The sequence below is a fragment of the Bombus vancouverensis genome, chromosome 1 (genome assembly GCF_051014615.1).
Source record: "Bombus vancouverensis nearcticus chromosome 1, iyBomVanc1_principal, whole genome shotgun sequence".
Lineage (NCBI taxonomy): Eukaryota > Metazoa > Arthropoda > Insecta > Hymenoptera > Apidae > Bombus > Bombus vancouverensis.
The window spans coordinates 9,407,616-9,463,424 of NC_134911.1; the positions used below are offsets into that span (position 1 = coordinate 9,407,616).

Here is a 55,809-nt window from a genome sequence, read left to right on the forward strand (position 1 = left end):
TTTTCAATATCCACGTGAAATGTTCTGTTCAAGAAGCCGGAGAACTCTCCTCTCCTCTTCTCTTCTCTCTCTCTCTCTCTCTCTTTTTCTCCCTGCGGATTTACTAATTCGTAAAATATTTATAAAAACGAGCTTTCGCGACGATAAACGCGCGAAAAGTAGTAGTAGTAGTAGATATATCTTGCGGAGGAATGCAAAACTTCGAAGAAGATATTTCAACGCGCGTATTACCACGTATTTTTACTTCCTCTTTTCCACTCGCTTCCTTGTGCTTCTTCCTTTCCTCTCTCTCTCTCTCTCTCTCTCTCCCCTTCCTCTTTTTTCTCGAGTTTCGACGTATCACTCGTTTCGTACCACTGGCAAGTTAAAAGGAGGAGACTGTAGCTCGACGAAGCTTTACTACACGAACTTTACACGGAAAGCATCTACAAGTCTCAGCTAAGCAAAAATCCTTTTCCTACAACGTCTTTTGGAAATGTAAAAATTACTCAATCGAGCCAATTGCCAGTCCATGATTCGCCGGTACACGAACAAGTCGCCGTCTTGTCGAGCCACTTCTCCGATGCACGCGCTGTTACAGCCGCGGCTTCGACAATCCATTTCGAGTAACCGGCAAACATCCAAAACGAATTTGCCGATTCTTATTCTTCGCACGGTTGCTTGTACGTCGGCTATCAACGTCGCTGGATTTTCACGTTCTACGACTGTGTAGCATGTCGGTGGAACGCTTGATCGGAAAAGCTTCGGAAAAGCGAAACGAAACGAACTCGAGAATATCTCGGAGAATAAGAAATTGTCGCTGAACGAAGTGCACGAGTAATGCGAAGAACAAAGCGTCGGTTAAATCGCGACAGGATTTTCGAGTATGCGCGTCGTCGATTTCTGTCCGATCCGATCGAACAGGTTAACAATCTGCGATAAGAAAGATGGTTAACGTTCGGTCGACGCGAGCAACGGGGATGTCCGGATCAATCATACGGATGAAAGAAAGCAAACGTTTCGCAATCATCGAATTGATATAGTTGAGCCGACGACACAGCACGAGTTAACTTGCCAACGATCGATCGGCGTATACGTACGATATGATAGCACAGAGCCGGTGGTTCTCCTGTTCGATCCACCTCGGTGTACCTCGATTCAATAAATCTGCTTGCGAAGATTTATCGCTCCTTATAAGCTTCTGCTTGGTTTAAAGTCGATGGAATAACGCGAGGATCGCCGAAGTAGCGTTGAAACTCGAAAACATCGGCGTTGACTCGCGGCCGATCTGCTGGTACAGCGAGTGCTGCTGCGAATTCGCTGGCTTTTTACATTTATTCGTCGGTTAAAAAATGTCTTGTCGACAGCGCTAACATAGTTCTTCGATTATTGCTACTGTTTGACAAGGTTCGACGAGTTCGTTCAACAACCTCCGTTCGTTTTCTCGCGTCCGTCCACGTGTTTCCTCCGATCGTTCGTCCAACGATCGAACCTTTGGAACCTTCGATCGGAGAAACTCGGCGATCAGCTGAGATTCGCGCTGTCATCGATCGTACAGTTTCGATTAAAAAGAAAAGGTGGTGGACGAGTTGCCGAACGTAGCACGCATACAGGTACATCGCCTTGTAGTCGCATGCGCGAATCCACATTCTACAATCTACCGGTTTTCGTTATAAATGTAAACCGTTGTTCTTGTGCATTGCACGTGGAACCGGTACGATGCATTGCGTGTAATTTCCAAGGAACAAGAGTAAACGCTAATTCTATCTAAAATCGTTTAAACTTTCTTTCTCGCTACGGATCGTAAAGTAGATGAGAAGGTTACCTTCTAACAAGAACAACTTTGGTAATACGAACGACAAACGGGACGGTTCTTCCCACTTTGATTTAGCTGTTTTAACGTTCTCGTAGCCTGGAACTTGCTCCATGACAACTAGAAAAAAACCTGTCAAATGTCACGGCTATTGAACTTTTGGCAAATACCAGCTACGTACGTTGTATACGTTGCATCACGAGACAGACGTTCGCAAAGTGTCTCCCATCTCGCCCTCTTCCCATCGAAAGACGCAGCTGGTAGGTTTGCAAGGGAAGGGGGCGATCTACGGAAGAATTTCGAATTTTTGGCGCAAGCGAGAAGAAGCAGGAAGAGGATCCTATGCAAATCCGCGTTTCCCCGCTGTCGCCGCTATCTTTCTGCTATTCGTTCGCCTTCAGGTTTTATATCGCTCGTCTCCAACTGTGCAAATTGGAAAGGTTTTTAAGCCAAGTAGCGTACGTAGCAACGGGAGAAAAGAGCATCGAATCGGTGAATGTGTCGACGCACAATTTGGCAGAGACTTCTCATTGACCCTGGAACGAAGGCGGCGTCGAAAATTGGGCGCAGATCGCGCGTGTTTATCCACGCGAGAGTTTCCTCGCGAAATATTTGTTACACTCGAACGACCGGTGCTTCCCATAGAAATACGGGGTGGTTGGTATCTGGTGGTACAAGCGGAAAGGGGATGATTCTACGTGAAAAAAGAAGTCGAAAATATAGAATAAAAATTTGTCGTTTGAGGCTTCGTTTTCGAGAAAATCGACTTTGAATTTGCGCCCGGTACGCGTGCACTTTATTACGTCTCGTTATAACGGATCTCACTGTAGATCGTTGTCTCGATGGAAAAATTAAAAAAAAAAAATTAAAAAAAAAGAAATTTTTATTCTATATTTCCGACTTCTTTTTTCGCGTAGAATCACCCCCTTTCCGCTTGTACCACCAGTTACTAACCACCCTGTATAACACGATCGACGTAGGTAGAAAAGAACGAACCGTGCGTCATGGATATCGCGCGCCAACGTCTTTTAAAACGTATGCGACGCGCGTCGCACGCACGTTCGGTTAACACTTTTCCGACCGCTAGCGATTCAACAGCATACGCACGTCCGACCGGCAGCTCAGGGGCAAATTCTCCCTGGCGCCGGCTCTGTTTCGGTTTAGACTTTTCAATATCATTCTTTTCGTTCATCGCGAACGGTAAGTTTTTCAAATTGGTATAAAACTGTGGGAGCTTACAAAGCAACGCAACTGACGCAACTGAGCAAGCTACTTTAGTACTAAATAACAAATTACTGCTCAAATAATGAGAAAGATTGTCGGCAACGAAAAGTCGATTAATAGGCTATTGATCGGTAAGCGTCGGAGACAAAAAGCCGATTAATAGGCTGTCGATCGGTAAGCGTCGACGATGAGAAGCCGATTAATCGGCTATCGGTCGGTAAAGTGTTAATCTGTTAACGTCGAAATCTATCGCACGACCAAACTACGGTCTACAGCGAAGTACCAAATTACCAAACATAATACAACGATGTAATTACAATAATAATGTAACAATAATGTAACATAACAGCCAATAGGAAAAAGAAGGAAATAGGGCAAGTTAATCCGACCAAAGTAGATCAATGGAATCGTGGAACGAGAAAAACACGCGTAACTTAAGTAGACGAGCGAATTAGGCGTGAGAGGAACTGGCTTGGATTTATTTTCGGAGTTGTTTGTCTCTGAACTTCCTCGACGACCTTAATCCTGGGGGCGCGTACAAAGGCGTGGTCGTTTAGTCGGTCGTATAATTTTTGCTGCTGCTATATGTGTACGTATATGTAGATATGTGTGTGGGTATAAGCGCCGGGATGGCGACGATAGCGTCGATATAATTTATGTAACAGCACGAAACGAAGGATGTATGACCGTGGCGTCGCGACGCCACTCGTCGGATGTTAGGCATAGTGGAACGAGTATTTTCATTCTCGGGAAAGTTTTGCGTGTTTTGCGTTCACGTTTATCACCGACGCACCGATCTGTAACCCGTGAACGATCGATCGCACAACGTTTAGGAAAACGTAGACAGATCTGGCGATTTGTACGCGCGTTTATGCCGAAACGATAGTCGTAAGACGTCTGGAAGAAAGTGAAACGAAATACGTAACTTCGGGCGAAGCTTATTAAAATTCGTCGCTGCAGAGTTTCAAGAAACGAGAAAGGTCAGGGCTACCGGTTTATGTAAATTTGAGTTAAAAATAAATATGATTTATCGACTGAATTCGCATACAGCGTTGTTGCGTAAGGTCGCTTGTTAACCCTTTGCACTCCGAATTTTATTTCAATTTCGTTGCCAGCAGCTCCCACGCTTTTAATTATTTCATTTGAAATTTACTTTAACCAAAAAATAAGACAATTTAAATAAATAAAGGAAGGAAGAAATTCACTTAAATACCAGTTTATTCGCACTATTGTTGTATTTTGTAATTTTTAAGTGTACGATATATCTTGAAACAATTTCCAGGATCCAATCCTGCTTTTTTTTCGCACGTTTCACAAAAAGAGGTGGGACTCGACAAAGGAGCTCCTGAGATGAAAACTCATGTCGAGGCACACTCGACATAAGAGTGCAAAGGGTTAATGGAAAAATAAAGTAGGCAGCGGGTCGCGAACCAGCTATCCGCGATCAACGTCGTCAATTTCAGTGAAACACAGCGGAGAAAATTGATTCCAATGATCATCGCTCATCGTCGGTCGCGTCCAGTTCGCTCGTCCAAGTCGAAACACGAAGGCGAACGTTTAACGTGGAAACGACGTTGAAACGGGTCAGGTGTTTAGGGAGGCTCCAGGGTAAAGAGTAACGAACCTCGACGACGAGGGTCGACGCGTGCTAACGAGCCGCGTGCTTCAGACTTCGTTTCACGCTTCGTCGTGTCGCGTGTGTTGCATGCCATTGCTTCGACTTTTTCAGAAACATATCGACCCGACATCCACGAATTCTTCGTTTCAATTAGATCGCAGCTGGTTTCTCGAAACGACGCGAGAACTTATCTCGGCCTACATTCTGCTCTCCTTCTTAATTAATGCTTTTTATTTATCTTACTTTTTCGTTTGTCCGTCTAGGTGGAATTCCTGCAAGCGAAATTTTCTGCCAAGCAATTTCAACGATCCGAAATTGTCGGACGAGCGAAAGGGATCGAAGGTTCGTTAGAATCGGAGAACCCGGGCGAACTGTTCCGCGGCGTCGTTCTACCGACCGCGTTTGAAAATTGAAACGAGAAATCGCTTTGACGAGGAAATGCGGCCAGTCGATAAAACGCTCGTCCTTTCCGCTTTCCTCTTATTTTAATCATTTCCTGCCCGCTCTCTTTCACCTTTCCTTCCTTTTTCTCCGGTTGCTTTCCACTCGACGCTCGCTTGCCGCGATATCGAATCGACGATTCCGAAGTATCGCAAAATTCTCCACGCCCCCGCGTTTGCGAATCCATCGAATTCTCGTTTCGTTCGTGCCACGTAAACTGCGTGTTCGCGAATATCGAAACCTTCCACGAATATCGTCGCCTTCGTTCTACGCGTATTCTTTGCTCCATTGATCATTCGCTCGTTCTTCATACGCTTGGCAGCCTGTGGCCATAATGTTTCTACTGCCGTGGTAGGTTCCACGCAGAGAACACGGCCAGCGTCTACGGGAAAATTAGTTTCCTTTTTGCGTTCCGTCGAGCGTACACCGATCGGAGGATCTCGGCAATGTCGGATCTCCGCCTTTTAACACGTTGACTGCAGCGTCACCCATATTCGGGTGACAGCAAAGTTTCCAATAGAATCGCGTCACCCGTATTCGGGCGACACCAAGGCCTCCAACGGAGCCATGTCACCCATATTTGGGTGACACCAAAAATTTCTCGTAGGGCCGTGTTACCCGTGTTCGGATAACGCCAAAATTTCTAATAGAGCCGCGTCACCCATATTTGGGTGACGCTTATTTGACTACTTGCGAAGGATCGTCGTAGGTATTTGAAAAGATATTCCACAGAAAGTAATAAAACTATTGAATTGTTATAAAAATAATACGGAAATGGTTTATTAAGAAAATTATTTAGAACGTAAAACTTTAAAGTATTCTATACAAAGCTGAGGTTTGTCGGGACATTTTGGACAGTAAGTTATTGCTTTCTTTAAATTCTCTCGTGTCTTTTATGTGCGTAACATAGCTTGCATGCGCGTCTAATGATTCCGTCGAAGACAAGGGTTTTTTGTATTCTCAGACAACCGTAATAATTTTGCAGCTAATAATTCTCTAAATCTTCTAATATTTACATGCTTCCTCGTTGCAATTTTGTAAACCGTCAAAGCGTTTACAACAGAAATTCCCAGAAGGAGTTGAATGCCAAGTTTTCGGTACCATTTGATTCCTTTTCTAATTGCGGTGGCATAAAAAAACCATTTGGTCAAAATAATACATACTCGTGGCCTGAAGGAGATTTCACTGTAAACAAGCGCGGCAGTCAACGTGTTAAAGTCAATTTCGCGAGGACTCGATTTTTCCTGATTTTGTCGTCCGTCCCTGTTGTCGTTCGCACAAACAAAGTGCAGAGAGGAAGGGAGAGAGAGGATCGCGTCATGTCGATTCGCATTATGTGCTACCTACGTATGCGTGTACGCCGGACTGCGTGCTTATGGTTATCGAGCCGCCCGTTTTCCTTATCTGTTCGAGCGATCGATTTCTCTCTCTATCCGTTTCGACGACCGGACCGAAGTGACGAGACGATCGTCCGGCTTGAAACGATCGACGACGCACGGTGCGGTCTCGACGGGGCTCGAGGTTACTCGCCGCCTAACGACAACGCTTGCACGATTCTAGGATCGGCTTTGCTACCCTCCCGGAACTCTTCCAGGGTTAATTTGTCGTCGTGGTTTTTGTCCATCTGATCGAAGATCTTGTCCACCCTCTTTTGTGGTGTGTTCTCGTCCTCCGCCTGCGGCTGTTGCCCCTGAAACACCAGGCGACCGATCTATTAGAAACAAGCTCGACATTTCTAGCGCGCTTCGCCTCCTCCGAATCTGCCAGCGAAATTTTCCGCAGAATCGTTGGAATGTTCAGGTCGCGCGAGCTCTGAAAGCAACGCGCTTCCTATCGCGCGTATACGCAGCGTAGGATTACGAAGAAAGGAACCGGCGTATGATTAACGCGCGTCGTATGACGTTACCAAGTCGTAAGAGTATTGTTCCAAGTTCACGTTATGCACGCGCGTTTATCTCGGAAATGGAGAAAAGATAAAGTCACGGAAGGCCGCTTAATTCGAGTTTCTCGTGTCGGCAAGTTTTCAGATAAAGCGTTTGGAAAGAGCGGTGGATTTAACGCAAATCGAGTCGGTCGATTTTTTCCCTCTTCCGCTGCTTCCACCGAGTTTCTATAGCGTCGCGTCCTTTTTCCATTTTAATATTTTCTACGAAATGTACGAACTCGGTGTACTTTCTCTTACGTTTTTCCACAGTCGCTCGCAATTTCATCTTTTTCATACCGCACGTGCGTAATCTGCAACCGTTTGAGTCGCAGGGATATTCGAAAAATCCCCAACAGCGCGAAGAGAAACAAGCGGCGCAGCAGCGCTCGTCGTATTTCTTACTTTTATGAAATACATCTATAATATTATATTTGCGTACTATCAATTAATAAATATTTCGAGTTCTGTTCGATAAAAATTATTGAGAAGATAATAATGAAATTTACCATCTAATGACATTACCATTACCATCTAATGACAAAATCCGCAATCACTTAGTTGCCAACCCAATGCAAAATACCGTGAGTCGTCCGTAGCGTTCAAATGGCACTTTTCCACATGAAACCTAAACAGCTCGTTCGCGCTGCTTGCGACTCAAACGGATAACGAAGAAAGAAAGGGACAAAGCGATGCGTACGATTAACGCGCGTCGTACGACGTTAGCGAGCCGTCGTCACGAACGACGAGAAGCTTGTAAAGCGATATTTGTCGATGACGAAATTTTTTGAACCGCGTCGGCTGTAGCATCGACGATCGTGGAAATTTTTCCGCTAAATTTTTCATGCGCCGATCGCGATAGCGGTAAACGCTTGCACAACAATGCACGCATTACGTATTCTGCGAGCAAACCTATCTTGGATCTCGCGTTACGTTGCCCCGACGAAGAAAAATACGTGCATTGCAACGATCCGTGTACCATTTACATTAACCGTAGCAGTTTAACGTAGCAGCCATTTAACGTGCTTTACGAGAAAACGCAACGTATCGCGCTGAACGTTTATTTCTGGTGTATAGTACACGGTGTTGCGCGTCGGCTAAGAGAAATCATCGGATTAAAATGTTTCTTTGTTGTCGGTGTCCCAGTTTCTTCGCGGAGCTCGAGCTCGCGCGCGTCCGATTTGCGGAGGATTCGAGGCTCGCCGTTTCGTTTAACGCGAATGAAAATTACGTCGGTCGCAGTGCATAGTCTTTCGTCGACGTGCGTAACTCGTTTATCGAACGCTCAACTTCGTTTGTTTCCGTCGTTTCCTAGATATAATCGCGTTTTAATAAATCGCTCCACGCATTCCGCGTCACGTAAACCGGAGACTTTCGTTCGTCCGCCTGCCTGCCGTCTTTCGTAAAATCAACTCGCAACGAATCGAGTTGGTTGGACGGAAAAGTTGGCGAAATGGTTGGCGCGCTAAACACAAGCGCAAGCTAAGATACGATGCGATAAAAATTCCACGAGTTTCGTTGATCACCGATAAGGGATGCGTTTACGCGCGGCACAGCTGTCGTTCCGGTTGCATACGCTCCAGGCGACTAGTTATTAATCTTTGTTAATACTAGTTATTAATAGTAATTAATGCGTGAAATATTTCTGCTGGTGAACTTTCGGTGGTTTAACGATAAAATTAGGCCGTGAAACATAGGGTCATTAACGTAGACTCGCGACAAAAATGCTCGAGATAGGGCCGAAAGCACGGAGTTGGGCGCCTGGTAAATGCCAGACGCGATTTCGTTCAAAATGAGCAGGTTGCCGTACGCAGGAGTTTTTACTCGCTATGTGCTCTTAGCATACGGATACCACGCGCATAATTTAAAGCTGGGGTTGAAATAAAAGGTGAATAATGGCCGGCCGTATGCTCGATATCTCTGATAAGAAAAATAGCAGTGGTCAGTGGGCATAGTACGCTTTTCTTTCCCTTTTATTTTATTGTCGGCTAACGATTGCCTGTATCGACCTCGCCTTTTGTATATCGTCCGTGCGAAAAAAAATTTAGCTCAAATGGTCGTTGAAAATTCTCGATCGGTTCTCGAACGAGAATCGAGCTGATCGGTGACCGATTCGAAATATTAATCGATTCGTAAGCGACGAGTATTCATCGACGATTCTCTCGCAGGCTAATTGCAGTATTCTTGTAGACAACACTTGAAATGGAAAAACCTACGTGGCAATGGTATTGAATTATAATTAAATAATATATAGTATAATATGATAGAATAAAAGTTACAATGGAATAGAACGGTATAAAATTTGAGATTTTTCATTCGTAAAAAATTACTACTGGCGTTAAATGATGATAATACTGATACGTCCAAAGTTTGTATGTATAATTATATAATATCCAAGCGAATGTATGGATATTAAATATCATCAATTATAAAACAATTCTTACTCTGAGCATTGTAAAATACACTTTTGTAATAAAAGTGAAAAGAACATCTTGGAAAAATATATTTTCTGTTTTTATACGATTTACTTAGTGAGAAACAGAGTTGATACTTTCAGTGCTTTCAAGTTTAACCGAATGGCGCATTTAGCTTTCTCTACAATTAAGAGTTGGTACATACAAGATTTTCTAAAAATATAATTCATTTTTCCATGAATATTGACTGTATTAGTGCAGAAGATAGAAAATGTTATTACGCATTTGAATTATCGTACACTTAGCATCTTATCTTCAATTATTTACTTAGTTATTGGTCATAGACCTGTAGCGGTACTTGATAGTAATCTTTCCAACGGTTTCTGTCCGGTGGCTCGCTACGCAAAGACCTTATTCTTCGGACAAGATAATTACCAGATGTCGATACATCCACACAGAATATTTTCAGGTAGTCTAAGGACCCGCTATACATCTTATGATTTAATTAGCTAAGGTTTTCCAAAGGAACAAATAGTCTTTGTCTTAACAATCCCTAAATCTATTACCTGCTACGGGAAGATAGGGGAAATTTGCCTTTTTTACGTACAATGCTTCCGACTTCACAATGCGTCCGTACAATGCGACTTTCTTTCAAGCACAGTTAGCATCCTTCTCCAACCGCCAAACAGAAATTAACCAATTAACATCAACGTCCACTCCCCTCACTTTCCGAAACAAGGCTTTCCTCAATGATTCCGATAATCTCGTATCCTTAGACATCTTTGTTTGACAGTTATACGTAACGGCGACACCTCTGTAGCATCATCGTAACGGAAAATCAGTCGTTAAACGCGAGTCGATAGTTGGTAGTTAGCAGTAATAATTGATCCGAGTTTCTTGACATCTTAAGCAATCATCATCCGCACTTGTATCATGCGTCATAACGCATCGACCAGAAGTCGAACTTGTAATTGCGAATCCTACGCATAGTGTACACATAGAGTATATGTTAATAAATATACAGGGTGGTTGGTAACTGGTGGTACAAGCGAAAAGGGGGTGATTCTACGCGAAAAAAGAAGTCAAAAATATAGAATAAAAATTTCTTTTTTTAATTTTTTTTTTTTAAATTTGTAGGAAGTGTAGTGGAGTAGTTGCTGCCAGGTGAAAAGAGAGTCGTGCGTTTCGTCCCGGGACTACCGGTGGACTCGTCAGTAAGGCTATGCCCGGTAGTCCTTGCCTCAGACGTAGAGGGAGTCTCGCTAGGTGCGGTATTTGTATCAATCGCTCGTATATTCGACCGCTAGCGAGTTAGACAGACTCGTTGTCGTCGTAGCCCTCTAGTGTTGGTGGTTGGTACCAGCGGATCGCCCGGGAGGTGTTGCGCCGCGTTGATGCCTCGACCTGTCTGCGTCCTATTGATACCGATCCGCCACGTTATAACGAGACGTGATAAAGTGCACGCGTACCGAGCGAAAATTCAAAGTCGATTTTCTCGAAAACAAAACCTCAAACGAAAAATTTTTATTCTATATTTTCGACTTTTTTTTCGCGTAGAATCACCCCCTTTCCGCTTGTACCACCAGTTACCAACCACCCTGTATATTGTTAAATATATTCATGTGTTTCTTCGCACCTATCACGACCTATCCACCTCAGGCTTTTCACTGTCGGATGAACGAGTACCTAATGAAGCATGGAACGAAGTATAAAAGAGCGAGCGCTAACTTTAAGACACGATTCGTGCAATTTCTCACATCTCACTGAAAGTAGATGTTTCAAAGGAGGAGCATTTTTGACTTTGTTTGAACGAAAAACTCTAACCGTTCGTCTATGCAAATACAAAAATACAAAAGGAGTCTAATAAATTAAATTTTTAAAGTGTTATTTCGATCTATCAGAGATGCAACCAAATTATTGTCAGAAGAAATATCTGGGACCCGTGAAAGAAATCGATGATTTTTCGCTAACGTCGCTCGGAATTGAGCAGTCTATCGATACGATCGAAATTTTATAATTTCAAAAGTTCAACAATTTTTAGACAATCAACGAACTGATCGAGGATCTTAAAACAAACGTCAGGTCCGCTATGGTTCCACGCTATTCAGGAATTTTTTTTTTTTTATTTATTTATTTAAATTTTACAATTTGTCCAGTACGACATGTGGTAAAATATTATAGCTTAGTGGTATAATAATATAACATGTGGGTGGCTACCCCCAGCGAGGTACCATCTTCGTGTTTGTTAGGTTATATCCTTTATGAGATCTGCTGGGTGTTTCCTTTCTAGTCTTCTTTCTATGCTTGATGTGTTGATCGTTTCCGCTGCTAGCCGGTTTGGGTGCGTTGCTATTCTTTCTCTGTCCTTCTTGCGCATCTGCTAATCTCCTCCTTGACCGTTGGTATTCTCAGGTCTTTCCGAATGTCTTTGTTTCTAACGTACCATGGGGCGTTTACTATTATTTTAAGAATTTTAGCTTACATTGTCTTTATTTTGCTTATATGGCTCATTGCTGCTGTTCCCCATAGTGGCATTCCGTACGTCCAGATTGGTTTTATGATCGTTTTGTGTATTTTTAATTTATTTTCTATGCTTAATTTGGATTTTCGACTTGTTGGCCAATGCATTTGTCTCTGTTTGGTGATATCTGTTTTCGCAGTGTGAATGCAATATGGAGGAGTGAGCATATTCACATTATTGTCATAATTATAGCAAGTTTTGAGTATCGGTTTATCAATTTTGAGAACGATGTGTGTGAAAAATTCCTATTGCACGCTTTCAAGCAATTTCATGATATGCGACTGCGCTGAATTCTATTTTTCAAATGCGCATTCCAGGTGTGACACGATTAGAAACGAGTATATTTTACAAATTTCGTTGTAAACATATCATTCTAAACGTTTCATTGTGTGGTTTTTTAACGAGATCCAGAGATTTTGAGGTGTCGTTTTCTAGAAATTTGTAGAAGATAACGAGGAGGAAAAAATACCGTCAAAATAAGTTTTTGTTTTTTGTTTATCCGGCGGTGTACCATTTATGGAGTTATCATTGATCGAGTATTGTTTCATTTTCCACGAGAAATATATAGCATGACATTTCGAGATAGGAACAAATCACTTCAATTGTCCAAGTCATCGATTAAGGATTTCTATTGAGATATGTGTAATTTTGTGTGCTACACTAGATTAGCCACATTTAGTAACACACATATATGAGTATGAGTGTGTGAGAGTATGTGCGTGCACAGCGTCTCGTAAAACAGACGAATGCAACTGTTTCGTTGGTAATGCGATATAGAAGATGGCGAGAGAAAGAGAGTGCTGTGACGCGTGCAAATATGCATCGATAAATATCTTGAAAATCACATACTAAATAAATCTGAAACTATTTTGATATCAATTCTAAGTATAATCTAAGTGTTCCTATACATTTATTTCGGCGATTAAGATCCACAATTCTCAACAATTTCATCCTGTTACGAGTTTTTTAATCATAAGAACAAACGATAAAGAGGTTACCGTGACGCAAAAACTTTCGATATTTTATCTTTGTTACTAGTTTCACGGGGAAGAAAAATCCCTTTAGCGAAAATGAAAAGATACAGTGTATGGAGTGAAGGAAAGATAGTAAAACGCAAAATAATTGTTAGAAAATAGATGTGTGTACATCTGTATTGTATGAGCGAGGAATGAAAAAGGGGAAGACAAAAGGAAAACGCCATGAGACGAGTGCATCGCGTATGTGTCGAATGAATGAATGTGCAATAAAACAAATTCATTTCTGTTTGAGATGTATAAGAGAATAGGGCGGTGTTCGTTAATACTTCAATTTGTTATGTTACATATAAAATAGTTATTCTGTTATTTAATAAAACCTTATATATCATTACTTTAGCAATAATAAAAATAAAAAAAAGATAACAAGTAACAATTAAGAAGAAGCTAAAATTAAGGATTAAGATAAGAAAGTTATAAAATCCGTCCTGAAGAGAATCTTGGAGATTCCATAGATCGACTAAAATACATCAATTTTGTGGTGGACAGAGTCAGTGAAATTCATCGTCCTGTTAAAACAGTTACGACAGTCGAAACGGTTGCAGTTGTAAATGTTGCTTTAACTGCAAGTAATTTCGCATTCTTCTGGAGATTACATTTACGTTATTACATTTACCTTATTATATTTTTCGTTTCGAAATATTTACAGTCGCCTTAGCTAAATTCTGTATGAACTCCGTAATGATCGACTCAATCCAACCATTCAACTTCTACCGTTATTTGCAAACATGTCAAATAAGAGGTACACTCGTTTTTACTACATTCTTGACTTACGACAGTTTCATCGTCACGGGCACAAGCGTACGGTCGAGGGACAAGTTATGGAATCTCTAAGAATTTCATATACGAATGTAGTATCGCATATGATTCGCCTATCGAATAGAGTTTGAACATTCAACCTCCTAATAATATCATCGCGATTGTGGCAATTAAACGATGTAAAATTGCCGCAATGTTTGGTAGCCAATTTTAACAATTTATGTTGTTCTAAATATGAAACATAAATGTTATTTGAAAATTATGTTTATCTCTGATGTGAGATTTATAAGGAGATAATCCGAGATAACACTACTATATTATTGACAAAGAGAATGAAGAGAAGAGCGCCAAAGTGGGATTCTCGTGAATTACTAACTTAACCTTAAATGATTTAAAAGAATGATAATAGAATTTAACAACCAGGTGACGACCTTAAAGATAGCTAGCTTTCCAGGCGATGCTTCCGGAGAAGCCTATAGCTCTCAGTTTACGAATTAGAATACCATGGTTTATTTAGCCTTTTGGTATACACCGAATCAACCTGGCAACCATTGTTAAGCTCCTCTGATAAATAGCGACGATACATCAGGAGATTTGTCACAGCGAATCTTCCTGAAACGAAACCACTTTGCTCAGTTTGGTATAATGTAATTTTCGATGGGCAAACGGGGAAATTTGATCTACGTATTAGCCTCTTGAGTACGATGCGCCACTATAGTGGCTTTCGCGGATGTCATCTTAGATTACGACGCGCCACTATAGTGACTCACTGTACTATTCATTATTCGCTTGCCGTTTGAACTAAATGATCTTTTACATTTGTCTTGCTTCACACTTCTTTTGCCCTCACAACGTTTTATAACTGTAGCGGCACATGTGTCATAGGACGTTTCGATTCGAAGATGCCTCATGTAGTTGTTTTGCCACAGAGGATTAACACAGTACGACGCACAAAATGTAACAAACTCTGGACAAAGCAATATTGTTGCTACGTGCAATCGTCAACCAGAGTCAAGTTCAAAATTTCCGGTACACCCGCGACCAGTATAAACAACCATGCTCTCCAGACATGAGTCGTCGAGATTATCAGTCGAGCGAATAGGTATAGCGGATCAATCTAAAGAATCAGCATAACGAGTAGTATCGAGTATGCTTGTAACGAATTGCATCGAGCGAGCGACGCTTACGCCTAGCTCCGTATTCCACATTTAAATATACTTGTAAATACATTTGACGAAATCAACTCGTCTCGTTATTAATTTAACCAACAACACGTCTCATCGTCAACCACATGCCTTTTTTTAACATGCCGATCCGTATTTTTCTAATTTTTTAGAATCTTCAGCCTCAAAATGTCGCTTGAAAATAGAAAACGAAGAACAATTTGAAAAACACTGTCGCGTTATGAGTGTGAAAATTGTGACGTGGGTCTGTGTCGTACCGTGCTTTAAAATATATCACATGCACTTGTATTGTTAATTATTAAAGTAAATTATTCAGGTTCAAGCATATACATCATATCTTTAGGAAAAATTACAATTTAGATATCAAACACTTCGTTCCAATGTGATTGGTACAATTCAACCGAACCTGAGAGGTTAACTTTCCTGAAATTTTGCCCACGACGATGAACACACAGATTGATCCGCAATTAGAGATGGCGTTTCTATCAGCGGATTTAATTATAAGCGTGACGATACCCGTTTTCTGAAAGTGCGAAAAAATACCTGCCTTCATAGAATAATATTATAAAATATATAATAAGAATATAACAATTCTGCATATTATGAGTTTGTAGAATTCAAAGAAAACGAGAGACGATCTCTGCCTCTCAGTTAGATGATCGATGAAGCGTGCTGAAATGACTTTCTCGATCGACGTAATCCGCGTCGCGGCTGCAATTTTCCCGCTTTATTGCCGCCAATGCGAAGCCGACATTATCGATAACGTCGAGTGGTTGGCGTCGCAGCGCCGGCGTCGGTGTTCCGCGAGGAAATTCGGCTATCGATCGGCCAATATTTTCCACCAGTTTCGATCAGCTAATCGTGCGATTAATCGCGTTTCGCGGATCAGGCCAGAAAAATATGCTCCTTCAATCTGTCCAATGGGTGGAACTTCTCAGCGGACGTTTCACGCGTTTGCACGTCGAAAGCGCGTTGCGTCGGCGGTTCCAACGTCGTTATTATTCGACCGCGCGTATTCGATCGACGACTACGCGCGTACTATGTAACGCGTTAGCGCAATGGATAATTATCGACTATGTTTATTCGATCAAACAAGGGATGGCGCGACAATTGCGAAATTTAATTTATATTGGATGTAACGCGTATTCTACTTGCAATAGAATCAACCGAAACAATTGTTCCGCGTAATAAACGACGCTGCGTTCAAGTAGTGCCATTCTCGGTCGGAACCACATCAAACGTCCACGTTCGCAACGCATGCGGCGAAGAAATAAATTTATATAGTCGACGATCGTTACGGGAAATGTTTGCAGCTCGATTCAGGTACGTTTTTCCAGCTGGCGAAGATAGAACAACGCGCAAGTACCTGCTTCGAGAAGGTATAAAGCGACAGTGATGTACCTACCACCATCTCGTACATCGCATCGACGATATTGTACATCTCCTCCCTCGTGATGAAACCGTCGTTGTCCACGTCGTACAGCCGAAACGCCCCTGAAAATAAGAAACAAAACTCATATGGTAACTGCCGCGAGATTACTTGGTGCAGCGATTCCAACGTTTCGAGTGCCTACGTCTAGAGTTTTGAAATTTTCAAAGATTTTCCGAGAGACATTTCAGCCATAAACCATTGCCATGGTCGTGCAAGTTATTCAAAACGTCGATCTCGAAGCTTTTAATTCGAAGCTGCCTATCATTGTATTCGTCAAGTTTTTTCAGATGCCAATTGGCTGTGTTACTTACAGTGAAGTTTCTCGTCCAGGTTGCCGCGCGACGTTACCGACAGCGCCCTTATAAATTCTTCGAACTCTATCGTGCCATCCTGAAAAACAATCGTTCGTGCAATTTGCGTTACAGCGGATCGGAAACGGGATACGTTGGTTCGGCTTTCGATCGTTGAACAAATTTCGTAGCCATGTGTACGCTGTATGTGGCGAATTTGTCACGGAATTACCCAAATCGTGGAGGCGATTGCTTGCGTGTGAAATCTGGCCGATCGCGTTGGTCGTTTCGGAGCGACGTTCGCCTCGGAGAAAGCGAGATCGTAGCGTCGGGAAGTAGTACAAGCGCGAAATTAAGGAAACAACGGTCGCGTGCTGTCGTTTAGTATGGAAATGATAAACATGGAAATTCGGCTAACGGTAAATCTAAAACAACGAGAATATCTAAGAAGTGAAATCTAAAAAGAAAACGAATTACCATCAATCGATAAACCAATGATTAATGGATATTCTTCGTTCGAAATTTCTTGGTCGCTTCTCTTTTAAGGCCGAGTTTAGTTATTCTGATTTAACAGCGAGAAACGGGAACCGTGCATAGGTCAAAACCATTTATAGAAAATCGATATTACACAAATGCTTGAGAAAAATGAACTCGCCTCGTCTAGCGATATATTCGAATAGAGACGATAAGTGTTTGCTTCTTTGTCGCTTGTGATTTTCGTGGTCAGAGTAGGGTTCGTAGAAGAGTAGAGTTACCGATAGTACTCGAACGAACACGTTAAAGCGCGCGGATTAAAAAGGCGTTACGAAACTTACGTTGTTCTCGTCGAACACTCTGAAAACCAGCGTGGCAAATTTCGATGGATCGCCTTGTGGAAAGAACTGCTTGTAGATCTTTATGAAACCCTGAAATCACGCAACAGGCACTCTTATCTTCAAACTTTCTCTTATCTTGGCGTACATATTGATTTTCGTTTAATTAACGTGCCAGCTGAAACCAGGTCATACCTGTTCCGTCAGCAGGCCATCGGGACAGTCTTTCAGGAATCCTTTGTGCCTAAACAAACAATCGTCAAAGTTATCGAATGTACGTTTACTCGCTCCCCTTCCAATCTCACTTTTCTTTTCCACGAACGAACCAGCAAATTGATAAAACATTACCGCGAAAGCCGGATAGACGAAGCCACGTATCCGACTAACGTAACGTTACTCTGACTTTTTCACCATCTAACTACGCGTTCTATTGGGTTGGCAACTAAGTGATTGCGGATTTTGTTATTAGGTTGTAATGACAAAATCCGCAATCACTTAGTTGCCAACCGAGTACCTATATCGGTCACGCAAACGCTAGTAAATTATCTTCGAACACGAGCAAAACATAATCGAACGGAGACGAGGAAATTTACTAGAAATTTTCGAAAGCTTTCGTCTCGTCGATGGCTTCGTAAACCACCGAACGCAACGTGTACGTGTAATCTTTTCTTCTCATTGTCCACTGGACGTGCTTGTCGCGCCTCGAAAGCTTCGCGGTTTTATACATATTGACTCGTGACGTCGATTTCCATAGAGCGTCTCGACAGGACGAGCTGGTTCGATCCGAGATTCCGGTCGAAACGCTTGATCGTCGGTGACTCACCATTGTCGAATCTCCTTCTCGGTAACTGAAACAGAAACGAGCGAAAACGCTTTTAATCGAGTGCGGGCTACAGACAGTAACGAGGAGCAAAGGTTGGTGGAAAGTGTTCGACAAACAGAATGGGCAAAGCTCGAGTGGAAATTGGAAACTAAGGGAGTCGAAGCGAGAGGAATTTCGCAGCAACGTTCGCTACTCTCGTTACAGATGCGCACTCGGTTAACTTGCTGATAGAAAAATCCTTGGGATCGTTGATAGCGGGAAATTTGAATACACAGTTAGCTAATTATTATTTATCTGTTTGTCAGGTTCAATGAAATATCTATTATTTATGTTTCAACGGCGTTGTAAGCCCCAATGTCTTGTAGCTTGTTCAACTTAAGCACATCTCGACCCTCTGTTAGACGTCGCCCTTTTCTAAAACGGGAACCGCGCTGCACTTTGCATGGCCAACGTAACTGGGTATAAGACGGCTGATCGTAAACGTGAATCTTTACTGCGAAGAAAGTAACTTTTTCCGTACTTCGTACACCTTCGGGCGCAGTTTGGTTTCTGTTCTTCCGAGATAAGCTTTTACTTCTTTTGTAACCATTCGTATGGGTACTATAGAGAGGTGAACGCATGAATAAATAAACAAATAGAGAAAGAAAACTTTCCGAACAAACACCGTTTCACGACAGTGGAATATCTGTTTAAATGATAAAAATGAACATATTAATCAGCAAGCAATAAATTACGTGAATCGTCGTTGGAAAAGCTTGAATGAAAAGCTATGAATCTGTTTAAATTTGCTCGTTACAAACAATTAACTACTCGATAACAATCGAAAAAGATTTTTTCATTAATCGAAATCCAGATCTTAATAGCTTTATATTTCACATTTGAAATTTTACCGAATTTATACCGAATATCTAAATATAAAATAACATGGTATGGAAATAACATGGAATTACGATAAATAATATCCTAAAATATAAACTGTACATTATTCGAAAAAAGTGTTTCAGATAGAACTTGTCCTATTTCGAGAGGGACACCTGGCAGTGGTCGCAAATCTTATCTAGGTGGACGCACCTCCGAGACTTGAGGATGGTCTTTGTTTTTCTAAATGGTATGATACGTTTTTTAGACGCCATTCGATACAGTTTTTAATTCTCTACAGAAGAGTATACAAGTACCTGATTCGAAAAATGATTAGTTTAAAAGATATTTTAAATTTAATATTGTAAGACTTGAATGAACAGCAAGGAAAAATAAGTCAACGTTTATGTTTTTAAGCTTTTATTAAATAATAATACTAATACATATATATAAAAATGAAAAAGTATGCGCAAAATCACATACATATAAGAAATAAAAAAAGGTTTCACAGGTGTAGCGATTATTCAGGATTGAGGCATCCAACCCGCAACCAATGTGCTCCCAAGTCTCTGGGCGGTTCTCCTTCCCTCCAATCCAACAACAATCTTGCGGACATTGTTTCTCCTGGAGAAGTGTCGATGTTGATTAGGCGTCCTGACCGTTTCCTCAACGTGATAAGTCGCGCCAGACGGTGTCTTAGTGTTTGTTGCCGTTGGTCCCGCACGCCTCGCAGGCGAATCCTTCTCACCCATGGTGGCGTCGTTCTATATCTTTCTGGTAGCAAACGGATCGAATCGATGGTGTGGTGGGTTACTAAGGCCCAGTCTATCAAATATACGGCGTAATCCGTCGGCGTTCGTTCTAAAATAATTCCTCTGTCCCAAAAATTGGTTTTTGTAAAATTCACTATGACAGCGACGAACGTTCCTGGTGTCAAATCTCTGGTCTCTGGCAAGTACGTCAGAGGACTGATCAACATCTCCCAATTGAGTGCTTTCGTCATTCTTGGCCACCCACGTATTCGTACCCACATCGTAGTAAGCGACTCGACACGTACAATTTTGACACGAACACCTTCTTGAAATGCTTCGTTTGTTCGTTGCAAAAGCTCCATCTTTCCAGGTTTCTTCAGAAATCTCAAATATCAGTTTTCGACTACTGCGGCTACCTTACTCTCTCCTCGAGCAGAGACGACAGATTGAATTTGCCGGAACTCGGCCGCTCTCTTATAGGGGGTGCATGTCATTGTCTATTGCGACGAAAGTGGGGTTACAATGGCGCATTCTCCTACTTATTTGCTTACCGTTTGAACTAAACGACCTTCCTCATTTGTCTTGTTTGTCAATCATATTCGATGATGGTACCTCACTGGGGGTAGCCATCCACATGTTATATTATTATACCACTAAGCTATAATATTTTACCAAATGTCCTACTGGACAAATTGTAAAATTCAAATAAATAAATAAAAAAAAATTTGTCTTGTTTCACACTATTTTTGTCCTCGCAACGTTTTATAACAGTGTTAACAATATACAAACAGAATATATAGTTTTTGTTTTTGATACGCCAGTATCAGATATCAATTGTTGCTTTTTATTAAAATAAATATACCATTATTAAAATTTAACGAAAATAGAAAACGAAAAGCAATTTAAAAAACACTGTCAACGATTGTGACGTGGGCCTATGTGTCGTAGCGTGCTTTAAAATATATCACACTCAATTGTATTATTAAATTAAACTGTATTAAATTAAATTATATTATTAAAGTAAATTATTCAAGTTCAAGTATATGCGTTATATCTTTAAGAAAAATTATATTTTTTATTATCTTGTATATATCTATTATAAATTTAATTATCAAAATACTTCGTTCCAGTGTGTTGCAACGCGTGAGATGGCCCTCGCGCCCTCCCTCATTGTCTGCCTGCCAAGGGTCCGCGTACCGTTATTCAGACCCTCATTAAGCCTCAGGCCCCATCATTAAGTGAAAAGATTCAGTATATGCATCTCTAATCCTGAAACTATTTTCGGTTTATGAATAGTCCTTAGAAAAATCCTTAGATTTATTGCACGCTCTTACAAATTGGTTTATGAATGGTCCTTAGAACAATCCATAGACTTATTGCACGCTCTTAAAAATTACGGACAAAGCGGATATTTGTCTAACGGAAAGGCGGATTTTTCCCATAAACAATGACACCCTCGAGCTAAGTTGGCAGGAGATTTCCTTCTCCTATCTTCATTTATTAACAGTAGAACTATCGGCATTTGAGACGTAGCTATCCCTACCAAAGCCAGTCGAAATGATTGGTCTTTAAAAAATACGTAATAGTAGAATATTTTTATATTTATTGATCTATTATTATCTTACAAGAAGAATTCCATGTTCTGAGATCATAAAAACTATACAATAACAACTTTAATAATGAAGAATATTCAGTATCAAAACGTTTGATAAAAAGAATGTTAAAATAAATTTCCATTGGTAAATATAAGAAGTATAATAATACAGGGTGGTTGGTAACTGGTGGTACGAGCGGAAAGGGGGTGATTTTACGCGAAAAAAGCAGTCGAAATATAGAATAAAAATTTTCTTTTTTTAATTTTTCCATCGAGACAACGATCTACAGTGAAATCCGTTATAACGAGACGCGATAAAGTGCACGCGTACCGAGCGAAAATTCAAAGTCGATTTTCTCGAAAATAAAGCCTCAAACGAAAAATTTTTATTCTATATTTTCGACTTCTTTTTTCGCGTAGAATCACCCCCTTTCCGCTTGTACCACCAGTTACTAACCACCCTGTATAACAGTAAGCGTAATAAACGTAATAGAATAAATAAAATACAAATATGACTTATATTATTAGGTACAAAATTTATTATTCATCACATTTCTTACAAACGTAAACTTTCTTCTGCCAGCATTTTCCGCATACATATTTTTTACAAAAATTGCAAATGGTGGTAGTCTTATTATTATTACAGTACCGTATCTGACACTATTTGCGAGAATAAGGTGAGTTCTTTGACGTACTTCGGATCCCATATGTTCTATGTTCTATCAATGATTTTTCATTGTCAGAGGCAAGTTCATCTACTAATTGAAACATAAAATCTTTTCTGGATATCTGCTGACCTGTGGTTTTCTTATATAAAATCCAGGCAATTATGCCAGCTAAATCTAAAATATTAAAAAATATTTGAAGTGACCATCTCCTTGAACCCGATTTCACGCTATATTTTTTTGTCATTTGGTCTGCTATATCTACCCCAAATTTTGTTTTATTATAAAATTAGACCGTTTCAGGTAGGCCCTTTTCGCTTTTTCCTAAATAAGGAAATCCATTTGCGACATACTTTGTTTGAACATCAGATGCCAGCCAAAATTTAATTCCGAATTTGTCGGGTTTATTCGGTAAATATCGCGTAAACCTGCATCTGGCTTTGGTTGGGAAAAGTAGCTCGTCTATTGTAACATTTGCAGCAGGTTTATAGCAATTCTGGCTGTTTTCAATAAACTTATCCCATACGGATGATATTAGTACAAATTTGTCATTTTTCAAACGTTGATTTCTATCATCTTTTTTGTCAAATCGAATAAGTATCAATATTTCAACACACTCATTCCGACTCATTGTGCTGGAAAAGAAGCTTGGTCCCCATTTTACATTCCACAAATATGAAAGTTTCAAATTTTTCGCTTCGTATGCTCCCCGTACAATATTTTAAGGAATGTTTTCAATTTTTTTTCTTCAATTTTGTTGTTCAAAGATCCATTTTTTACCCAAAACTCGAGAGGCTTCTGATTCGGTGCAAGATGTACGTTGTAACATATACCTGTCGACCAGTAAGGAAAATGTGCTAATTACTTTATCTGTCATGATACTTTTTTTGCATATCCTGTGAGCCGGATGTGTCTTTGAATATATTGTGCAAGGGTAATCTCCCAAAAGCTGACCCTTTTTGAATTCTTTCCCACTTGGTTCCATTTACGGTAATTTCATTTGGATTAGCTTGTATATATGTACAAAAATTCCAAAACAAAGGCCCCTATTCGGAATTTTAGTTGGCCGTCCGTTTATGGCACGGACAGGCCTCTTTCTCTCATTAGGAAATTCCGAATTACCGGTCCTCCCAGGGCTGTAATTCGGAATTTGAGTGGCCGCCCGTTTATGACACGGACAGGCCCATTGCCCCCGTTAGGAAATTCCGAATTACATGTTCTCTATTTTATTCCGTTGACGTACTTCTTCGAGTTTTCGTCTCTCCGTGAACGGTCGAGAAATACAATATATTTGCGCAGAGAGCAACATCGCAGTGCTGTATCGTTTACGCATAATTCGCGTCAAACTTTACAGAGAAACAGCCCCGCACAAAATTCATTCGCATCTAAGATAAGAGATTAAGGACCGAACTATTTACAAATGACGCGCCCGGGCCAGTGCAACACGAAGAGAAGGAAACGTCCACGTTCCGAGTTCGACGAATTGGAAGAATTCGGAAACGGCGGAGAGTTCGATCGCTCGATCGATAATCCAATAAATGAAAATTCTTATGGATGAGAGGAATCGAAGGAAGTCGATCGGATCGAAGGAGAAGCAGAAATAAAAGATAAGTAAATCGGATTCGCTGTTTCAAGGAAAATGAACGTGCCTCAAAGGAGAAGGTTAAGTTGAATGCGTGGCCCGCTTCTTTCGTTTGTAGGCCGCCGAAAAACTAACCTAGATTTATGGATGGACATTATCGGATGCACGTACGTTACAGCAATGGCTCAGAGAAATTTCTGTCGCGTTAAAAGACGATCGATGACCCGAAAAAGGATGACGTTTTCCCAATTTTCGGTCGGATTTAGTCAAACAGTTTAGCGTGACACGACGCTCTTGACTATTTCTCGTAGTTCATGCGTGTTGCAATCGTCAGAGTGAAAAAAGAAGGTTGTCGATTGGTTTGCAAAAAAATATACATAATTTTGTGAAGGCCTAGGCTAGCTCGACGTACCATACGAAAATCGTCGATTTCTTCGATAACTATTTAAGTTTTCTTTTGATAAATCGCGCATACATAATGTTTCTAGTAGGTCGGTTTGGTCGCAACTGACTTTTATAACCTTCGATAAATTTGCGCATGGTTTTCGAGGTAGCACGCAGTGACCGAGACAAGGCCAACCCACGTTTTCGTACACGGCTCGCGTTCCACCTTTCCTTCGCTTCTCTCCGTACCATATAACGGATCGCCTCGCAATTATGCTCGGAACGCCACCTACGCAATTTTATTTCATTCTAGTCCTTTGAGTTTCGCTCGATTCTTGCAATTTATTACTCGAATTTCATTCCTATCGTCCCTCTCACTGCCGAGATCTTTCCACAAGAATGGAAAGGAGTGTTGCCTGCAACGTGGCTCGAGAAATACTTTCATTTCGGTGCTTTCGTGCTGCAATGCCCTTTCGTTGCACCGTATCGTACGTACCAAGCGCTAGTACCGAGTTGCTACATACCGGGTGATTTGGCCAAAAGCGATGAGAACGTGGCGCAAAACAGACGTAATTGACAAATTACGCGATAGGAAAAGCGCGTTGACGTTTCGATATCCGATTACAAAATGTTCGCCTGTCGTCGTTATCGTCCGCCAACGTACGCGTTCCGTTCCATTTTCCAGAATCGACCTGCTCTGTAAAGTTCGACGAACTGCAAATACAGTCGACCCTCGCATAACACGGTTAATTGGTTGCAAATTGGCGTTGCAACGAAACCGTGTTGTATAAGAATATCGCGTTAGTCTTCAGTGTACCGTGTCGTAAGAGGGTTGAGCGTATGTGAATATCATCGACGCAAGCTACGCGAATCAAATAAATTCGAGGTACGGTTGCTTCTGGTCGCGAAATGAATTATCGTTCTATTTCGTGGTTTCGTGATTCGCCGATGCGCTCGATGTTCATCGACGAGGAAATGGAGTAACGAGAGGGGAAAATGCACGTAATATATTTTTCATTTCGTTGTTTCGCTATCGCTGTGACGATCTTGATCGCTGGCAGCGATTAGATGCGCGATCGCGTTTGCCTGTTGCTGTATCCTCGAATACGATAGAAATGTACAGAGAAGGCACGCGTCGAAAATTTGCATCTTCACGGTAAATAGGAAACGACCGAAACCTGTTGAGTTTCGATATCGTAAAATCTGGTTACGCGTGGAAAGTAATGACACGGCGAGGGAAAAGGCGATTAAAACTCTGAGAACCGAATGCACGAGCATGGTACGTTCCACGAGTCGAAGAACAACGTCTTTTCTCTCTCGCAAACTTTTCTCTTTTGCAAATTCGTTTACTTGCAGATTTTTCAAATGGACGTGAAGTTTGTCCGTGAACGGAACACGCGACAAGCAAAGCAAGGGAGCACAGACTGAAAAACGAATGAGTTTACAAAGCGGGGCGCTGCTGTTCTGCAGTGTCAGCACGTTCGAACGGTATTTAAGGTTGGCAACTAAGTGATTGGAGATTTTGTCAATGCCACCTGATGACAAAATCTGCATTCACTTAGTTGCCAACCTAATAGCTGCAGCGGAAAAAATTCGACCCTGCAGCCCCATTATGTTCTTGTCGGATCTATGACTGCTTGAGAAAAGAAGGGTCAAGTCTGACTTGTTTTTCCTTTACAAACTTAACAGTAATGTTGTTTTTCGTCTCCGACTCCTTCAGTTTATAAATTTTGATGCCACCAACAGATCGTTTAGATAGTTTAGGTTCTCCAGATCTTTTCTACCGCCGTGACTCCTTACTTGTGAATTCACACCCAATAAAGTGTGTCGATGTTTTTGGCGTTGGCATCGGTAGCTTTAGAAATTCGCTTCGTGAAATTTTGTGAGGTTACATGCTGTTACATGTCTTTTGTACTTTATTTGTATCTTTCCTATGCACTCTACGTAGCTCCTTTGGTTCTAGCATCGCACGTGAATAGAGATTTATCGTTTATTCATCCTGTTCCATTTATTTTTAGATAAATAAAAAAATACACGAATAAACAAAATTTGAAAAAGAGCGTAATCAGCCGGCGCAGGAGACTCGTTGTTGGAAACGCTACGAAATCTATCGATTTTCTGGACGAACGGCTGACGCGTAGCGGAAATTAGCCGACTACGATTCGACGTTGAATTCGAGACAAATGGAAATTTTATTTCTCCGCTGACATCTTACGACGAAGCACAAGTGAAAAAATTGTTTTAGAAGAAGATTTAATATTACGGAACTTCTTGTCGCAAGGTGGCGCAGCGCGTATTTCTTGCCTGTTGACTATTAATTATGACGCGTGCACAGCTTGACAGCTAATTACGAAGAAAACGTCCGGCGAAGCTTGAAACGCTTTTTAAGACGCGTAAAACCACCAAAGCCTTTAGCAAAAGGACGTTGAACGTTTTAACAGCGCTGTTCCAACCTCACCAGCGTGTAATGAGGCGGAGAGAAAGTGAATTACGCGCGTCATGAATCGTCTCACAGTGTATAACGTTGATGTAATAAGGTGTATCATGGCGGCTGCTTCGAGGTAAAATTTCATCGACAAAGAGAGGCGCATTTGTTGCGGAATACGATTTCGTGGCTGATTGAAGAAAAACTGGAGCAAAAAGAGGCCGGCCCGTCGAGTTCTCCCGTCGACAGAAGAAATGATAGGCCGTAATTCAGTGGAAAAGTGGTAGTTACGTCGACGACACGACGTATTGAATAAAAAAAGGGATTATCCCTGTGCAAAAGACGATACGACGAGCTAACGCCACCTAGAAAAGCGTCAGCGGCTGGAGAATAAAGCATGGGAAAGATATTACGAGCTAACGATAATTTCAGCCACGTGGCTACCACTTTATTGCTCGACGATGTACACCGCGTCGTCACACCGAACGAATAATTTATACCACCACGTATACGCGACAGCTGACAGTGTCGGTCAACTTCCAACTAGCTTTCTACCGAATGTTGTTCGCGTGTTTATCCGCTCGACTCTTTTTTTAACAATTTTAGTACATACGTTGTTCAACTGTACACGGTTGGGTAAAAGTAATCGCAGCACAGTCTGGTGGAGAGTGATTCTGCGTGAATAAATATGTCGAAAACGTGGAATAACATTTTTGTATATCACGCTTGGTTGCTGAGAAAATCGGATCTGAAAATTCGTCAAGTATATTTCAATTTGGCTAATTATCGACCAGGTATGAATAAACGATCGGCAGCAGGTTGTTATACACGCAGAAACGAGTAAAAAATGTACAATAGAATTTTTCCAGTGAAGGCCACGCTTTCAAAGATACGAAGTTTGAACGCGTTTCATTGAAAACGAACTGGTCTGCCGCGCACGTGAAACAATTTCAAATTTAGTTTTCTCGGAAACGAAGCATCTTATGAGAAAATTTCATTCTACGTTTTTCACTTGTTTTCTTGCGTAGTTTAAACCTCTGTTGATTATTCACTCTCATTCGGTCTGAAATTAGCCGAATTTACGTCCACTTGTCAAACTTGCAGGTCGATTTTCTGGGAAACGAAGCCTCAGAGGAAAACATGTTTTCTTCAAATTCATTTCTTATTTTCCCACGTAGAATCGCCCGCTGCTCGGCTCTACTACGATTTCCCTCCTATTTATTCGGATCCTTCTGTGCGAAATATTCTCGAAATTCTAGTGCAGTTGTCAATCGTGGATGGCTCGCGTTATCGCTGCTCGACGCGACGCTTTCTAATCTCCGCTATTCGACGTTTCGGTCGGTCGATGGATTCTTTGGTTCACGCGATTTTATCGGGTTTGAAACGAAGGAAGAATCTGTGGGATCTACGAAAAATTGGTCGATTACGTAGAATAAATAAATACGCATCGGAAATTGGAAGACCGTTGGTGAGGAAGAGAAAGGATGACAAACGTGACTGTTGCCGAGTTTCTGTTAGCCGAGTTTGCACGACTACGCGCGTTGTTTATCGAATCCGCAACGTCAAATATTTATCCGAGAGAGGAATAGCATAATGGTTTCGTAGATAACGCATTGACGAAAACAGCCTGGAACCAAATGCCTAATTAGCTTATTAGTTCGATCGTTTTAGCGAACAATTTTCACAGTGCTCGGAGGAAGTTTCACGCTAACCGTTAGGACTTGGCGGTTTTCGTTGCGATCCAGCCGATATGTCGTGTATCTCACGGCGTATCTGCCAGGCTTCGTAATTGGTTCGAGGCCAAGAAGCCTTAATTAGAAACTTCGCGTCCATTTGTTTCCCTTTCCCAGGCCCCCTTCTTCCTTTCCCTTCCATCATCTCCAACGATCTTTATTTCCGTATATTACATTAAATTCAATTAAATGTTCATTTTCCCTGCGTTCGTCGTTTCTGCTATTTTTCACCTTTGCTTTTCGAATAACCGCGCTCGTGAATATTTCCCAGGATCTTCGCATTTCTCTCCCTTTCTTTAATATCGCGCTCGCTCCTTTACTCGAATTCTTCGATTCTCCAACCGTCTGCCGATTTTCTCCGACGTTCGCTCATCTCATATCCGACATTTTATCCTATCCATTTGGTTACATTATTTCGAGCGAGTTTCCTTGAAGCTTTTGGCAACGGTTCGGCTGGCTTTTCGCGTCTCTTCTTTCTTCGCGTAACGCAAGAGACAATACGATGTGTATAAAATGTAACGTAACAAAATCGGACAATTCAGAGTAAGAGTTATTTTGAACAATTCTTGGAAAAGATTCATTGAGTAAAAATTAACATTCATTTCGTAGCGGCACATGGCCGTAGGAAAAATTTCAAGTTGAAACGGAAAATTCAAATCTAGGAGAGACCCATATTATTGTGACTTTGAATACTAACGTTATTTTCGAGGGCAAGGTCTAGAAGCAAAAGAACTTTGAATAGATTGTTATTGCTGTTTCTTGGAATCTTCAGCCAGAGTTACATGAGAAGGTTAACTTTTTGTGGTAACGTCCGTCGATATAAATGCATGAAGGTGCTGCCTATAACATTAGTATTATTATTCTTTCTTCGGTTGGTATAGTAACATTGCGCGAGCGATGATTAAAACCTGCATATGCTATCTCTGTACTTGTATTTGTATTTATTTTAATACGTCTGGCTATTAGAAATTCATTCACTAGTTACTTTATTAAATACACATACACGTTATAATCATCTCAATTTAAATGGGAGGCGGTTATCGACGAATTTTTTTTTTTTTTATTTAATATTTCACATTCACAATTTGTGCTATTTGGACATTTGGTAGAATTTTTTAGCTGTTTGATTATCATGTGGGTAGCTACCCCCAGCGGGGTACCATCTATCGACGAATTTGAAGGAAATTTGTCAGAAAATGAAATGATTAAAAGATATCAATTTTTGTATTGTTCCGATTACGGATAACCACAATTAGAGTGATTACTATTTTTTTCTTTTTCGCTACCTGTAATCATTATTGTTGGCGGAAATTTCATTTTCGCTACCAGTAACCAATAAAATAATTTAGTTAGTGAGCATTATTATCGACAGCCAGAATTTTATTTTCGTTACCGATAATCATCGATGGCTGAAACCTTCTTTTTGCTTATCTCTAACTAATATCAGCGACAAGAATTTTCTCCGTTCGCATTTTATTATTGTCAACTGTTACTAACATTACTCGTGATTAGTATTCATTGGATGAATTTCATTACTTATGATACTTGTACGTTCTATCATTTTTTGCTAAAAAATGATATAAAAATACGTTATATCAAAGGAAGGATAGAACAAACGATATTATAACAGTTTTATTAATTTATCGTGCCACAATATCTTTTATTTTATTTTTTCTTTCATATATTCTCATGGCGTTTCTTTTTTGCTTAATAAAATATACGTTTCACAATTCATTTCCTTTATGTTGTCAATGAACATATACTAATTACCGATAATGTTGATAACAACTATCAATATTCGAACGTAACCAGGAAAAATATTTGCCAACGAATAATCGTCGATATCTAAAATAAAATTCGGGCTATCTATAATATTTATTGGTAACCAAAAGAAATTCCGGACGTTTATATTGCTTACTATTAACCAAAATTAAACTTGCCTCGTCGATACTGCTTATTCGCAAGCGAAATAAAATTCCCCTCGTCGATAATGTTTATATCGATGATCAAACAAATTTTAATCATTTATATGGTCGTCCGAAACCAAAAGTTTTTAAAGATATTAACTCGTATATTAAAAATTTAAAAATTTGTCTGATATAACTGTCATGATGTCTGAATAAAATATAATAAAAGCGCTTGCCAAAAGTATACTACACACAGAGTGTGTCTCGACTGGTCAAGTACATGAAAATGTTTGGTTTAGCCGGAAAATCGTCAGATTTATTGGCCAATGTCGGTGTAAGTCGGAGATATTATGTAATCAATATTTTCTGCTTTTACGGAAATTGATTGGCAAGTCTTAAAGTTTGCTACTAAGCTGCGGTAAATGTCATAAGTTTCACAGGGACCCGTACTCGCACCCGCACCGTATCACAAGTCTTTCTGTTTCGATTTGCACATTACCGCTGCTCTTTTCTGCTACTATCGAAATAAAGTGAGCGTAAAGGGAAAGATTCTATGAATTACCATTCGAGTCAATGCAAACTAAAAACAGCAAATTTCACGTTGTTGAATAGAAGCGAGTGGAAGGAATCGGCCGTGTCGGTCGCTCAAAGAAACAGTCGAAGCCAATAGAAATTAAAGGGAGGGTGGCGATTTTCGGTGAAAACGAAGTTTTTTTAAATTTACTCGCGTGTGGGATTGGTATCGATTTGGACTAGATTTTTTCGTGTGAGCAACACGTATGTACGTTTGTCGCGTCAATGTTGCACACGTACGGACAAAAATAGTACAAGCGCGCTGCATATAGTACAATATATAGTTTAGAATGCTTCCTTTACACTCATTTTGTGTCGATAATAGCAGAAAAAAGCGACGACAACTTGCAAGTTGAAACGAAAGCACTTTGTCCGTGTCTCTTACACTTTTGTACGCGAAGCTTTTGACATTTAGCGTAGCCCAGTAGCAAACGTTAAGATTTGCCAATTAATTTCATTAAAGCAGGAAATAAATATTAATTTTATAATATTCCGGATTTATATCAACGATGACGGTAAATCTTAAGATTTGCTGTAAAAATCTAACATTCTTCGATATTTTACAAGAACATATGAGCGTGCTACAGAGCCATAAATTAGCAATAGAAAAACCAAGGGGGCGTAACGAACATCCCGCAGGCCATCGAAACAACAACGTAAACAGCGTCCCAGTGTGAGAAAACAAAAAACAAAGAAGTCTAAAAATTATTTAAATGGTTAATTACATTTTGCGCTAATGATTTTATTTAACGATTTCACATATTGTTTATACAAAACATCAAATTAAAAGTATACAAAAATATAGGTAAAATTAAGAACATTAAAAATGACTAAGGATAAATAACACGACTTGAACGTGAAATTAAAAATTCATAATACATTTTAATATTTTTTTACAGTGTGCTGTCGTTCGATTATAACTTCATTTAGTCATAATCGATAGCGTAACTTTTTCATTAATTTTAACAACACTAAATTGGTGTATTTTATTCTATTGGGTTGGCAATTAAGTAATTACGGATTTTGTCATTAGGTGGTAGTTGCCAACCCAATAGAATAAAATACACCAATTTAGTGGTGTCAAAATTAATGAAAAAGTTACATTATCATTAGGTGGTGTTACGCCGGGCCTCTCTGCCTGGCCCAGGTCACACACCGCGGGCCAGACGGACACCAGATGTCCGCTTTTCCGTACGGCGTACCCTCAATATCCTTAAGCACCCGTCATAAACCCGAGTCACTTGCCTGCTAAGGTCCTTCAAAACAAACAAACATCTGTGTCCGAAGCATTTCTACCACGGCGGGACAAGGGAAAGTTAGTTTTCTCCCGTGCGCTGCAACTTTCCTCCCACTAACCACTTTCTCTCGAGGGCGGTTAAGACCCTTCGGTTAACCAATTAACAGCGAAACCTGTTTCCCTCACTCTCTTAACTAACATCGGCACCAACAAATCCGATGGTCCCGTGCGCTAGACACACCCATCCTTAGCTTTCCTCCGACACAGCATCGTCACTCAACTTCACTTCTTCTACCTCGTTGGAAAAGTCAACTACTAAGTATACGCTAATGCCCAGCGGGGCAGTCTAAGCATAACGCGAGAGTCGGTCTCGGTATTGTCGAGCATACATTTCCTCTCCTAACTATCTCATAGTGCTACGTCCACTAATACATTGAATCCACTTATAAGAGCCCTGCTCTAACGCACATATCTATCTTAGCTTCGTGCGACAAGTTGTTAATTATTTATTTCTCTTCGTCAGTGTAATCTAAGTGTTGGAAATACATAATTTATAATTCTGTGAATCACAGGGTTATACAACCTCAATCACCCCTATTATCTCAACGGAAATCAGGGGATCGATCAACTCGTGGTGTCGATTGTTATAATCGTAACGGGGATTTACGACCCCCGTTGACGTCTCTCCTCGCGATTACGTCACCCCGCAATTGGTCGAAGAAACAGGTGGTATTGACAAAATCCGCAATCACTTAGTTGCCAACCTAATATACTGTACTTTATAAAAGCAGAAAAAGTGGCGTGATTAGTTGCCAACAATTCCAGGTAAACAATAACTAATAATAACAACAACAAAAAAGAAAAACAAAAAGTGAAAAAGGGCGATCTCCCTGTTCGGTCACGCAACGATGTTCTTCACAGAAGGCAGGCAGATCTCCCTATTCGGTTGGCTAGTTGTTAAACGTCAGTCTGTTGGATTCCCATAATAAACTCTGCCAGTATATCTAAAGTCTGTTTTTCGATTTTAAACTTACGCGAAATTATTCGAACGATCAGTGATTTCTTAATCTCACCACTCGCTGTGTCTTCGACGTGACAAGTGCATACGTGTCTCATTTATACTAAAAGAGTCGAATTATCTCATTAAAAAGACTTCTCTTTGTTTTGCGAAACGCGTCGTTTCACGACGTATGTTCCATTCGTCTCGTTATTTACATTTGGTAATGTCTTGTTGGTGTTGCTTTGTAGGGTCGTTGGACACGGTACATATCCCGTCGTCGTTCCGGTAATAAAGCTGGAAATCTCTGGGTTTGAGGAGCAAACGCCGTGCCACTAGAAGCACTGGCTTCTCTAATCCTCGCCTCGGCTTGTTCAAGAGGCAAAGAAGACGAAGAAGGGGCGTTACTGGCAAGGGTTTTGCTCAGAAAGCCGCCTAAGATGAAGAGGATCGCTTGGAATATTCACCGATATTGCCGTCACTGGTATAACACCGTCTTCCTCCGTTTTCCAGCGTGGTAGAATAATTTTCAAAATACAATGAGCACCTTGGATGAAGAATAAACCAACCATTAAACGAATGTGATTTTACCATTTTATTTTATTCTTTTGTGTTTGATCGAGAGGATCGCCGGCGTTCGAAAGAAGGAAACTTTCGATAAATTGAATTCGATGTCGATGCGACGCACCATGTGACGTTTGCAACGTTCATTGACCACCTCGAGTTTTCGAAGCAGAAACGAGGCAGCTGATTGGTCGTTGATTACAGTAATTTAGGAAATTTCATCGATCGCAGCTAAAGGCGACTGGAAATTGTCTTTAAACTCGTCTCGTTTTTCCAGGGCTCGACATGCGCGGTGTAACCTTGAAAAAGGGAGGAAAACGACTAGTTCGTTCGACTGCAAGCGATGCAATCGCCATCCTAAGATGTAAAACGGACGGGGCAGGAAAAATCGTCGCGTGGAAGGTCTATCGATTTGCAAAGTACCGCGAAAGAGCTCCGGGTCGCTCGAAAATCCGGCCGGACGTCATTGAAAACGGCCGATGTGACTGCAGCTTTCGGAAGAATTTCTAACCGGAAATGCGAAATGCAGCGCACGAGCATAAAACTGGAAACGAAGGAAGAAATAATACGCGGTTCTTCAGGCTGTATGCAGCAGCCGAGGGAGAAATGAGGTAAATTCCTCGAGGGGAATACGCAATCGCGAGAACCGTGCGAACTCCACGAGTATTGCAGTCGTCGTCGTCGTGCAACCTGCAACGTTTAAACGTGTCGTTAACGCGCTCGTGCACGAACGCGGTTCGCCTCTTTTCGAAGGTCATTGTTTGCCGACGCGGCAACGGAACGAAAGTTTCAAAAGCTACAGCCATCGAAACGTCGAACACGATATTTATCGCGAGCCGGAGAACGTAACGTAGTAACGTTATGCGAGCGAATTTCGCGGCGCAAGATTTAAAGGCTCGCAGTGTCGTGTTTCGCGGAGTACAGCGTAACGACCACGGCCAATTTAGCTGCGTTGTTTCGAAGCCAGCAGCGAGGAATCCGAGACAGGCGCACGTTCGTGAAAATATGGTTATAGCTGGGAAAAGTTGAGCGCATACGGTCGAACAATACACGCGCTAAAGTTGGAAAATGCAAGTGGAACGACGCGCGACGCCCAGCACAATGACGTTCGTAAAGACGATCGCGTCGTCCTGCTTTTCTTTGCTGCATCGCGCAAAACATCATATATATGTCGAGTTATCGTTAGGTTTATGGGCGTGTAACGAATCTTCATTCGGACTAGCCATCGTTGTTGTACAATAGAGATTATATTTACTGGAATAAATATAATTTTTACAGAGTTTGACAAATAACCGTGGTGATTAGACACTCGAGATGTTAATGACAATGATCTTAGGTTCAATAACGAATCCACGGTCAACGGGGTAACTCTTTGTTAAACGTAGAATATACGTAACGTAAACTATACGAATAATACTACACGTAAATAGGATGTGATCCTTTTGAATATGTGAGTGAGGAGAGTGATATTATATTTCCTGTAAGAAAACGTGCACGAAGATTAATAATTGAAGATGACTCCGATGATGAAGACAGTGAATATAGGCTTCGAATAGTTGAAGGAATATTACAAACCGTACCATCGCAAAATTATAACAGACAAGGATCATTATCGAACGAGGATATACCAATGAGGCTAAAGGCGCAACATTGTGGTCACTTTCCGAAACATATAGATCCCACGCCATTGAAAAAAAATCCAACAAGAGCTTGCAAAGTATGTACGAAACATAAGAAAAGGAGTGAAACAACGTGGGAATGTAAAAAGTGTCGAGTTGCGTTACATGTACCTAATTGTTTTGAAAGATACCATACAGTTGAAGACTACTAATTTTCATTAAATTAATTATATTTACTATATTTACTATATTAACTATATTTAACTATATTTACAAATTGCTAGTGATTCATTATCCACTGAAATCTATTGAAATAATAAATTGTTTTTGTTAACTGATCGATTGATCATGATTACGCCCTAGACGTCCTAAAAACACTATTTGTTCTCAAACGTTGTTTATTATTTCACAATTCCTTTTGTAGCCTCTAAATATATATGTCATAAGAAGTATACATCTAGCGCCAGTTCGGGCACACGGCTGAACAGATGGCACGGCACGCGACCGAACTTCTTGCTTATTATGGCTCGCGCGATCGACAAATGGCGTGTAGGCCAAGGGGTTAAATAATAAAACTTAGAAGTAGTTGTTTATAATTTAATCCAATTATGTGTGCCCGAGATTTATGACAGTAGGCTTGGGCTCGAAGCGACACATCTGGTCGCTAAACGTAACCACGGTCGCGAGATGGATGTTTTTGCCAAAAAGAGGTATGACGTAATTGCATAGCTCTCCTTAAAAAGATAGTTAAACCAAGGGGTACAGAGAGATACATAGAAAAGTACATAAGTTCAGTTTTGACTTGAACTTTGGACAAGTAAGTAAGCGCATTTGCTATCCTGTTGACTGTGTATTCGTTATTGAACCTAAGATTATTGTCATTAACATCTCGAGTTTCTAATCGTCTCGGTTAATTGTCAAATTCTGTAATAGTCATATAATCACCTTGTGAATTTATTATTATATTCACTGAGTGACTAAGTAATCATTGTTATTACAATGTAAGTCTTTAGTGAGAACCTACTCTTGTGTAGTGAAATGGTTTATTGCTAGTGAACTTTATTCTGTAATAATCGTATTTGTACCATTAACTATCATCTATATGGTATGATACAAAACAGCTAATGCAAATGAATGTTCGTTAAACGCCTCTAACTCCATATCGGCTCGACATATACAGGGTGGGTGGTAACTGGTGGTACAAGTGGAAAGGGGGTGATTCTACGCGAAAAAAGAAGTCCAAAATATAGAATAAAAATTAAAAAAAATTTTTTTTTAATTTTTCCATCGAGACAACGATCTACAGTGAGATCCGTTATAACGAGACGCGATAAAGTGCACGCGTACCGACCAAAAATTCAAAGTCGATTTTCTCGAAAACAAAGCCTCAAACGAAAAATTTTTATTCTATATTTTCGACTTCTTTTTTCGCGTAGAATCACCCCCTCTCCGCTTGTACCACCAGTTACCAACCACCCTGTATATATTGATATTGACAAAATCCGCAATCATTTAGTTGCCAATCCAATACATTAGGTTGTCCGGAAAATATCTTTCTTTCGCAAACGTGTTCTTTACAACAATGCACCTTCATACAAACGTGAAACCAAGTCTGTGAAATGTCTCAGTGTTTGTCTCAACAGAACAAAATGGATCGTACGTAATTCGACGAAATAATATAAAACAAAAAACGTTGTGCATCTATTATTTCTTCATAGAACGAAAGGAACTTTTCGGACAACCTAATATATGCTGCAGGTTCTACGGTGTGTGAAATTAACATACCGCGCTGAGTAGGTGAACTTCTACAGAGTCCGACCGAGTAAAATGTGAAAGCGGCCACGACGTAAATCCTTGTAGAAAATGAAGGAAAAGATATGCAGTAAAATTTGTTCGTTCTCGACTTAGTTTTCGAGAAAATCAAATTTGAAAACGTACCAGGTGTACTTGAACGTGGCTAGTTTCCGGTGTAAACGGAACTAAATAACCGACAGGAAGTTGTTGTATGTGTGAAAATAAGTGGAAAATGTAGAATAGAATTTTTCCACTTAGGGCTTCATTTTCAAGAAAATGGAGTTTAAACGCGTTTAGTTGAAGACTGGTTGTATAGAAAACGTCAAAATTGAAAAACTTTTAGCTTTCGTTGGGGAACGTTCTACGTACCGACGAGAATGCTATAGCATAGAATTTAAGCGCAACTTCCCGTTCTAGATAGTTTCTAATAACGCCAGACGATGACTTCGCAACGTCATCTTTATAGAAAAAAATATAACTTCCAACAAACATCATTAATTATCCTTTGGTTCTTGCCTACACCATCCATCTAAATAAATGGAACAGTTTTCGTTTCGACTAAGAGGCGACCCGTGCAGGCTTCCCTACAGGTACACTTTTTTTTCTCATTCATTTGGACTACATTAACGCGTATCTTCCCTTTTCCTCCTGAGAAACTTGTGCCCTGGTATTTACAGCGTTTCGTACCAGCGCTCTTCGGTTAAGAATGGACTAACTACGCGAGATAAACCAAATTTACTTTCCTCGGGAGCGAAGCGACTTGTGAAAAGACGTTATTCTACATCGTCGACTTATTTTCACACGTAGAATCACCTCCTGACGATCGTTTAATCCTGTCCAGCCCGAAATCAACCATTTTCAAATCTACCTGACATACTACTGGCTTGGCAACTAAGTGACTGCGGATTTTGTCAATAGGTGGTATTAGTTAGTTAGTTGCCAACCAACACAAATTTCGAAACTCGATCTTCTCGAAAACCGAGCCAAGAACGAACAAATTTTATTCCACGTGCGTTTGTCATTCTTCCACAAGGAATCGCATCGTAATTTTACACGTTGTTCAGACGGATTCATTATACTAATTAATCGATAGTAACATGGTCCCAAATGAAACGATGACAAACGTGGACGCGTAAAACCGATTGGCCGCGTTCCGGATTTTCGAACGTGGTCTGTGTGGTAATTCCAGTGGAACAATGTGATTCCTACGAACGATTTGCACTGAAATTTTGCCAACGATTACGAACGCTCGAGAAAACTTATCGAGCGGCGCTTCGAAATTTTCCACCGCCTCGGGGAAAGAGCAGCAAAGTGGAGAGTTTTGCAGAGAAGTTTGAGTCGTGCGGGCTACTTCAACACTGGCACGATATTTCCGCGCTCAACGATACCTTTCAGCGAAAAAAGTCTGGCCCGTTTAAAAGGACAAATGATCCAAACTGACTGAATGCAGCGATATTAATTATCCGTTGCAACAACCGAGTATTTTCAATCAGACGGTATCGCGGAACCGTCGTTTATCGCAACGCTGGTCAATGGCAATAGTCACTGTACCAGTCATTACTGCGATGTAACGCGTCGTATCGATGTATCGATAAATAGGGGCGTACAGTTTCGTCGATAGCGTCGATATATGGCTGATAATCAAATTATTTTCATTTCCCGCGGTTCGCTACACATGAGAAGATGGATTGGAAAATGAAGTACCAGCAGATTCGATACAACGTGAAATTGCTTTCCCCTCGAAAGCGCCTTGTTTCTCCATGTATTTATGTATTTACGTATACCGGCATCGTATGCACCGGAACCAACCGGCTGCATCGAACGATGGCGAGTGAGTAAGCAGTCGTTTAATCTTCGAGTGCCGACATGCCTCGGATGTATCGTCGATTTATAACGCCGTATCCGGTGAAGACGACGCGCGTGTTACTCTGCCCGTTCCTATTTCCTCTTCTCACCGTAGCTTCTCGGTAGTCCAATTACAATTTACAATTACGCTTATAATAATTTACAATTAGAAGGGCGCGCCTGCACGCTACCGGAAGATTACGTGGGAAACGCGGTGGTCACGAAACGCGCGGCGACTCACCGCTTTCGATCAAACGCGATTTAGCGAAAATCGATCCACTTTACGCGGCCAAAGAATTCTACCGCTTTTTTCCATCTTGTCGATAAAATCGAGCGAACGCGATTGAATTTTACGTGAAAAACGAGAATTGGAAAAACAGCGGTATCGACGATGCAACAGTAGCGACGACGCTTTAGCAAACCGAATGTCAACGCATCCATCGATGTCGCTACTTGGCGATTTAATTTCCCATCGATATACAGGGTGGTTGGTAACTGGTGGTACAAGCGGAAAGGGGGTGATTCTACGCGAAAAAAGAAGTTGAAAATATAGAATAAAAATTTGTCGTTTGAGGCTTTGTTTTCGAGAAAATCGACTTTGAATTTTCGATCGGTACGCGTGCACTTTATCGCGTCTCGTTATAACGGATCTCACTGTAGATCGTTGTCTCGATAAAAAAATTAAAAAAAAAATTAAAAGAAAAAATTTTTATTCTATATTTTCGACTTCTTTTTTCGCGTAGAATCACTCCCTTTCCATTTGTACCACTAGTTACCAACCATCCTGTATATCGCGAGAGTTGCTAATAAGAATGTGTGGGTTACGTTTGGTCGCGTTGCTGCGTTTCTTGCGCATCGCAGCCGATTAGGCAAAACACGCGCACGAGTATTGCAACTTCTTCAACGGTGATGAGAATTTTCGCCAAGTTTTCTTGCTTTTGAAAGCTTCCTATGGTTATTCGCTCCTAACTAGCGTCGCTCTCCTTCTTCTGTTTACTGTTGCACACGTTCTGCCGTATTGCACGATACGTCGAAAATGTCATTCTTATTTTACTATATCTTTGTCTGTAACACAGAGAAGTCTTGGCTATTCGACTTCGCTTAACCGAAGTTCCGTATTATCCGAGGTACTTTAGACTTTGCAAAGTTTAATATGAAAGAGCAGGAAAAATAATAAAATGTAAATAGTTAGGTAACAGTTGCTCGAACTTTCGATTAATTTTTCGAATTACACTGAAGTACGCGTACGGTATTATCGAAATGTTTTTTACAGTTTTATTGCACGATTTATTAGCAGCCAACTATCGGATTATTTGAGATAGCTTCGGAAATTGAAACTCTACTGTACCCTTTTCGCGTGAATGAACCGCGTACTTAGTTCGCCAAAGTGAACTATACGCTGTGCACAACAAACAAACAAGTCTAAAAATTACTTAAGATTAATTATATTTTGCGCTAATGATTTTATTTACCGATTTCACATATTGTTTATACAAAGCATCAAATTAAAATTATACAAAAATATAAGCAAAATTAAAAACATCAAAGACGACTAAAGATAAATAAGACGACTTGAACGTGAAATTAAAAATTCATAATGCGTTTTAATATTTTTTTACAGTGTGCTGTCGTTCGATTATAACTTCATTTAGTCATAATCGATAGCGTAACTTTTTCATTAATTTTAACAACACTAAATTGGTGTATTTTATTCTATCGGATTGGCAACTAAGTGATTGTCAATACAACCTAATGACAAAATCCGCAATCACTTAGTTGCCAACCCAATATACTGTTCTTTAAAAAAGTAGAAAAAGTGATGCCAGGTAAGCAATAACTGATGGTGACAACAAAAAAAAAAAGAAAGAAAAAAAGGAAACGCGTTGCGAAAGTCAAAAAGGGAGATCTCCCCTTTCGGTCACGCAACGATGTTCTTCACAGAGGGGAGATCTCCCTATTCGGTTGACTAAGTGTTAAAAGGATATCGTCGAGTAATAAATTTTCGCGTTTGCGGCCAAACGCCACAATAATGCGGCCATCATCGAAATGAATTTTCAGTGATTCGCTGGAATCAGAGGGACGGCGACAAAGACGAACGCGGAGCGATTGGCTTGAAATGGCACGGAAAGGAGCAAAAGCAAGCGCGTGGAACGGAAATTCGGTTGGCAGAATAAACTTTTGGTTAGCGGGAATTAGCATTCGCTCGCGTTAGTTTCCATGAGCGTAATTGCGTTGTGGTGTAGATGGAAGGAGAAGGTTGGTCTTAGGTTTCGGTGGTTGCGCTTCAGCGGAAAACCGGATGCCCTCGCTCACATGTCACACCGATCTTTGTACCACTGCACTGAATTAATGGACCGACTGTAACGTCGTTGTAACGCGATTACCTGCAAGTTATGCTAGTCGCGTTCTTCGCGAACAATAAATTCTGCCACCCCATTGTTGGAGATTATCCCCATCGCGATTATTTATTTAACGATAAATGGCATAAATTCCCATTGATAATGTACGATGCTGGAACCGAAGAAGCTACGTAGAACGCGTGGCAAACCTACAGTAACAACGGGCCATTACATGTAACGGCCATTACAAAATACAGCGCAGCAAATCTCTGAAACCATCGATGCCAACGAGGAAATCGGAGCAGGTGCGGTAAGAGTTGGCTGTATCGCATACGCGATTTATTATATTCGAGTTCACCAGAAAGGATCTGTAACGGTGTAGGAGAAAAGACCTTGTGAATCTAGACGACAGGCATAAAAATTTATAAATTGAAGGAGTGGTGGGCAAAAAGCAACGCTATCGATAAGCTTATAAAGGAAAAGCAAGTCAGCGCCGATTCTCCTTGACTCGAATGATCGTAGATTGAACAAGGACACAACAGGGCTGTGAGTTATTTTTCACGTTGCATGACTTGAGCCTTCAGCGACTTCCCACAGTTCTTAAAACGCGCACATTCTGCGGCGCAATTCGAGCGAGCGAAAGAGTCGTCGGTGTTCCGGTGACCATCCGTTTTTCAACCGCGTGAACAGTTTCGAAGAAAAAAAAAAAATGCCGAGAGGTGGCGCAAATATTTTCGTAAATGCCGTAAACGATGGGACAGTTTGCCGGAGAGTGGTAGAAAATTTAGCATTCTGGACGAATTTATTCGTTCGATATGTCAGCGTCTCAATGCCTAGGGCAAAGGGTGGGGAGGGAAATTAAAGCGAGCGTAGCTTACTCGGTCGAATCGAAAGATCGTAATCGCGTGCAGAAGAGAAATAGGAAACGGTGAGGAAACGAGGCAGAGAGTGAGGAGGATTTGATCATGGAAAATGTCGAAAATCCGATTGCTCGAGTCAATTAAAGCCCATTAACCGGATCGAGCGTCGATTAATCGACCCCGACAGTTTTGCAGTTTCGACGATGCGCGCATCCCAGCCGTGTTTCGTTAATTTGTTCCGCTCGCCTATTTACAACTCGTCCGCATCTCCTCGTTACCTCGTGCCACGGATATTTCATTTTCTCCGGGATAATTGCCATCTTACTTCCAATCGATATTCGTATAGCGAGGCGAGGAGATTGAGAACATCGTTGAATTTTCGGGTCAGCCCTCTCCATGATCGAACGATACGTGGCATCGACGACTAGAACCTTTTTCGGTCGTCGTTGCTGCGTCGATCGTCGATCGATAATTCGCGCGCGTTACCGACGATGATCGGAGCGCTGCGAGTTCTCGGACGTGTCGCAAGCAAAGATATTGCGCGATTTTCCTACGGTTATTGCCGTTACTGTCGTTATTTCGATATCGTGACTGTGAGAAATTTGGGCCGGGAAATTGATTGTGAACGTTACTCGAACGCGTTGCGTGTCACGGTACCCTCGAAACGGAGATTTCTGAATAAGCAATCGGCTGGTTCCGCGTGTCACGAAAACTTTCGTTCGATCGGTAAATGCGATGTCGAGACGAAGGGCGCACCGCGAAGATAAAATCTTTGCTTGGTGAATTTTAACGATTTCCTTGTGCTATATGTATAGCAGGTAGCTGTATCGACGCGTGGTGTCGCGACGGAAACGGCGAATATCGAACGCTTGTGTGTGTGTGTATGTGTGTGGAGCGGCGCGTTTAATAGGACAGCCACCAACGAAACGAGGAAATGCGATTCCACGGTCCCGTATGCCCGCTAATCCCTTTGAATTTCGAGATTTCGCTTGCTCCAGCCACGGGAAATAGGACGGAGATGTTTTTCAAGAGCAGACCGCATCGAAATTCCCGCAAATTCCGATCTCGTTGATTCGCGGCGGATAAACCGAACGCTAATAACTCTGTCGATAACTTCCACCGATTCCAACTTCCATGGAATCCCATCGATAAGTTGGCAACGTTATCGCGTTACAACGATCGCTCTGTTATTTTCTCGAATTTACTTTTACACTGTCTGTCCCGCCTCGGCGACGAACGATCGACGATGCTCGACGCCAACTGTCGTGCTCCGCGTCTCGTGGATAATCTCGTCTAGCTTATACGAGAATAAATTGATCGACGATAGTAACCTTCTTACATACGCGTTAGTAAACTGCAGGTCACTGGTCTAGAAATTAAACGTTGCACCAATGGACTCGTACCGCTGAAACCGACGTACACCATCGGTGAGAAAATCTCACCGGATATCATCGAACGATAATTCTCGCCAGTTTGTTCGTCTAATGAAAAGTTATGCCTCGTGCAAACGATAGATCACACGAGACTATGGCCCGAGTAACGTAGATCGTATCGCGAGAGCGCTGACAGATAGAATCGGAATGAGAGGAATGGCGGAAGGGTTGCCAGCCGGGAGAAAATACGCGCAAAGCGTGACGGAGCGTGTCGGTAAGTGTGCGTGCAGCGGCCAAAGAAAAAAAAAAAAAGAAAAAAGGCGAAGCGCGGGAAGCGGAAAAGCATCGAAATCGATCGGACCTACAACGTAGAACGCGCGACGAGACACCGCGTCCAATGTCGATGATCAAACGAATGATTCCTCTTACGGTGCATTTACGCCAGGCGGACGAATCCTCGTTTATTCCGCGTTCTGGTATATTAAGACTTTATCTCAGAATAGAGAGAGCAAATGCGTGGATGAATGTATTATAGAAATTCTTTATTCAGGAATGTTAGGAATTAGGATTTCCAGTGGTTTCTATCCTACGTGATAATGTATTGATTTATTACAGTGGATTAAACAGAGAAACGTTGATTATTTAACTTAAACTCAATGCAGTAGTGTGATATCACAACTCTCGATTAACGACTCTTCACTCTTCACTCTGCGGCTAACTGAAGACGAGCGGCTGCGGTGCCGAAATATATTGATGGCCGTTAAGTTTTCCGACCCTTTTGACTCGTCGGCGTTTGCGCTTTATCGTCGAGATTGTCGGTACTATTGGGTTGACAACTAAATGATTGCAGATTTTCTCATTAGGTGGCATTGACAAAGTCCGCAATCACTTAGTTGCCAACCCAATATAACAGAGACGAAAGAAGCCGCTGTAAAGAGAATCGTTGTGCCAAAAACTAAACACTAGAGGAGATGTAGAGTTTTCTTTGAAGCGAGACCCACTTCAACGTGGTAAAATTAAAAACTGAATGTGCGCACGTGTATTAGGTAATGGCTTCAGGACGTAGACGCGCGGACGTTCGCAGAGATTACACCGAGCGTTCTTGGATGCTTCGAAAACGCTTCGACAATTCTCGTCGCGGAAAGAACGGGCGAATGATCTCGTAGCGTATTCCTGCGAATGTTTCGCTGGCTTTAAACGACGTTTATCGACTATTTTGTACAATAAGGATCATCTATACGCGTGTCACCGAGCAAGATAAATTAGCGATAGAAAAACCAAGGGGGTCTAACGAACATCCCGCAGGCCATCGAAATGACAACGTAGAGAATGTTCCAGTGTCAGAAAACAGCAACGAAAATAAATCCAGTCAAATAACCTTCACGCTGTGAAAACAATCCTGCCCACAGGTAACCATAAACAATGCACAATTACAATTCCAAACAAAAATTCAGTCAAATATTTGGACATGATTCTGGACAGAAGAATGACATGGAAACGACACATGGTAGACAAATCCAAGCAGCTTAAATTAAAATTAAACAAATTCTACTGGCTCGTTGGCAGAATAATTTACTTATAATTCTCAATGAGAATTGATTGCAAACTACTTCCAAATAAAAAAAAAGAAAAGGAGACAGTAACAGCACGGCCACCTCTGACCTGGGCTCCGGCGACATTCCATAGGAGGCAAACCCACAGTATATAAATCCTCCTAAAATCAGCTCTCGAGATTCTATGTTCTAACATTCTTAACTGTCACTCTGTTGGATTCACGTAATAAACTCTGCCAGTATATCTAAAGTCTGACTTTTCTTCTTACCTTGCTCGTGAAACGTTTAAGCTTACACGAAATCATTCGAACGACGCGAGAAAACAACCAGTGATTTTCTTAATTTCACCATCACCCGTGTCTCCGACGTGACACGCTTGTAGAGATAATACAATTTACTTTATTTCCACTGATTATGTGCACGTTCGTGCGGCTTAAAAATCGCGTGCAACGTTGCACGTTGTTGATATCGACGATATCAGCGAAGAACAATTATCCTGCTGTGTAAACGCATCGTTACACCCTTGTAACGGTAAAATGCCAGTCGACAAAATCCAGGAACCAACCGCGGATTTGTATTTTTGCGAATTGACGTACCGTGTGAAAAAAGGCATACTCGACTTTAAATGAAAGATGAAACACTGGCGATCCAATTACAATTAACTATCTCTATATCGTTTTGATTTTCACTGTTCTGTTTCGTTTTAATTTCCACCGTTCCCCTTCGTTAGAGCAGAGAATCGGCCACGAAATGGATAAATATTGGCTTTAGTAATATGTACACGAGTCACGGTGAATATAGCGCGGAGAAGTTGATATAACGTGGTTCGATTACCTCGTGTTGTACTTACGCGTTTCCACGTTCGAATAATCGCAATTCACACCGAGTGCGTTGAATGTTCGGGCAACTGGCAGCAACGCAGTCTTGAAAAATGCACGTTTCCATGGGTCCGAAAGAAGGCAGCGATCAGAGAGCCATTTCCTTGCGAGCCTCGATAACGATAATTCCAAACTTGTTTCGCCCGAAGGCACTCGTATTTTACGGACATTTCGAAAGGCAAGCAAACCCCAACAAATGGAACAATATTAGATTTACACTACGAAAACGGAAACCACAAATATTCAATTGAATGGCACGCACATAACACAAACAAGGCAAGTTAAATACCTAGAACTCCACTTAAACACAACTTACACGAAAACAATATACTAAATCAATTACAGACAAAATACGGATAAAATGTACTGATCAACTAATCGAAACTCAGCATAGAAAATAAACTAAAAATCTAGAAAACGATAGTAAAACCAATTTGGACGTACGGAATGCCACTATGGGGGACAGCAGCAATGAGCCACATAAATAAACTAGAGGCGCTACAATCGAAGATACTAAGAACAATAGTCAACGCCCCATGGTATGCAGAACCGAGGATATACGCAAAGACTTAAAAATACCCACGGTCAAGAAGAAACCGACAGGTACGCGGAAAAATATAAGGAAAGAACGGCAACACATCCAAACCAGCTGGTTGCTGAAGCGAGCAAAACTCTCATAGAAAGAAGACTAAAAAGAAAACACTCCACTGACCTCACTAAAGAAATAAAATAGTCAAACTCGAAGACGTATGGAGGTAGCCATCCACGCGTTATTTAGCAATTAAACCAGAAAAATTTACCGAATGTCCAACTGGACAAATTGTAAAATACAAATTAAATAATAATAAAAAAAAAAATTTCGTAAGGATCGTAGCGGCTCATGGCTGTAGAAAAAGTTGAAACGAAAATTCAAATCTGCGAGAGACTCATATTATCGTGCCTTTGAATACTAACCAAACTAAATTGTTTGGTTTGCAAGGTAAATGAACTCTGGACAGATTGTTATTACCGTATATCGATATAAATTTATGAACGTGCTACCTATGAGCAATTAGTATTATTATTCTTTCTTCGATTAGTATAGTGGCATTGAGCGAGCGACGATTATAATTGGCATACACTATCTCTTGTACTTGTACTGATTTTAATACATCGGATTATTACGAATTCATCCACTCGTTTCTTTATTAAACAAATCTACACGTTATAACGAGCTCAGGATCGAACAATACTAAACTAAAGGAAAGTTTGAGGCAATTCGTGGCGATAACGAAGTCGCAAAAACGGCGCTGATAGATAACGTTCTCGTTAATGGCGAACGATAATTACGTCGCGGCAACGTTCGTAAATCAATTTACGTTTCGTAGACGCAAGAAAAGAAAGCAGCTAACTTGATTTCGTGCGGGGATGCGTATCGAAGCTTCGATATACAAAAATTGATAAACCATGCGATACACTGCGACATTAATTACGCGCCGCGATCTACCGACCAAGATAATTGTACGAGCAACTGTCTATCAGATGGACGTTTATCGTGAAATCGTGCGATAAATTCCTATCACGTAACCGATTCTACGAATCTTCTTGTTCTCGACGTATGGGGCACCATCCATCAATCAGAACGGTTCTGTTTTTCTTCCAGCTCGCTCGTTCGATTTTATACTTTTACGGTTATTTCCACGTTTTAGTTTTCCAACGAATCACCGAAAATACATTGCGACCTGTTCAGTGGACCGATCGGTTTATCGCGACGCCGTTTTCCATTCGAAACGTCGATATTTCTAACGACACTTGAACGAAAGTAGACGACTTTTAGTGGCGACAACATTCTGGGCCAACGGTATCGATTTTTGCAACGGTGCCGTTAACAGGACCTTTTCTTTTCGAAAGTTTCCCGGACTCGCGTTGCGCGATGGTACACGCTCCAGATTGATGAAATCTTACGAGAACGCTATTTACCGAGCCAGCATGTTCTACCTCGATACTCGCACTCGTAGTTCACGAGTTGCTTAACCGTTTCAGTCGCAGGGGTGTTTGAAAAAACAGGGACGAAAAATTGCAAACAGCGCGATAGCGCTTGTCTTAATCCATTGCGAAGAGAAACAAACGGTGCAACAGCGTTCGTCATATTCGTTATTTCTATGAAATACATCTGTTATTATACAGGGTGGTTGGTAACTGGTGGTACAAGCGAAAAGGGGGTGATTCTACGCGAAAAAAGAAGTCAAAAATATAAAATAAAAATTTTTTTTTTTTTTAATTTTTCCATCGAGACAACGATCTACAGTGAGATCCGTTATAACGTACCGCACGCGTACCGAGCGAAAATTCAAAGTCGATTTTCTCGAAAACAAAGCCTCAAACAAGAAATTTTTATTCTATATTTTCAACTTCTTTTTTCGCGTAGAATCACCCCCTTTCCGTTTGTACCACCAGTTACCAACCACCCTGTATATGCATACTATCAGTTTATAAATTTTTCGAGTTTTGTTCGATAAAAATTATTGAGAAGATAACACTGAAACACAAAATACCGTGAGTCGTCCGCAGTGTTCAAATGTACTCGCACTTTTTCACATAAAATCTAAACAGCGCGATCGCACTGCTTGTGATTCAAACGGTTCAAACACTTTAACTGCCACCCCGAAATCAGATGTTTCGCTCAGGACGCCACGGGAGTATTTTTATTATTCAAAGCATATAATGGCACAATAATAATAAATTGATGATGTAAGACAACATTCTTGCCCAATGAACCGTTTATCTTATTGGTGGCCACGGGTGACCACCGTGGCGCCTTGGTAACTTTTGATAGCGACATATTATAACATACATATTTCAACAAACCATTCGCATTCGTTATTTCGTCGTAAGCAAAACGTGCAGAATATAGTGTTGAAACGTGTAGAAGATATTAGTGAACGGTATTATGATTATTTTTATGATTTCGATGAAACATTCTTCTGAAATGGTAGAGGTCCGCAAAAAAGATTATGTTTCTGATAAAGCAATGGTAGTGGTAGATTACAATAGAGGAAAATGTGCTGTAGATTTATCAGATCGAACGATAGCATATTCCACACTACATAGAAGAACCCTCGAGTGGTATATAAAATTAGCTTTAGAGTTATTATTAAGTACATCAATTTCAAACGCGATGATACTCTATAAACAAGCAAGAAAAACAAAAATCAAGGTATCAGATTTTAGAATGGCACGCGCAACGCACCTTACACAGTGCCGTCACCAGAGCCGTCAAATATATTTATTCGACAAAGATCGCGACACGAAACGCAGAAGAAAGAAGGGAAAACGTACCTGGCACGAAAATTTTGCAGAGAGTGCTATAAAAAAATGTTAAACAGTTAGGATGAAAAATTGCTAAGAATCGGACCGAAAAGGTGACCACCTATCGTCCAGCTTGTATTGACGAGCCACATTTATGTTTAAAGTGTTTCAACACAGTGCACCGTTAGATGCAACATTTGTTCTCATTTTTTTTATCGATGTTCTAATAAAAACGTTTAATCGTTCAATGGGGCACTTTTTATTTCAAAGTATCTTCTATTTATCGGTTATATTCAAAATGCCCTAACTGTCAATTTCCATTCAATTTCTACAATTGTAAGAAGTTCAAGCCACCGTGGCATCACAGGCCGGTCAAATATGACCAACGTGGCATTCAAAGTGTTGATAATTTAAAAAAAAAGCTCGATATACGCGAGCAAACCGGAGAAGGAGAAGATCGTGTGGTATCTGTTACGAACGAACCCAACTAGGGACGTTGTCTCGGTAACAATAAGAAAGCTGACGTTGGATTTTCACGTCCACGGTATATACGTGAAATTCGTCGTCGCTGGATTACGTCTCTGTCATAGTCCTGATACATAGTGGTATTTCCGCGATCGTCCTATCCGCAAAATTATTCCATCCTCCTAAATATTATTATATCAAGGATAGCTTACACTGTAATCCTACAATATTGATAATAATATAATAATAATAATACCTATGCTGTTAAATCGTAATCGCGATTGTTTCTCTCATGAGTGCGCTCACGAGTGTTTTATTTGGATATTCCATCGCCAAGAAGATTTCTTCGCCTCGTAAAAATACAATTTAACGACCGGACCAGACCAGTTAAAACTTTAATCGCTGATCAAACGTCGAAACTTTCGTTCTCATCGATAATTTATATTGTGTATTTTTTTTATGAGGAAGAGGGAATGAAAGCCAAGCGAAAGCTTCGCAAACGAACTCTAGGCATTTAATCACGTGCATCTTATCGTTGTCCCTTTCGAAATACGATTTCTTCGATCGAAATTATCTCCGATCTCGGATCATTAAATGGAACGCGACACCAACAGTCTGATCGTTCTCATTGTCCGCTGATAATTCCAACGGAGCAGCGAAACTTCCATCAAGGATTTCCTTTATTCAGAGGTCGTCCTTGCATCGGCAGGCCAATTTACATATCTATTCTAACGTTGTTGATCGTCGTTGATTGAAAGCTCGTTGCGATCAACGAACCTCCATTCTTTGATCGCTCGTTTTATTAAGATTCCTTAACGATCTAGCAGAGAACGCTTCTTAACGATTTAAGCGAACCCGTGCTTTGACGAAAAAACGTTTCGCCGATGAAACGACTGTTTCCCGAAGATATAAGGATTTGTCGATTCCGTGACTTTTCATTTTTCCGATAATCGCTACCCGCTTAAACGGCATCAAACGAAAGCATTGCAGAAAGATCTCGGCTTCCAGCAACGTAGAATTATTAAATCATCAAATTATGAAAAATACGTAGATCTAAGCTAGCGAGTTGTTCGTAACTCCAAGAACAGCGCGAGTGACTCGGTACGAATGACGTTCAGATCCGATAAATCGTCGTTTCCTCCGGCGATGAAACGTCGCGTTTCTCGTTAAACAGGTGGATACGTGGCGTGGCGTCGCTAGAAAGGGCTGCGGCTGTCAACTGGGCGGCGTGCTCGGGGCGTGTAAATATGCAAAGGATGCGACGTCGAAAGAGAAACGACGTGGCGGAAACGAAACGTTGAAGGGGGAACTGTGACGGGTAATTTTGTAAAAAGCATGATATAAGCGGCTACAGTCTGTCTTTGCAACGAAAAAGTAACAACGATACTCACAATACGTGTCATTGGTGAGTCGATCGATGGTATCCTGTTTCAGCTTGCTGTTCTTCTTCCCCATGTTTCTCCACAGACTTCTTTCGCTTCGCGACGATCAACCTTGCTCGCGCTGTAGCTTTCTAATTTTCCTCTGTATCTTCCAACACCGAAACCGTCTCACCGCCCGTTTTGCATCTTTCGCGTTGTTCGAAGGTCAACCGGCCGAGTTTATTCCAAAATAATTTAAACGTGTCTATAGAAAGGAAAGAAAGCGCGAGAATGTCTGTCCCTTTGTCCACTTTCTCTTTTGCGGATCAGGCAACCAACGGTCTCGTGGGAAATCCTCCACGTTGTCTCAAGGTCGCTTCGAGTTTGCCGGCTCGCGCTCGTCCGCGAGATCTTTTTCTTTGAAAACGTAGCAGCTGATAGTCGCTCAGATTCGTTCGCAAGCGAACACCACGGACGAAACTCTGTTTCGCGTTGAGAGGCTCCTGATTTCGGATTCACCTGGTTTATATTCGGTTTATAGCCGAAGGAACTCGCGCGTCACACCAACTCCAGTAGATGTCTGGAAAAGTCGGTTTTCGTTGGTAGCGTTGCAGACAACGGTTCGATGCGATATCGTTCTACATATTCGTTTTTCTTCCGCCGCGCCGCGCCGTCGCATCTCTTCGAAGCGAGACGCGAATCGCCAGGGACTCCTACGTTCGTCCTTGAAAAATTTACTTTGCGGACAAAACAGAGCAGACCAGCTGAGAGCGAAATGGATTTCTGCTCCTTTCGCGTCGCGTCGGGACAACCGGCGAGTGGATTTTCTTTTCAGTTACAACGAGCTTTCGAGAATTTATATACCGATCGAAATGTTGGGAAATCCGCAAACTCGTTAACCTACTCGTTAGAGGAAATATCAGGTCGCGTTTCGAGGCTTTTTTTCTCTCGCAGATCGTCGAAAATACGTACGTGACCCAGAAATGGCGATGAAAATAGGAAAATGGTTTTTAAACTGCTTGGACGAAGTATAGCGAGAAGATCTTCGTTTAACACTCCGATGAAATCACTGTGCCTGGTGCAAGGAGAAAGTACGCGTTGAAAGTGGAATGATCTGAGCGGCTGTTTATAGTCGCAAGTCGTATGAAACGATAGGAAAAATAGCGAGAAACGATTGCGGTTGTTAAACGACGTTGACGATCATTTGCGAATAGAACGAAACGATTAAATCGCACGACGATCGTTTAATGCGCTCGGTAGATCGTTGACCCGATCGTCGCATCGTTCCAAGATTCTACGCAGGAATTTTCCCTTTTTCTGTTCGTTCGAGAAGCATCGAGCAAATGAATTTCGATTGAAGTTCATCGAATCGGCAAATGCGTTCCGTCGAGCAACGTAATTCCCAACTTGATGCGACAACAGCTCGCGCACAGACTGTTGTTTTCCTATTCGCTTTCCGTTATTGCGTTATCCTATCTGAGAATAATTGCTTCGTTGTTTGTTGCATTATTCACCAACGTTTCCTTAGGTAAAGGATAACAGACTTACGACGTTACGCAAGATATAATCCCCGGATAATTTGCATGATTCGACTAACGACCGATCTATTTCCAGTCATCGATACCGCAATCTCGACGAAGAAGAAAAAGTGTTGCTCGACACAGGGGCAACGGTTGTTCGTGATCGCGGAACACGATGTTTCGCCGTATCGTGACAACTAGGCGCCACCGTGTCCATGTAAACGCTAGGAAACGTTTTCAGAAGCGAGCATGCTTCTTGCCACGCTTATCGAGTTTCGCGAGAAGGTTTAAAGTATAGCCGTGCCGCCTTCAATTATTCACCTCAACCTGCAGGGTCAACCAAGACCCGGCGACTACCCTTGGCCTCGGCTCACACCGTCATGTGGTCGCGAACAACACTCGGAATGCGCGTTTTTCTCTCGTTTCCTACATTTCACTCGCTTATCGCGAAGCATCGGGAAACCGAAAGCATCGAGACGCCGATCTTCGTGTCGCGTCGCTCTATGCGAAGTCGTAACTTTCGATTTTGTTAGAAAGTAAATGAGAAATCACAAAGATCGAAGTGTATTATTCGAGCAAACATTGGAAGACAGAGGTCGACGTTGGATGAACGCGCCAGTCCAACGAAATAAACGAAGGCTTCGCGTATCACGAGCAAAGCCCATTCATATCGGAAAATGAATTTTCCTTTCGATGAAAGCGTAACGATACTCTTGCGAGGAAGAAATCCGATTATCGGACAACAGCGTGGTGTCTACGGTTCGTAGTTTATCGTTAAATTTTCGAATCTCTATCAAGTGCGCGACTAATTTCCTTAAGCGCGGACGAGATATCTCGCGGGCTGCTTCTCCGACGCGATATATCTTTGCAAAGAATCGATGGTAATACGATCGCCGACCAACTATTCGCCTGGAATTTAAACGGCAGAATTTTCTGGCCACTGTGGATCGTAAAAGTTATATTTGCATACGAGTGGCATCCGGCGTGCGAAGGGTCGCACGGTTACGATGCAAAAAACCAGTCGCAGACGCGTTAGGAAAATTAAATTGGCCGAGGGGACGACTGATCGAAGAGAAGGAACGTGCGCGAAGAAAATGGGAAAAAAGATAAATTGATAAATTGGAACGATCCGGCACCGGGACTGCAGCGTTATCGAATCACCGTGTATTGCCAGAAGTAGCCGACGCGACGTTAGCTGCGCGCTCTCCACGCATTGTTTCGGCCACGTCTTTGTGCTGAGAGTTTCGCCGATATCGCCGACTAATTTTAATCGATGCGTATCGAGTATCGCGTTTTCGCTAATGAGATGACCAGCGGAGAAGAGAAGAACGCGGTTCATCGCATTCGCAGTTGGTTGCTGTCGAAACCACAGCACGAAGAATCTGACAGACACCAAGGATCTTTCGTTTTTGTTAAAAGCTCGATTGTCATTGTTGCACGATGATCGTTTACGACGTATAACGCGCGTATAATCTAACGAAAAGAGTATTCTTGCGCCGATCACACCGATCTATCGGAAACGAGGTCCGTCGCGCACCATCGTCGCTGGAAACTGCGGTGCAAGACGCGAAATTACTACACGCATACTAGCGCATTTGCGATACCGAGCGCGAGAAACTAAACGATCCCTCGTTCGAAGAAGTTTCGAAGAACAGACTGTGTCAGTCGGACAAGCTGTCGCAGAGGAGACAGAGATAAAAACGAAGGAGAGGCAATTGGAAGTTTGCTGAACGTTTTCCCGCAGGAAGAGAGAAAGAGAGCGCAAAGAGGACAACGCGTATACGATCGAAGTGAAAACTCGCGTGGAAAGACGAACAAGTGGCAGGTTAACGAAAAGGCTGGCAGCCGCACAGGTGCTGGCCGGTGAAGGAGGCGTTGCGGAGATTTAACTGGTCGCAGCACTGGGTCCGTTCCATTTCGCGTATCTGGTCTCTCGTGCAACGAATCGAGAAATCGATCGACGCGGTTGATCGTCGGTGGCACGAGCGGACCACGATTTCCCTGGCGATTCCACGTACGGCAGGCTCGTGGATGCACGCGAGGTTCGACGGAAGCCTCCAAGTTAGCGGTTTTCATTCATGAATTCTCACCGCTGTGGTGAAACGATCGGTGGAAAAACGCGGACCAGTGACGTCATAGCGTCGCGGTGCCTGGCGTCAGACTGGCTCGCCGATGGCATTACGTACCAGTGCGTTGCTACTGATTCGCGCAAGCGCGAGCCACCGCTCAGACCGGAGAATTCTCCATGTTCCCCTCTTTCTTTCCTTCCGAGCTGCTCCGTTCGTTCCATCTCGTTTCATTTTCCATCTCGTTCCCCTCGCAACCCTTCGCGCTGCTCCCACTTCCTTCCACATCTCCTTCTCCGACTCCACTCTTCCTCTCTTCCTCTCCTTCTCATCCCAGATATACCACCTTCACTCTTTGCTTTCATTTCTCTAGCCGCGATAGAATATCGCGAGATCTGTTCACCTCTCTGTATTCCTTCTCCTCCCTCCTGCTCCCTTTCCTCTCGTCTGTCGCTGTATTTTCGTCTTTCTTTTCACTCGCGGTCGAAATACCGTCGTCGTTTATCGCGAAACACTTCGCTTCCTTATTTTCCGTCTAATCTACGATTTTCCACTGTCAAGTCCAGTCAAACGTTGCGTCTATCCGAATCCGCAGATATTTCATCTCGTCTGTCACTCTGCTTCTGTCTGTCCGATTTTTCTTCTATTTATTCGGTTGGCAACTAAGTGATTGCGGGTTTTGTCATTAGGTGGTATTGACAAAATCCGCAATCACTTAGTTGCCAACGCAATAGTTCTAGCAAATGTACGTTTATCGAAATCGTTTGCAATTCTCGTTATATCGATACTTGCGTTGCTGGCTCGAGTATTTTTCCTTATCGGCCGAACGATGTTTCAATCGAGCAGCGAATGTACCGTCTATCTTGTTTCCTGTTTCGTAAACGGATAATCGAATGTAGCGCGCGCGTTTCGCTGGTTTCTTTGAAACGAACCTTTGCCTGTAACCTTGTGGCGGAATAGTTAACGTAGTTTCCACGTCTTGTGCGTACAGGCGGCGAGAAAATTTGACGGCACATTTGGAATTCCGTGGTTGGTACACGAGAAACGGCATTGATAAAAATACCGCGTATTTCTGTCGGTGGCGACACCGAACGAATGATTTATTCGCACGGTGTGCTCACACCGAACTCGCGTTACCAACCGAATTGATTTTTCCCATTTTACGTTCAATGGATTTTCGCTGTTCGCGTTCGGTTATTCTAACGACAGCAAATCTGTTTGCGTTAAAGCGGCAAGATTCGCTTTATCGCGGTGAAGGAAACGACGCCAACAGTTGCTAGAAAATCCGGCCCTGCTTTAACCATATGCAAAT

At 41.6% G+C, this 55,809-nt stretch overlaps 1 protein-coding gene across 1 annotated transcript; it reads right to left on the minus strand.

Annotated features, from left to right (window-relative positions):
* Positions 1-4,216: 4,216 nt before the first annotated feature.
* On the minus strand, positions 4,217-54,585 carry LOC117153483 (frequenin-2). The gene is made up of 8 exons (XM_033327578.2): positions 54,522-54,585; positions 50,942-51,491; positions 18,266-18,290; positions 17,638-17,686; positions 17,446-17,535; positions 16,652-16,730; positions 16,314-16,402; positions 4,217-6,765 (listed from the first exon to the last, which is right to left on the minus strand). The coding sequence occupies exons 2-8, from the start codon at positions 51,003-51,005 to the stop codon at positions 6,598-6,600; spliced, it is 564 nt and encodes a 187-aa protein (XP_033183469.1). The 5' UTR covers positions 51,006-51,491; positions 54,522-54,585; the 3' UTR covers positions 4,217-6,597.
* Positions 54,586-55,809: the final 1,224 nt, after the last annotated feature.

What these genes read in the sequence shown, in the direction of transcription:
- LOC117153483 (XM_033327578.2), bottom strand. Translation starts at nt 51,005, where the DNA reads ATGGGGAAGAAGAACAGCAAGCTGAAACAGGATACCATCGATCGACTC. An exon ending in ATGGCCTGCTGACGGAACAG is followed by an intron (nt 17,536 to 17,637) that starts GTATGACCTGGT and finishes GCGTGATTTCAG; the next exon opens with GGTTTCATAAAGATCTACAA. An exon ending in CCTGGACGAGAAACTTCACT is followed by an intron (nt 16,403 to 16,651) that starts GTAAGTAACACA and finishes TCTTATTTTCAG; the next exon opens with GGGCGTTTCGGCTGTACGAC.